The sequence below is a fragment of the Triticum aestivum genome, chromosome 7D (assembly GCF_018294505.1).
Source record: "Triticum aestivum cultivar Chinese Spring chromosome 7D, IWGSC CS RefSeq v2.1, whole genome shotgun sequence".
Taxonomy (NCBI): Eukaryota; Viridiplantae; Streptophyta; class Magnoliopsida; order Poales; family Poaceae; genus Triticum; species Triticum aestivum.
The window spans coordinates 12953958-13026046 of NC_057814.1; the positions used below are offsets into that span (position 1 = coordinate 12953958).

Sequence of the window (72089 nt, forward strand, 5' to 3'; positions counted from 1 at the left end):
GTCTTCACATAGTTGATGCCCAAATTGTACAATATTTGCTTGTACTAGATCACGGATTATGCAAGAAAACTTAATATGGCTAAGCCAATCTGAATCTGTTCCTACTTCATCCCAAGCTGGACCACCCCAAACACAGATATGAGAATACATGTCAAGCACAAATTTCTGAATACATGTCTAAGTGGATCATCCTGGGCAGAAATATTTAAGTGCATGTCATCTATCTTAATTCGGGTACACAAAAGGCATACATATATATATCACGTGGTAGTATAAAACATGACATGGTCATTTTGTAGTACATGAACAGCGAGCCCCGAGTATGGACTGAAGTGATGCCCGCTGAATAAACATTGCTACCAAAACTTGCATCAGGTTTGTTATCTTGATAGCACATGAAAGAAAAATATATTCCCTTTGTCTCCAGTTATAGTGCTCCTTGCTCTTCAATCTTCATGTTCAGGAAATGATGACACCAAACAAATCATTCAGTTTGCAAGGGTACCTAAAGTATTTGCTCATGAGCTAATCAAATGAATATGCATCAACAATACATTGTACTAGCAGGAACATATCTGCTCACTGCTAGCAGAAAAAAAATACTTATTCCCCAAATTATTTTTACCACCTTGATTGTCTAACTAGAGAGATGATATGTTAAGCTTAACATCCAGTCCTTCATTTTGTTATGCAGAAGCTAACAGATAATCGACCAATCCATCACAAGCACGGGGAGGCGCTGAAACAAAAAATGATTTATCCTTCATTGCACTGAAGTTCTTATTCTGATTGATTCCATTGGGCACCAAGCATTACTTTAAAAAAATGCATGGTTAAAACTTAAAAGGAACACTTTTCTAGAGGACTGATATGACATTGCAATGCCAGCACTTTCTTATTGCTGCCCACGAATTTTGGTACTAATAAAAGAAAACTGAAACTCTAACAGCAACAAACAAATAAATATATTAAGATGTCACAAAGGCACATCCGCACACAGATCCAAAGCAACAAAACATGAGTCAAATACATGGAAGAGAACCATTTTCTGCTCTTGTATGTAGAGACTAGAGATTCGTAAAAAAAATCTTGCTTCAATACCGGCGACGCGTCTGCTCGTACTGTCGATCGATAGAGAGAGATGAATGCCGGGTAGAAACGACGGACGGAGCAGTGTTTTCAAAATCGGCGGAATATAGGTGTATTTAGCAAAACCGGTGTAAAACAAATACGACCTGAAACAACTAACCAATCACGTAATTAAAGGCTGCCCATTTTATTTTCGGCAGAAAAACTACGTTCCAATCAGGCCTTGAAGCACACAAGAGAGAGTTGTATAGGTCCGCTGTTTGAAACAGAGATAGAAAATGTGAATGGGAGATGAATTCTAATCAAGCTTGATGTGATTTTGAGTCTTCTGAAAGGGGTTGTGGTTGCCTAGTCATGTGAAAGCGATGGATACGCTACTTCCTGAACATATCACAGTACAAATATGAGCTATGATGACACTTGTTGACAATGTGCAATCTTCAGACCAATGTGCTTTTGGATATCATACAACAACAAACAGCATGCTTTGTTTAAACTATAATGAAACCAGTCAAAGCCATCCAAGTTGTTCACTGGTAGGAGGGAGAGGGGGAGGGGAGTGGGAGAAACGGTGCTGACCTTGATGCTGAGCCTGCGGGGCGAAGGAGGCGAGCAGATCGAGCACCACCAGCTTTGCCTACGGTGAGATACTGCTGGATCTAGGAGTACCGGGGAGGAGGCAACTGTGGAGGCACCACCGCCCACTCGAGCACTATCAGCATGACTCCGTTAAGGTACTGATGGGCAGCTGAGCGGGTGGGGCGCCCATGGTCATTGGGGTGGGGGAGACCGTGGCGGCGGCGGCCCGGTCCCTGACGAGGATTTGCAGCGCGTCGTCGGGATGCTCGGTGGATGGAGCCAAGAGACCTGGAAGCCGGAGTGGGAGGGGGAGGAGGCACAGAGCAACTGCCGTGGGAATAGTCGTCGTCCACCAGGTAAGCACCAGATCTGTGCAGCCGCCACCGTCGACGAGCGATAGGGGAACAGGAGGGCTAGGGAGATCAGTCGTTTGAAGAAGAAGGACCTGAAGCAGATTAGTTGGGAGCGAAGGGACATTTTTGCACAAAATTATATACTTATGAGTACAGACCCCTCCGCTCCGATCTGTGCCATACGCCCCAAATCCAACGGTCCAGAATCATTTTTCTATTTTTGCACCTGATGTGCAGATTCTATACTAGTCGCTCGGGTTTTATTTGTACTGGCCCGTACGTACAAATTCAGCGCTGTAGATCTGCCATGATGTCATGTGGAGTATCTCCAGTAGAAGATGACTGAGAAATTGTTGACCTAGCAGCTAGCTTCCTTTTCTATTTCCCGGTGAGAGATGCAGCTTGCAAAGTGGCACATGCATCCGTTTTCAAAAAAGTGGCACATGCAATGCACGAGCAATACTGTAGAGTACAACACATCTGCTGGTTCCACCTACGTTTATGGCATTACTCGCGTGGGGCATCGCGTCACTGACATACAGAGTACCCTTGTACATTTGGGCTACTTTTTTTAAGATGCATATTCGGTGACAAGTATGGCAGTGATCACCACCATTGACAGAGGTCCAGGAGTCACATGTCACCGTTTTCGTATGTACATGTGTACACTAGAGAGCATCTGCTCCATCGTATATGCTCTCTCAGTCAATTGGGTATTAATCAACCTTCACAAACCAAGTTAGCACTATTGAGTTCACACATGTACTGTACTAACTAGCTATGCATCGGCCAGCCTCGGAAATTTGTCCGGATTAGGAAAGGATCAGCTGGCGAATAACATCCTCGAACCATGCATGTCAATTGATTAATTAACTACGGTGGAGCAGATACTTCGAGAGAGTTACAAAGAAGAAGAAAACTAAGGTAGGTGATACTATCGACTGGAGGTACAAGTCATCAGCAACTGATTGACCATTGATTAATCAGAAATAGTACTACTGCCTGTAACCACGGTGTCATGTATCTCTATTGTTAAAGGGAGTTGGTGTTTGTACGTCATCAAATGTGATCTCGTCACCCACACCACCCCTCTCCCCCTAGTTTTGAATAATGTAAACCAAATCGGTGATTTCATTTTCTTATCCTACCAGAAACCATGTTATGTATTACCGTCATGAAATCTTATAAAATCATTTGCTGCATTAACTCAATCAAATTAAATAAAATCTTACCAACTAAGTCAAAATTTGCTTGCCTTCCCCTACCCATATCTAAATCAAATCAAATCTTAACAAAATCTAGAATATGGTGGGTGTAACATATATGTCAGACACGATTAATGTTGAACCACTAGAATCTGGATGTACGCCCCTATTGCAATGTACGGTCAATTAGCTCGTTTTTTAGTGCTCGGGCTACCTTGCCCACCAACTTTTGGTGCTAATGAACTTCAGGCCTTTTTCATGGTGTTATGCATATATTCAAGTCAATGCAAGCAAAATCACTTTTTAACAATGTCCATTCCCTCTTGGTGAATCTGCCTGTAACTTTTTATGACAATAAATCATTTCCTGTTTCTCTTTTGGACTCGGCATCCATCGATGCACAGTAGGTACCAACGCGTGGAACCTAGTTAGTTGTAGTTTCCATGTGTCGGCAAGAAAGTGAAGGTCGGCCCGGTCATAGCCGGGTGATAAGCTAGCATGTGGGGGGGGGGAGGGGAGGAGCAGAGAAAATCATAATAAAGTGGTGCATGTGTGATACATATGTGTTGGTCACCAGTTGAAAGAGGCTCACAGCACTGTACGCCAAATCTGGGCAACGCGTCGATTCGAGCGTTCCTTTTTTTTTGAAGTCGGAGGAGAACTGTCAAATTCATTGATCAAAGAAAGAAGAAAGAAAGAAAATATCCTTCCGGCACCACCACAACCCCAAGCTCCACCAGCAACCGTGCACACCATCGAAATCTATCGCCAAGGTCTCCAAGATGATGCCTCAAAGGAGGAAGTGATATCGAGGACATCACCGTCACCTGATCTAACAAAGCCAGATTTTAGGTTTTTACCCGGAGACCCAAGCCATGTGGTAGGAAGAACAACAAGCTCTACAACGATACTTCCAAGGAAGAAGACGACATCCATAGATGCCATTACCGTCGGCATCGACAAAGTCAATGCAGGATTTTCATCTAGAGCCGAGTCTTCTACCAACCATCCAGGATCTGGGACCAACCAAGCGCCATCCGGCAAAACAAGATCAACCCAAACACGAAGATCATCACCGCGGCACGCAGAAACCAGCGAGCTCACGCCACCCTGACCGGTCCACACCACCGCACGCAGGACCTGGGCGAACCAAGTTGAATCTGGCCATCCTCTGCCTCCATGCACAAATCTGGGCGAGAGATTGCACCGCAGCGTAACAGGAAAAGAAAGGTGGAACCAAACAGACCGACCCGCGCCTCCGCGCGTTGGAACTGGGTGAAAACCAGGCCAAAAAACTAACAGGCCCGCACCGCCTGCTGGTTCCACTTACGTTTACGTCATTGCTCGTGTGGGCATCACACCAGTGACATATAGCATATCCTTATACATTTTGACCACCTTTTTTAAGAAGCATATTCGGTGACAGGTATGGCAGTGATCGCCACCATTTTGACAAAGTTCAAGATTCACATGTCACTGTTTTCGTATGTACATTACATCAGAACATGTCTACACTAGAGAGCATGTTCTCCATCGTATATGCTCTCTCAATGATTTGGTAGTTATTTGGATTCAATATGTTTTAAGACTCAAAAGGGTAGAAGAACTTAGCACTATTGAGTTCACACCCATCCTATATGTACTAGTACTAACTTGTTATGCATCGGCCGGCCTCTAAAATTTGTCCGGATTAGCAAGGGATCAGCTGGCGAATGACTCCTCGAATCATGTCGAAGTGGTTAATTAACTATTACTACCTTAGGCGACAGCACCGTGGAAATAAAAACAAAGTAGGTGACACAGGGTGCAGGTATAAGTCATCGGCAACTGAGCATTGATCAACCGAAAGTACTCTCTCCATCCGAAATTACTTGTGGGAGAAATAGGTGTATCTAAACGTATTTTGGTTCTTAGTACATCTATTTTTATTCATTTCTGCGGCAAATAATTTCAAACGGAGGGAATAGTATATGATCAAGTCAATATAGTACTACAAGAAAAGACACCTTTTGGTGCTCCATTCTCTCTTGAGGAAGTTGTCCATAACTTTCGTGATAATGAAATTCTATCTCATTTCTCTATATTGCGATGACAGATGATGAACAAATTGGAAGTTCTTTCCACAAAATAAAGAAAGAAATCCTTTCTCGTTTCTCTTTGGGCCTCCGCTTCTATCGATGCACAGTACATAGAACCGCGTGGATCCTAGCTAGCTACAAGTTCCAATGTGTCGGCAAGAACCTAAGGACAGTCATGGGCGACTGGGTAAAATAAAGTGGTGCATGCGTGATATACATATCTGTTGGAGGCCAACGCGTGCATGTGTCCGCGTCGATCTATTATCAACCTTGCTAGAGAGAGACCCGGCTGCTCGATCGTGTCTAGCCTGACCATGACACGTCCATGATGCATCACCTCACTCATGGCCCCCATGCACGTCAACCTAACTACACATATATAGCTAGCTTCTACCTCAATTAGGCCCCATTTTCATCTGTCTATATCATCTTTCTATCTAACGCGTGTCCGGTTGGTTTTCGGCAATGCCTTTATACGCATATTCTCCTTAAAAATATAGATGGATACCTATACCCCTATAGTTCTTCAACAGTATGTTTCCTCTTGCTCTTGAGCTAGTAGCACTAGTAGAAAAAGGGTCATCTGTCCCGGTTGGTAAGGGTCTTTTGTCCCGGTTTTTGAACCGGGACTAAAGGGTCGTTACTAATGCCCTAGCCCTTTAGTCCCAGTTCTTACACGAACCGGGACAGATGGGCCTCCACGTGGCCGGTGCGGCGAGCCCAGGCAGGAGGGCCTTTGGTCCCGGTTGGTGGCACTAACCGGGACCAATAGGCATCCACGCGTCAGCATTTCAGGGGCTGGGGTTTTTTTTTTTGAAGGGGGGGGGGGGTTGGGGGTTTTGGGGGGTTAATTTAGGTGTTTCATATATTGTGTTAGCTAGCTAATTAATAGAGAGAAGTGTCCTCTCTTATCTCCGTGCTTGGTCGAAGCTACGTACTATATACGTATAGAGAGGACTAGACACGCTAGCTAGTAAGCAAATGAAGGAAACAGAAGATCGTCATGAACATATGCATACAGAGAGAAGTGATATCGACCACCTCTCCTTCTCCGAGAGATTGGTCGAACAACAAGTTCTCGTATATCTATCCGACACTACCGGCTACATATATACAATAATTATCTCTTACAATATAATCTCCTAATTATATATGAACACAGGGTCCACATAGTATTCCCCGTTTTCAGCGATCACGTGGTCAAGGAAGAATGCCGCCAATTCCTCTTGAATTGCTCGCATACGATCTGGTGCTAGGAGTTCATCCCGCATCCGAAAGATCTAATTTGAAGAAGGGGGTCAATACATATATATATATATATATATATATATATATATATGAATAAATGAAACTCAACACAAATGATGGTAATAAAATAAAATTGTGAATATTATTGCTTACGCACTTCATATTGTTCGTCAGAGTAGCCCCGCTCACAGGTCGTGTGGCGGATGGACTCGCAAACGTAGTATCCACAGAAATCATTCCCTTGTTCCTGCCACAACCACTTTACAAGAAATAGAGGTCAATCAAACTGATAAGCAAGCATGCTAAATGGTATTGATGAAACTAGCGCTTGAATCACTAGGAGATGCGCGGAACATGCTACTATAGTACTTACTTTCGGGTGTCTAAATTGCAGCTTCTTCGGCAGTCCCGGAGCTTTTTTGGTGAATTTTCTCCAAACCCTGCCAGACAAAGAAAACAATTACTTGATATCAGGAAATGAACAAAGTTGCTGATATGGTGGATAATGATCGATTTAACTTACTTCTCGAGCATTTGAGTCATGTCCGCATAGTCCTGGGGATCTTTTCGTCTCGAGTCTAAGACGGTTACTAGTCCCTGCTCAAGCTTAATCTCTAGGAGAATATAGTGGAAGCTGCGCACGCATGCATAAGTCATCAATTACATTACTATAACCTGGACTAATAAGGGAAACCGAATATGCACAAGACAGTAACACTCACTTGAAGTTGTAAGGAAAGAGTATTATATCTTTGTTTTCATTTATTACCAACGATCGTAGCAAGTTGGCCTCGGTATTTTCGGCATGATATTTAACCTCAGTTGCATCTATGAGATTTGTGTTAATGAATCCAATATCACCGATTTGTCTTTTCTTCAATTCGGCGATCTTCAATCTGCATAATATAGTGAGGATAATTATAAATACATGCAATGAAAGAGCTGACCTATATAGAGAGACTTAATGACAGAAGTAGTACTACTTACAGACAGTAGCAAGTGACCGTTGATTTATCGAGGGCCTTTTGATTGAAAAACTGGAAGAACTCCTCAAATGGAACATTCAACAGTTCAATTCCAACGAGGTCATGCTCCTCTTTAACTCTCAGCGTCAAAGTATTCCTCCCCCAGACTCTCTGCAAGTTTTCATGTACCAATCATGTAATCTTCGCATCATCGTTGTTAGAGATCTTTCATCTTTGACGAGAGGCTTCCCGTAATGGTATTTGTGTTCGTCCACCTCCAAGAAATCATAATGTACATCGTCGGGCAGGTAATCTCCAAGATTGCTATAACCGGGCACCATCCTCGGATCATTAGCGACGATGTCGCTAGACACCTTGAGCGGGGGGCACGATTGGTTCGCTTGTTCGCCGAGCTGGGCAATTTTTTTCCCAGCTCGTCGTTCTTTTAACCTTTGATCACTGACAGTACTTCCCGACCGCTCCGCTTCGACAAATGTCTTTGCAATAATGCGCTCATAGTTGCCTTTCGGCGGAGACTTTGGTGGTTTTGTCAGGGCAGCCAGAGTGCGCTTCGCTTTCACCGGATCTACCTTCTCCTCCGGAGGTGGATGTTTCTTTGCTTTCACCCCTTCAAAGAAGTTCGTCACTTCGGCTCGCACGATCTTCGTGGTTTCCTCCTCGGTCCTCTCGTATGGTAACTTCTCTGGAGTCTTCAGAGAAGGACCGAATCTGTATTGCCTCCCGCCTCTGGCTGTACTGCTAGACGCCGGCAGAGCAGACGGAGCGGCTGCGGCTGTCTTCTTTCCTTGCTTACGAGGCGGAGGAGAAGGACTACGACGCGCCGGAGCAGCCGGAGCGGCGGCGGGTCTCTTCCGCCCTTGCTGACGAGGCGGAGAAGGAGGAGGCTGGCTACTCGGGCGCGCCGGCGTAGGCGGAGAAGGAGGCGGAGTGCCGCCACGCGCCGGAGAAGGAGGCTGAGTGCCCTGATCACTCGCCGGAGGAGGAGGCGGAGGAGGAGGCGGAGTGCCGCCACGCGCCGGAGAAGGAGGCTGAGTGCCCTGATCACTCGCCGGGAGGAGGAGGCGGAGTGCCCTTACTCGCCGGAGGCGTCCAGTTCGGAAGGTTGATGAGCTCCTTCCGCCATAGGCATGGAGTCTTCACAGCAGAACCTAGCCGAGTCTCCCCTTCATCGGTAGGGTGGTCAAGCCGGAGGTCCTCAAATCCCTCCGTTATTTCGTCCACCGTCACCCTAGCATATCCTTCTGGAATCGGACGACAGTGAAAAGTTGCGCCGGGTTCAGGAGGTCGAACAGAGCCGACAGCCGCCTTGACTTTGAAGTTCTGCCATTGCGTCATAAGGTGGCAATGTTGAGACTCCGTGATAGCATCCACGGGGTAGCTAGCAGGAGCCGTCAAGACATGCTCCGGCTGAAGCAGCTCGGTGGAAGCCACGCTGCTTCTCCGCTGAGATGGCGGGGTAGCTTCGGGGGTAGTTTCGGCAGGTCGATTGCTGCGAGCTACGTCTCGTTCCTCTAGCGCTTGAACCCTTTCGTGCAGCTTCTGAATTTGGGTCTGCTCCACTTTTTTCCTCCTCTCCTGGCATTTTGTAACCGCCTGCGTCCGGAAAACCAGCCTTCCACGGAACGGAGCCTGGCGTGCCTCGTGTCCGTCCAGGGTGCTCAGGATTCCCGAGGGCCATTGTGAGCTCGTCGTTCTCTCTGTCTGGAACGAACGTCCCTTGCTGCGCTGCATCGATATAGTGCTGAAGCCTCTTGACTGGTATTCTCAAAGCTCGTCCGTCCAAACGCACTTCCCTGATACAGGGTCCAAGGTTCCGCCAGCCCCGAAGAACCAAGTCCGGCAACGGTCTGGCCAGTTCATTGTCTCTGGTTCGATCCCTTTATCAAGCAGATCATTCTCAGCCTTGGCCCACTTAGGCCGGGCTTTGAGGTAGCCACCTGACCCCGTGCGATGGTGAAGCTTCTTCTTCGCAGCATTTTTCTTGTTTGTCGCTGACAACTTCTTACTCTTTTCCGATGTCTTGTGGGCCACAAATGCGGGCCAGTGATCTCTGATCTTCTCATATTTGCCGATGAATTCTGGTGTCTCTTCTTTGTCGACAAACGTTTTCAGCTCATTCTTCCACCTCCTGAATAGGTCTGCCATCTTCTTAAGAGCATGAGACTTGATTAATTGCTCTTTAACTGGCTTCTCCGGATCCTCCTCTGGCGGTAGGGTGAAATTTGCCTTCAGCTCAGTCCAAAGATCATCTTTCTGCATATCATTGACATAAGACACCTCAGGGTCTTCCTTCTTAGGCTTATACCATTGGTGGATGCTGATCGGGATCTTGTCCCTAACAAGAACCCCGCACTGAGCAGCAAATGCTTCCTTTGTCCGGATGGGTTCAATCGGTTGGCCGTCGCGCGCGATTGCTGTGATCTCAAACCTTTCATCCGAGCGCAACTTTCTCTTCGGGCCTCGTCTCTTTACCGAAGTTGTGCTCGATCCGGAGGGCTAGAAAAAAGAAGAAAGACGAGAGTTAATTAATATGTGTACATACCAAAACAATGAATGCATCAATTAGCTAGTCAGCACAGGCTTAACTAATATATTTACCTGGCCGGACTCTGTTCGGTCACCGGAGCCGTCACCACGGGCTCCTTCTTGCACCAGCATTGGGTCACCGGAGCCATCATAATCATGTCTTTCCTCCTCCACTCTTCGATCACCGTAGCCTGCTTCTTCACCCTGTTCTTCCAGACCATCATTGTCGTTAAGATACGACAAGACATCACCTCCGGCTAAGATTATGTCCCCCAACACCTCTTCTGCTTCCTCGTCTCGTCCGTGCTCCATTGTTTCTGCAAATATTACAACATGGCAATTATTACACAAACATGACAGCAGGTGGATATATTAGTGCAAACGTAGACCTAGCTTATTCCGGGTTTGGGGTGGCCTCGGCAACGCTTCAAGGGTAGGGGCGCGGCGGGAGGGGGTAGGAGACCGACATCGTTTATTTCTAGGGTTTGGGTGTCCTCGAGAGTTTTGGTCGAGCGAGAGGGCCGGGGGGTGCTCCCGTGGTATAAGTTATCACGGTCGAAGTTATCCGGGAGGGGGTTATATCGATAACGACGACATACATACATGGGAAAATAATGTTATCGGGGAGGGGGTAGGTCGAACCCCCCCTCGTGTTGAAGTTATCGGGACACGGGGTATATCGACAACGACATATCCGATAAAAAAATAAGAAGACGAAGAAGAAATAAAAAGAGGAGAAGAAGATATTAATACAGGAGAAGATTGAAGAAATAAAAAGAGGAGAAGAAGATATTCTTCTTTTTTCTTCTTCTTATTTTCCTTTTTCCTCTCCTTCTTTTTCTTTTTCTTCATTATCTTCTTAGCTAGATATATAATACTTTTCTAAAAATGTAACTTTTGCATATATAAAACTTTTTCTTCTTCTTCCTTCTTCCTTCTCTTCCTTCTTTTCCTAAATATATAAAACTTTTCTAAAAATGAAACTAACCTAAAATGTACCCAAATGTACTAAAAATCTAACTTTTATATGCACAGAGAACATACATACATATATACATTTTTATAAAAATGCAAAAAACAAATCATCATATATATGAACAAAAAATCTGAAAAAAAAATCATATATATGAAAAAAAAACAGAGAGGAAGGCCGACGGCTGGATCGAACGTGGCGGCGGCGTGTGGTCGGGCCAGACCGGGAGCGTGGAACGGCGTCAGGGCAGGGGCTCGGGCCGGGGCGGCGCGTCGGGGCAGGGGCGCGCGGGCCGGGGCGGCGCGTCGGGGCAGGGACACGGGCCGGGGCGGCGCGTCGGGGCAGGGCAACGGCGCGGGGCGACGGCGACGAGGAGTGGGCGGTGACGAGGAGCGGGCGGCAGGGCGGCGACGGTGAGCACGGGCAGCCTGGCAGCGTCGGCGAGCACGGGCTGCAAGGGCGCGGGGCGGCGACGGCGAGCACGGGCAGCCTGGCGGCATCGATGAGTTGAGCGTCGTCGGGGGGCAAATGTTTGATGAAACTGAAAAATTTACAAGTCCTGCTTATATATGGAGAGCATTGGTACCGGTTCATGGCAGCAACCGAGACCAATGCCCCTTTTAGTCCCGGTTGGTGCCACCAACCGGGACCAAAGGTCTCTTTTCAGCAGCCCAAAGGGCGGGAAGCGGCGGCCTTTGGTCCCGGTTGGTGGCACCAACCGGGACTAAAGGGGTGCATTGGTACCGGTTGGTGGCGTCCCGGTTGGTGCCACCAACTGGGACCAAAGGCCTTGTGCTGCTGCGCCCGCGTCAAAAGTTTAGTCCCACCTTGCTAGTTGAGAGGGGCGCGCAGTGGTTTATAAGCCCCACTGCCGCTCCCCTCCCGAGCTCCTCTCCATTGCAGGCTTACGGGCCTAATTGTCATTGCTATGCATGATGGGCCTACTGGGCCTTCTGCGGGCCTGCATCCTGGCCCATCGATGGGTTTCTAGTCGTATTCAGGCCGTGGTGGCCCAGTAGGTGGCATATTTTTTATTTTTTGCCTTTTTTTGTTTTATTTTTTTCTTTATTTATTTTGTTTTGTTTGTACTGACAACAAAAAACTTATTTATTTTATTTTTTTGTTTCTAATTACTTATTTATTTTACTTTATGATAATTCTTTTTGCTATTAAAGTTTCTAACAAAAAAAGTTCTTTATGAAAATTCTTTTTGCTTTCAATGATTTTGAATAGAAAATACTTCGATAATTTTAGTTGCATCAATTTTATATAATTTTAGTTTCAATAATACTAGAGGTTGCTTATAATTAATGTTTTGAACAGAAAATACTTTGATAATTTTAGTTTCATAAATTTTATTTATGTTATTAAAGTTTATTTTATTTTGTTTGTACTTATATATTTTATTAAAGTTTATATTATTTTGTTTCTAATTACTTATTTATTTTATTTGTTATTTTTCATGCACCATTTTTCATGCATTTACTGATTATTTTGAGCTATAAGACCCTAAAATTGAAAAGCATTTCAAATGAACTCTGAAAAGGTTGAAAGTTGGCATGGTATCATCATTTCATCCACATAGCATGTGCAAGAAAGTTGAGAGGGTTACGGCAAAAACTGGATGCACTTCGTGTACAAAACGGACAATCTCTTTCGAAGTATCAGGATTTCATACGGAAACTCGTCTGTTACAAAGGGATTTTATTTTTTAAAACTTATTTGAACTCCTGACTTTTTGTGTGTTCAAAATGCACCATTCAAAGCCACATCATCAATTTTCAACCCTTTCTGACTTCATTTCTTATTTTTCATGCATTTATTGATTATTTTGAGCTATAAGACCCTGAAATTGAAAAGCATTTCAAATGAACTCTGAAAAGGTTGAAAGTTGGCATGGTATCATCATTTCATCCACATAGCATGTGCAAGAAAGTTGAGAGGGTTACGGCAAAAACTGGATGCACTTCGTGTACAAAACGGACAATGGTATCATACTCGTCTGTTACAAAGTTGGCATGGTATCATCATAATAGTTGCGGGAGAAAGTCTTCACTTTTTCTTCGCTTGTGTCATTTGCTTATTGCGCCGTAACCATGGATAATCTTCATCGTTTATCAGGATGCTTGGGTCAGCCTTGACTTTGAAGGGAGGAATTTCATGAAACTTTTCATAATCTTCAGACATGTCTGTCTTGCCCTCCACTCCCACGATGTCCCTTTTTCCTGAAAGAACTATGTGGCGCTTTGGCTCATCGTATGATGTATTCGCTTCCTTATCTTTTCTTTTTCTCGGTTTGGTAGACATGTCCTTCACATAGATAACCTGTGCCACATCATTGGCTAGGACGAACGGTTCGTCAGTGTACCCAAGATTTTTCAGATCCACTGTTGTCATTCCGTACTGTGGGTCTACCTGTACCCCGCCTCCTGACAGATTGACCCATTTGCACTTAAACAAAGGGACCTTAAAATCATGTCCGTAGTCAAGTTCCCATATGTCCACTATGTAACCATAATATGTGTCCTTTCCCCTCTCGGTTGCTGCATCAAAGCGGACACCGCTGTTTTGGTTGGTGCTCTTTTGATCTTGGGCGATCGTGTAAAATGTATTCCCATTTATCTCGTATCCTTTGTAAGTCAATACAGTCAAAGATGGTCCCCTGGACAACGAGTACAGCTCATCACAAACAGTGTTGTCACCTCTGAGACGTGTTTCCAACCAACTGCTGAAAGTCCTGATGTGTTCACATGTAATCCAGTCGTCGCACTGCTCCGGGTGTTTGGAGCGCAGACTGTTCTTGTGTTCATCGACATACGGGGTCACCAAGGTAGAGTTCTGTAGAACTGTGTAGTGTGCTTGAGACCAAGAATGCCCGTCCCTGCATATTATTGAGTCCGCTCCTAGCGTGCCTTTTCCAGTCAGTCTCCCCTCATACCGCGATTTAGGGAGACCTATCTTCTTAAGGCCAGGAATGAAGTCAACACAAAACCCAATGACATCCTCTGTTTGATGGCCCATGGAGATGCTTCCTTCTGGCCTAGCGCGGTTACGGACATATTTCTTTAGGACTCCCATGAACCTCTCAAAGGGGAACATATTGTGTAGAAATACGGGCCCCAGAATGACAATCTCGTCGACTAGATGAACTAGGACGTGCGTCATGATATTGAAGAAGGATGGTGGGAACACCAGCTCGAAACTGACAAGACATTGCGCCACATCACTCCTTAGCCTTGGTATGATTTCTGGATCGATCACCTTCTGAGAGATTGCATTGAGGAATGCACATAGCTTCACAATGGCTAATCGGACGTTTTCCGGTAGAAGCCCCCTCAATGCAACCGGAAGCAGTTGCGTCATAATCACGTGGCAGTCATGAGACTTTAGGTTCTGGAACTTTTTCTCTGGCATATTTATTATTCCCTTTATATTCGACGAGAAGCCAGTCGGGACCTTCATACTGAGCAGGCATTCAAAGAAGATTTCTTTCTCTTCTTTCGTAAGAGCGTAGCTGGCAGGACCTTCATACTGCTTCGGAGGCATGCCGTCTTTTTCGTGCAAACGTTGCAGGTCCTCCCGTGCCTCAGGTGTATCTTTTGTCTTCCCATACACGCCCAAGAAGCCTAGCAGGTTCACGCAAAGGTTCTTCGTCACGTGCATCACGTCGATTGAAGAGCGGACCTCTAGGTCTTTCCAGTAGGGTAGGTCCCAAAATATAGATTTCTTCTTCCACATGGGTGCGTGTCCCTCAGCGTCATTCGGAACAGCTAGTCCACCGGGACCCTTTTCCAAAGATTACGTGTAAATCATTGACCATAGAAAGTACGTGATCACTGGTACGCATGGCGGGCTTCTTCCGGTGATCTGCCTCGCCTTTGAAATGCTTGCCTTTCTTTCGACATTGATGGTTGGTCGGAAGAAATCGACGATGGCCCAGGTACACATTCTTCCTGCATTTGTCCAGGTATATACTTTCAGTGTCATCTAAACAGTGCGTGCATGCGTGGTATCCCTTGTTTGTCTGTCCTGAAAGGTTGCTGAGAGCGGTCCAATCGTTGATGGTTACAAACAGCAACGCGTGCAGGTTAAATTCCTCCTGTTTGTGCTCATCCCACGTACGTACACCGTTTCCATTCCACAGCTGTAAAAGTTCTTCAACTAATGGCCTTAGGTACACATCAATGTCGTTGCCGGGTTGCTTAGGGCCTTGGATGAGAACTGGCATCATAATGAACTTCCGCTTCATGCACATCCAAGGAGGAAGGTTATACATACATAGAGTCACGGGCCAGGTGCTGTGATTGCTGCTCTGCTCCCCGAAAGGATTAATGCCATCCGCGCTTAAACCAAACCATACGTTCCTTGGGTCAGCTGCAAACTCAGCCCAGTACTTTCTCTCGATTTTTCTCCACTGCGACCCGTCAGCGGGTGCTCTCAACTTCCCGTCTTTCTTACGGTCCTCACTGTGCCATCGCATCAACTTGGCATGCTCTTCGTTTCTGAACAGACGTTTCAACCGTGGTATTATAGGAGCATACCACATCACCTTCGCAGGAACCCTCTTCCTGGGGGGCTCGCCGTCAACATCACCAGGGTCATCTCGTCTGATCTTATACCGCAATGCACCGCATACCGGGCATGCGTTCAGATCCTTGTACGCACCGCGGTAGAGGATGCAGTCATTAGGGCATGCATGTATCTTCTGCACCTCCAATCCTAGAGGGCATACGACCTTCTTTGCTGCGTATGTACTGTCGGGCAATTCGTTATCCTTTGGAAGCTTCTTCTTCAATATTTTCAATAGCTTCTCAAATCCTTTGTCAGGCACAGCATTCTCTGCCTTCCACTGCAGCAATTCCAGTACGGTACCGAGCTTTGTGTTGCCATCTTCGCAATTGGGGTACAACCCTTTTTTGTGATCCTCTAACATGCGATCGAACTTCAGCTTCTCCTTTTGACTTTCGCATTGCGTCCTTGCATCGACAATGACCCGGCGGAGATCATCATCATCGGGCACTGGTTCCTCTTGATCTTCAGCAGCTTCCCCCGTTGCAGCATCATTGGGCACATCGTCTGGTTCCTCTTGATCTTCAGCAGCTTCCCCCGTTGCAGCATCACCGTATTCAGGGGGCACATAGTTGTCATCGTCCTCTTCTTCTTCGCCGTCTTCCATCATAACCCCTATTTCTCCGTGCCTCGTCCAAACATTATAGTGTGGCATGAAACCCTTGTAAAGCAGGTGGGTGTGAAGGATTTTCCGGTCAGAGTAAGACTTCGTATTCCCACATTTAGGGCATGGACAACACATAAAACCATTCTGCTTGTTTGCCTCAGCCACTTCGAGAAAATCATGCACGCCCTTAATGTACTCGGAGGTGTGTCTGTCACCGTACATCCATTGTCGGTTCATCTGCGTGCATTATATATAATTAAGTGTGTCAAAAACCATTACAGAACATCATGAATAGATAATTAAGTGACCAAATTAATAGAAGTTCATCATCACATTAAAACCAAAGTACATACATAGTTCTCATCTAACAACATATAGCTCTCCAGAGCATCTAATTAATTAAGCCATACATTGAAACTATGTAAAACATTTCAATGCGAAAACAAATGCGATCATAATCGCAACCAAGGTAACAATTGATCCAACGGCATAATGATACCAAGGCTCGGTATGAATGGCATATTTTCTAATCTTTCTAATCTTCAAGCGCATTGCATCCATCTTGATCTTGTGATCATCGACGACATCCGCAACATGCAACTCCAATATCATCTTCTCCTCCTCAATTTTTTTTCCTTCAAGAAATTGTTTTCTTTTTCAACTAAATTTAACCTCTCGACAATAGGGTCGGTCGGAATTTCAGGTTCACATACCTCCTAGATAAATAAAATCTATGTCACGTTGATCGGTATAATTTTCATAAACAATAAATGAACCAATAGTTATAAAGATAATATATACCACATCCGAATCATAGACAGGACGAGGGCCGACGGGGCGGATACCAAAACCATCGCACTATATAATAACAAGCAATAAAATAGTAAGAAAATTAGACAAGTATCTATCTAAAGTAAGAATTTTTTTCTTTCAGAAAGAAGATAAGAACAAGAGGCTCACCACGGTGGTGCCGGCGACGAGATCGGCGCGGGCGATCGACGGCGGTGAAGACGGGAATGGGACGTGACGGGCCGCTAAACCTAGACAAATCTCGAGGAAAATGGAGCTTTGAGGTCGAGCTTCGAGAGGAGAAAGCTTAACTAGTGTGGCTCGGGCATTTCATCGAACACCTCATGTGCATAGGAGGTGAGCTAGAGCACCACAAAGCCCTCCCCTCGCCGGCCAGAGAAAAACAGAGCACTGGAGTGCTCTGCTCGCGGGCGAGGGGTATATATAGGCACCTCATTTGTCCCGGTTCGTGGCATGAACCGGGACTAAAGGGCAGCCTGTGGTCCCGGTTCAAGCCACCAACCGGGACCAATGGTGGTGGGCCAGGAGCGAGGCCCATTGGTCCCGGTTCGTCCCACCAACCGGGACCAAAGGGGCCAGACGAACCGGGACCGATGCCCCAACGAGGCCCGGCAGGCCCCTGGCCTCACGAACCGGGACCAGTGCCCCCATTGGTCCCGGTTCTGGACTGAACCGGGACTAATGGGCTGACCCGGCCTGAACCAAAACCCTCTTTTCTACTAGTGTAGCTGAATTCTCCCGTATCAAAATATAAGACGTTTTTGTACGGCGATGCCTTTATACGCATATTCTCCTTAAAAATATGGATGGATACCTATACCCCTATAGTTCTTCAGCAGTATGTTTCCTCTTGCTCTTAAGCTAGTAGCTGAATACAAAAACGTCTTATATTTTGATACAGAGATGGTAGTTGTCAAGCTTGGGGACCGATGTATGGACCTTTTCTACCCATCTCCAATGTTTGGACCTACAGGATATACGTATATATGATATATTTCCTTTTCGCTGCGTAGTGCATACATAGAGATCACAAGGCTATGACATGAACACATCACCTAGTTAGGCTGCGGATGCTATAGCCTTACTTTTGTTGCTTTATTGCATCCCTGTAGCTAGATAGAGTAGGGTTGCAATGGTGCATGCACGCATGGGCGATGGCGCAAGAGTACACACGCGTCCTGTTTGCGGTCCATGCATGCTTTGGATGGTACATATAGCAGCAACAAGAGCTCTGACCATGACCTCCAACTAAATTAACGGGCACTGCTATCCAGTATAGGCTGCGTAATAGGTCATGGTCAGCAATCTTCAAATCATTCAAAACAAAAGTCAGATATCGTGTAGTGCTAACAAGTGTAGTATCTTGCTGCTATTTTTAATAATATAATCACAACCAAACAGTAAAATAGTGTACTGTCTAGGTTTCACAGTAGTGTAGTGCATATAGATTTTTTTTCAAAGGTGTCAAACTTAGCAAACTTTGATCAATTTTATAGAGAAAATTTATCTATATCTACAATACCAAGCATATGCAATGTGGACATATATCTCATGATATGTCTAATGATATGTAATTGGTATTATAAATATTGACATTTTTCACTATACACATGATCAAACATTACAATGTTTGACTTTTGAAGAAAAAAGTGTAGGCAGTACATTATGGAACAAAGGGAGTAACAACTTTTAAATAGGTTAAAATACGTCATAGTGCCACAATCAGAAATTCGCAGGGGCACGTAAGTGCGGGGCACTCACCTGCAAGCCATGCCGCTCGCTCGATTTGCCTCACGATTCACGAAGTAGTTGAATCTCACATGATGGCACGGTAAAAGAGAAAATCCCTCAAAAAGCTTTAAATTTTAACAATGAAACTAACAATTTTTGCATTAAAATGCCCATTTTCAGCAAGTTTCAGAGATATAATTTTAAGCAATTTTTTTTGTCAGTCGTCGACACAAAATAATTGATTTTTATCGGTCGGTCGTACTAAGTTTCAACATTGAAACTTAACATATATATTTAAAAGTCATCAAAATATATTCAAAATGGACCTTATTTCAAAGCGATGGTCAAACGAAACACGAATATGAAAACATAACTTAATTTGGAATTTACGTTTAAAAGATATAGAAATTTAAAAATCAGAAGCCAAAATAAAGGGCCGGCACCACGGACCTGAGTGCCCCCACACTTGCGTGCCATAAATCCTCGTCCGTGCCACAATAGGGGTTAAGAGGTAAATTTTCTCTTCTTTTTCAGATGGGGTTTTTCATATAAAAATGTTGATGGTGCGAAAGCCGACACTTTGGGACAGAAAATCTGCGACATCTATAATAGAATTGCTATTTCGAAGTCTTTCTTGTGACAATGACATATTTGTTGTCGTAAGGAGAATATTGAGAGAAATATTAGAAATACATGGCTGAATGTCAGCCTATATATATAGACACACACACACATTGTGCACTCATAGTGCAATAAAAAAATAACAAAAATAGTATAAAGAAAACTGTGGCAGCAAACCAAATGTAATTTCCATGGATTTGTTTATCGATAAGCTAATGAGCCTAAACTTTCCAATCTCCCTATCTTAATTTCCTATTTTGGTCATGTTAGCCAAGTCAAAAGGAGCATCTGTCTTTACTAGGAGAGGAATTAATTCTTTATAAGTAGGAAACATCATATTTCTGCTATTGATAGCTCGACATATATAGGCCCATGAAACCTAATAGTGATACAATTAATCCATCCCTTGATTGCACTACTATAGGGACCCTTATCAGTGACAGGCCCAAAGGCCTATCAGTGACAAGTGAGCCGCCCATCACTAGCGGCCACTCATCATCGCAAATGGGGCTACTAGTGATGGGCAGACATAAGAGCACCTCACTGGTAGTTTGTTTAGGCCAGACCCAGCTACATTTCCAAAGACGCGCAACCATATCGTCAATCATCATTGGTGCCTTTTTGGGATTTTGAAAAATAGTCCAATTATCATTACACAACTTAACTAAGAACAGTATGAACAACATTTTAATTATACATCACCTAAACTCCAAATTAATCAACATTGTATGCCCTCCGTTCACTATTATAAGATGTGTTTGATATATCATTATGGAGTACATATGGTCTAAAATGAGTGAACAAACACACTAAAATGCATCTATATACATTTGATTCAAAAAAAAAAATAGAACATACACAGTGAACAGAGTGAATACTCAATAGAAACATTTCTCTTGTACATTGCACACACACATTTCATGCGAGAAACTGGACACCAAAATTTTCAAGTCTCTCTTGTTCGATTTGCAAAATTCGAAACATGAACCGTCTACGATGTGGTTATGCTAAACAGTGTCTTTCCAAGACCCTGATTTATTTGTGACATTCTGAACAGTAATCTTGGCTCGTCTTCATCCTCATGAGCTTCGCTCGGACATCGTAGACACCACTCTTGACCATTCATCCACTTTTTTGAGAGAGGAGATTTTTACCAGCTCTGTCATCAGCCCTAGAACATCCGACACCTTAGACCCTCGCCAACTACGCCATCCGGAATTTCCGAATCATACTCAATGTGATGTGTTCTTCGAATGAAGTTGTTTATACTTACTTGAGGGTTGGAGCTTTTGTATAGCTTCATCAAACGATAATATCGTCACGCTGTAAAATTCCAGTTACACTTTACAAAACACTCGTCGAAAAAAGTGTCTAGTGTAGTGCACCAAAACGTCACAATAGCGACGAGATGAAATTGCAATTTCTCTGATATCCTTGTTGAGATATAAAATTAACAACATATTACGTTTTGTTATAATTATGTAATATTCATGTACGATCATCATTAGTGTTACAACTATAATCACCTAAGTTCACCCCTAGGAGAACAAATCTAAGACAGACTCATGTACGGTTGATTTTGTGCAATATAACTTAAATAGGACCCATGTTAGCAAAATACAACCTAATTTATTTGTCTAAGAAAAAGTATGCAGAAAGTTGAGAAATACAAGTCTCGATGCTACCAATTTGTTTGTGTACGGTGTTGTGCTCTTGATGAAATAATAATCTAACAAATGTTATAAGTACATCACATATTACCCAAATAACCACAAAGCTTATATTTTAGACTGAGTTAGATTTAATGGAAATTAAATCAAATCCTAGGGCCTAAACTCTAAATCATGATGTATTTTAATGCAGATTTTTTTTTTGCATTCCACATTGCTCGACATGAGGTGAGAGGGAACAGGAAAGATAAGAATGAAACATACAAGGATGAATCCTAAAATGCTACCATATATAAGATGCCACAATCATAACACATCTATATAGTAATTCAAGCATTCGTCACACTATTTAGGACAAATGAACATATATACAGCCATTCTATACTATTTTATACAACAAATTCAGTTCATATATGAGTATATATACAAAGCAACATCTTGGGCAAATTAACATATATATTGTTTATATAGCAATTCAAACAAATCAACGTGCTCGATAAAGAGGAAAAGGAGCTCACCTATCTGGCCGCAATCGCAACTGAATCATTTCAGTACCATTGTCGGGCCTATGACCCTGCACGACGCGGGAGACCTGATAATATGGTAGGTGACACCCACGGGAGGCTACGGGACAGAGCTGCGTCGATGACGGTTATAACCACGCGGTAGAGGTTTTACAAAGAGGGTTAATTTGATTGGTCAATAGGTGGGGAGGCGGCCCACCCCCTTTTAAAATCAGGGGGGCAAGTTTGTGATTGGTTAGTAGATGAAAAGAATCCTAGTCAGTGTGTAATTACGTGTAACTCTTTGTATGATTAGCATTATTGGAGGTTGACTCTAGCAGTAGGGAACGCCCACCTGAGTTCATAACTCTGCCAGTCCGTGACGGTCAAGGCCCGCTTCTGGTTTTGGCCAAACATGCTTGGAGCTGATCCGTGACCGTCAAGGAATGTCGCGGATGTTGTAATACATACGAAATTTCATTTCCAATAGTGAATGCCATTAATTAATTAATAAATAAAGCTTGTACTGCAAAACACCATATCTATGATCCATATGTAATGAAGGAAATCTTTGCACATAATTAGCACCATGATCCGTCTTAACAGCGTGCGATATATTCTTACTTTGATTTACTCACCAGGCTTACACAAAAATAAGACATGATGATCACAGACAGTGCATCGTGGATGGATGTGTGTCGCAAGGGATCTCCTATTTTTCCGGCTCGGGACAGCAATGGAATTTCAATTGTTGACCCTGACCACCATTCACTCACTCCACTCTAAAAGGCACATGCTGCAACACCTCCTGGCTTGCTTAAACTTGTATGCATATTTTCCATGTGAACAAAAGCTACACCTGACAACACATTACACATGGTACACCAACAATCTTTTCACACCTCAACTTTTCACGCATGCACCCTGGTTGACGTGTGTCAAATCAAATCTGATCTGGTCTAGACACTCACTGCTGGTACCTCTAGCTGATATCTGTAAATAAAATTAAATTCATGCACCGGTGTGTGCAACTTTTAACATTATGATAAAAGAAAATTGGTGTATACATAACCTATGTAAAGTCTTGATGAAAACAAGCTAGCTAGCATAGAGGCAGCTAGCATGTTTGCCTTGCCGTCCTGTAATAACATCAGAGCGATCAATGTCTTCCTTCCATTATGCTGCTACTACAAAAGACAAATTCAGCGGCTCCATATTAACTAGCTTTCCAGTGCTCCAAGAACGAAAGAACAAAAAGCAGTAGGCGCCATGCAGCATGATCACACTGCACGCATCGTCGACCAAGAACGTACGCTCCGCTCCAAGGACGGTTATAGATGTCCAGTCCAATTGACGTTACTGCTGTCCTCTCTCCTACACACGCAAGTAGTATAAGTTAATTTAAAAGTAATCGATTGGAATTAAAAAGATATTTAGAAAAGAAGTTAACAAAGAAAACAAGAACAAAACGTTTCATGGAGAGAGGACCAAGCGGCCGTCTGAAACCCTACCCCCCCCCCCCCCCCCCCATCTACTCGCCCTCTCGCCGCCGTCAGGGGCTCAGGGCACGTCTCCGGACAAGGCCCGTGCGGCACCGACAGTGACGGGGAGGTCCTGATCTGCCGGCAGCTTGCTTGTGGAGGCGGCAAAGGGTTGCGGTGGGATGATGAAGGAGATGTGTGCTTAGGTGGTTGTCATCGTCAGACGGTGCTCGATGGCGGCATTGGTGATCTAGTGTGACAGTCTTCAACGGCGGCCTGGCCTGGTTAGGTCATCGAAGAAGAGGGAGTTGTGATCCAGGACGGCGGCGAGCTTGACATCAAACCCAAACCTGTCGTGAAGCGGCACGGATGATTCTCTTCAGGTTTTATTTAAGGAGTCTTCGAGTTTGGTTCGGAGCGGCGAGGCGGCAATGTTGTTCCAATGTAGAAATAATATTCTCCCCGCTCCTTCCCTGTTCCGTTGGTGTGTTATCACTGGCGGAGGGTGTACCAAGCGGGTCTTCCAAGTCCGGTCGGTTGAGGTTTCCGGTGGATCCGTTTGGATTCAACTGGCTATTGTGGTCTTTGGAGTTTCTACATCCCTTGTCGGCATTTTCTTCTCTGGGGCGGCGAGTTACTTCGCAAATCGCAGTTGTCGACTTTTCCTGGTCTGCATTGATGACTTTTCGGACACTACTTCTACAAGCTTCTCGGTTTAAAAAGTTTGCTCTGCCAAGGAAGAGGCCCAAAAGCGGCATTGAGTTATGCTCACGGTGCACCGCCGGTGGATCGATGCAAGAGTAAGAAGACTTCGGCACCCCAAGGATTTGAATGTAATTTTATTTTCTGTATTGATGGAAATGTTTGCAAGGACACGTGATGCTTTATAAATAGCCTTAGGCCTTTTGGGAAAAAATGAAACAAAGATTTAGCAGGGCGAAGAAAATCAGGGATATTTAGTGGCAGGAGGAAATACATTATATCTGTACATATCCATGCATAATAATAACGGTGAAAAAAAAGTAATTACTCTGGAATGGATAAGAGGGTACTGATTACCACTGCATGCTAAAAAAGATTAGCGCTGACAGCAAAGAGAAGCGCATGAAAAAGGGAAAGTGTTGGATTATTTTAACCACGTGCCCACTCGATCGGCGCTGGTATATATCGGCCGGCCGCCTATATATACCAAGCGTCAGTCCTCGCAGCGTCAGTACAAAGACCACACGAGGCGCTAGGCCGCTAGCAAAGCTCTCGGCCAAACAGGCATCACGCGTGCTGTAGCACCACCGGTTGGTTCGTTCGCCGGCGACGGCACCGCGGTGATCAGCGATGGGGGAGTTGGCGTGGGCGGCGCTGGCGGGGCTTCTGGTGCCGCTGGCCGCGGTGGCGCTGGACGCCGCGGTGCGGGCGGCGCACGCGTGGTACTGGACGGCGTCGCTGGGCGCCGGGCGGCGCGGCAGGCTGCCGCCGGGAGACATGGGGTGGCCGCTCGTCGGCGGCATGTGGGCCTTCCTCTGCGCCTTCAAGTCCGGCAGGCCGGACTCCTTCATCGACTCCTTCGCCCGACGGTGAGCCGGTCACTCCCTTTTCCTTTCCTTTCCCATCCGCACCAGCAATGTCCACGCTCCCTCACTCTCCCCCATGTCCAATGCATGCGCTTTGGTGCGGGCCGGGCCCGGTCTTTGGGCCTGGGCTTCGGCCGGCCCTCGGCCGAGGATTCCAAGCTGGACCCGGACCACCGTAGACCGCGCTGAGGACATCAAACACTAGTTTTTTTTTCATTTTGTTTCTGGTTTTAACTTTTTGACTGGTGTCTTCTTGCAATGCATCAGACAAGTCTTAGCATGCAAGATACCCTCTCCTAGATTCTCTTTAATAATAATAATAATAATAATAATAATAATAATAGTGACCAATTTTTTTTGTTATTTATGGGAATTCAAAAGGTTTGATTGGTCCTGGAAAGATAAGCCGAACCTTTCTTGCTTTGGAGATGTGTTTGTTTGTCTTCGGCAAAAATGCGCTTTGGAGGATTTGTTGTTGGTGAAAGGATGGATCACATGAACTACTTTGGGGGCATGCATGACCGCCGCACACATCACTAAGATGCTCCTCCTTTTGTGCGTGTTCATGCATACAAACTTGCACACTCCCTCTGTCTCATAATATAAGATGTTATTACGACCAATATGTGTGTGTTTTTTTTTCTTTATTTGAGTGAGTACACATCAGTTCAGGCCGTGTTGGAAGGCAGTGGCAAAGATCCGTCGTCATCATCAACATCTATCACCTAGTAGCTAGCATCCTATCTTCTTCAGTCAGTGGGATGCTCTTTTCTTTTGCACCCATACCATCTGCTTGTTCGCATCTTCCCTCTTGGAAAAAGATATAGGATTCTGAGTTGTCTTGTTCTGAATTCTGATGTATCTGTTTTTGTAATCTAGTTCACAACTTGGCATCCATCTAGATTAGATTTAACCTGACCCATCCATCAGACGATGCTCTTCAGAGATGACAATCACCTTGGGTGGCTTCAGGCATGCATCCAAAACCCCCTTTCAGTTTGCTTAGATGTTGCAATGTACTATGGTCCAGAAATGCAAATGAAGGATTTTGGCTGCAATTGCTGTCGATTTTCGAACCTCATTTTCATAGGGTTGATGTACACATTGCATTGGTCATCAGTCTGATATGAAATGCATGCTGGCTTGGCACCCACCCACACAAACTGTCCAGCAAAATATCCACCACTGTCTACTCTTTGCAGCAGCACAAATCTCTGTTTCTACTTTCTTAACTGTGCCAGGTGCTTGCTGATTTCCTTTTTTCTTTGTCATCTAGCAGTGATCGAACAAATCCGGTCGGCATTCGTGGCCAGGGCTTCTAAATTTAGTCCGGTCTATATGAAAAAATGTGGATGCATATTCTCTGATAGAAACAGTAATTCGGTTCTTGAGTGCAGGCCTGAAAAGGGAAATCGGTGACTGCTTCTTTCTGCCTGCATATCTATCTTGCTGCTATTTAGAAATATTAATATTCTTCGGCATTGATGCTCTCTGCTTATACTTTCTTTTTTTGTGATAAAGAGTATGTATAAAAGGATGATTTGACACTGGAAAAGTAGTTTTTGCACCCATGGCTCCCAGCAAAATATCGGCAGCAGATTCCTTCCATGGCACAGATGTCTGTGGCTACTTTTATTAAACTGTACCTGATGTAGATATGGCCTGCTTGCTGATATGTTGTTTTGTCATCTACTGTTAGTCGAACAAATTTGGTCGGCATCAGACATTGTAGTGAACAAACAATTGTAGTAAGTATATTCTACTGCAGGCAGTAATGCTATTCCATAGAGCAGGCCAGGATAAAATAAGTGATCTAGTGATTAGGTAGGTACTTTGATGATTTATTCTTTCAGCCTCTACATTTTCTTCTTCAGACAGGCACTTTGATGATTGCATTCTTCAGAGATTGATTCTCTCTGTTTATTTTATCTTTTGCAACAAAGCGAATCAAAATATGATTTATTACCAAAGCAGAAAAAAAGTTGTGTTCATGAAATTAATGGAGATGGTGACAAGAATCCATGGCAGGACTGGACTGGTTTTTTTTCTGTACTTGTCTGACGAACAATAGCACTGAACAAAGCAGAAAAAAAGTTGTGTTCAGATATTGATTATTTCTGTTTATTTTATCGTTTGTATCAAAGAGAATCAAAATGTGTTGATTAAAGTGATGAAGATGGACAACTGAACAGAGTGATGATGCTGAATCTGCATTTCCATGTCAGGTTCGGGCGGGCGGGGCTGTACAGGGCGTTCATGTTCAGCAGCCCGACGATCATGGTGACGACGCCGGACGCGTGCAAGCAGGTGCTCATGGACGACGACACGTTCGTCACCGGCTGGCCCAAGGCCACGGTGGCGCTCATCGGGCCCAAGTCCTTCATCAACATGGGCTACGACGAGCACCGCCGGCTGCGCAAGCTCACGGCGGCGCCCATCAACGGCTTCGACGCGCTCACCTCCTACCTGGGCTTCATCGACCACACCGTGGTGACCACGCTCCGGGGCTGGTCGGACCGGGGCTCCGACTTCGAGTTCCTCACGGAGCTGCGCCGGATGACGTTCCGGATCATCGTGCAGATCTTCATGGGCGGCGCCGACGAGCGCACGGCGGCCGAGCTGGAGAGCACCTACACGGAGCTCAACTACGGCATGCGCGCCATGGCCATCGACCTACCAGGGTTCGCCTACCACAAGGCCATCCGCGCGCGCCGCAGGCTCGTGGCGGCGCTGCAGCGCGTGCTCGACGAGCGCCGGGCCAGGGGAGCCAAGACGGCCGGGGTGGACATGATGGACCGGCTGATCGCCGCGGAGGACGAGGGCGGGCGGCGGCTGCAGGACGACGAGATCATCGACGTGCTTGTCATGTACCTGAACGCCGGCCACGAGTCCTCCGGCCACATCACCATGTGGGCCACCGTCTTCCTGCAGGAGAACCCCGACATCCTCGCCAAGGCCAAGGTGTGCCTACTGCAACTCTGCAAGAGCGCCATGGATGGACACTTCACAAGATCACCATGAATAATTGTTGAATCTTCTTCTTCTTGCTGTTGTCCAGGCGGAGCAGGAGGCGATCATGAGGAGCATCCCGCCGGGGCAGAAGGGGCTCACCCTCCGGGACTTCAGGAAGATGGAGTACCTCTCACAGGCAACATTCCTCTGCATACACTCTGCCACTCTGAATTTTCGTTCACTCACTCACTTATGTCTGAACAATGCTCTGCAACCTGAAATCAAAAGCAAAAAATGTGATCATCTTCTGAAAGAAACATGATGCTTTTGCAGGTGGTCGACGAGACGCTGCGGTTCGTCAACATCTCCTTCGTGTCGTTCCGCCAGGCGACCCGCGACGTCTTCGTCAACGGTATGCGCTCTACTCTATAGATCAATCCACCATCATACACACATCCTGTGTTCATCCTCAATGCATCACATTTGAGTTTCATGGTTGACTGAACCTCTCTGTAACCTGACATGAACAAAATCTTCAGGTTATCTGATACCCAAGGGGTGGAAGGTGCAGCTGTGGTACAGGAGCGTGCACATGGACCCTCAGGTGTACCCTGACCCCAAGAAGTTCGACCCTTCAAGATGGGAGGTTGGTCACATTCTTCAGCACTCAACTTCTGAACGAAATCTGCATTTCCTCACAGTTTGAAGTGATTGTTTTCTTTCCTCCTTATTCTCAGGGCCCGCCGCCGAGGGCCGGAACGTTCCTTCCTTTCGGGCTCGGCACGAGGCTGTGCCCGGGCAACGATCTCGCCAAGCTTGAGATCTCTGTCTTCCTCCACCATTTCCTCCTTGGATACAAGTAAGCTTCCAGACCACCACAGTTAACTGCTCCTGCAACATTGCAATGCAACAACTGCAACCAACGGTGACTGTGCGTTAACATTGACTTTGTATCTGAATGCAGGCTGACAAGGAAAAATCCAAATTGCCGGGTGAGGTACCTGCCGCACCCCCGGCCGGTGGACAATTGCCTGGCCAAGATCACCAGAGTCTCCTCCTCCCATTGACGATGATGAAAACAGAGAATCCAAAACCCTAGACGGCGTCGCCCAGAAGCGCCAAATTTAGGAAAACTCATGTGTCCAGACAAATAAAATAAATAAATAGCGAGGCGTTATTGCTGCAGATGAGTCAAAGTTGCGTCATTCCTTGTTTTTAGCTCTGTCCTAGGACTCAAAAATGTTATGCTGAAAAAGACATTTGTGTCGAAACAGAAATGTCAATAGTGTTGCCGCCGAAGTAACTTGCATCGAAACCTTGGGTGATTCTGCATGCCGAGTGGTCACGCAACTATTATTCGATTAACTATATCAATAGTGTTGGCGCCAAATTAATTTGCACTTAAACCCTGGGTGATTCTGCATGCCAGGTGGTCGTTGCCGAACGCAACAATTATTCGATTAACTAAAACATAATACTATACAAATACTTGAGAGGCGAGAATCCTTGGATGGAAGGATGGAAGAAATGGATATCCTTGCGAGCACTGATGTCACACCATCACCTGGATGGCGCTCCTGATAAGTTGACTTTTCAATCACGATTTGCAAGAGAACAAAATCTAAAAAAGACAGAGAGCTTGCAAGAGAAAAAAGTATTAAAAGTGGTTTGTCATGAGCATTGATGCCTCAACAATCAGCAGCAACATTATTAAGGCAAAGTCATATGTACTGCATCTATTCTGTGAAAACGAAAACAAAATAGTTATCTGCAAATGGGGAAAAGACATTGAGATGTGCAAAGTAGACGCGAGTGACATGGCTTTAGTCTTTAGGACATGTACATTCATTGACAACCTAAACGTGTCGCCAATTTTAGGAGAATTCATCTTGCGTGAGAACCGAATAAAAATGATAATAAGTTGTGAGTTGTCATTGTCATATATTAATCACCGTCATTTCTTGTCTTTTGTTCCGTCCTAGGGCTTAGAACATGCTGAATTTTGGGTTATGTGAAAAGGATGTCTGCTTCGAGACAAAAACATCGATAGCAACTTGATTTGTCGACTCGCCAAACTAACTTTATGCCAAAACTTTGGTCTGTTCACCACATGGATTGGCGGTTAAAGGATGCAATTATACAGCTAATTTAAAACATAATATCATGTAATATAATACCTAAAGGCGAGAATCCAAGCATCACTGTTGCCTCACGATGAGCAAGATGGTGCTCCTAATAATCTATTTTTTATTACAACTTACATTAGAAATAATTTTTTCTCTAATAAAAGGAAAGCTTGCTACAGAAAAGAAATAGAAAATTGTTTACATGAGCATCTATGTCTCGCTTTAAGCTGCAATATTACTATGGCAAAGTCATATGGGCTGCGTGCATTTTTTGGAATGAAAAAAGTAAGAAAAATGATGAAATTGAAAACCCTAAATGCTATATCTCATCGTCGAATCCACGAGAGAATTCTCCTTGTTTGCTAACAAAATAAATAAAATTGTGAGGCGTCGTTGCCGTTTATAACACAAAGCTGCCCTCGTCTCTTGTTTATTGTTCTGTCCTATGACCCTGAATTGCCTGAATTCTAGGTTATGCAGAAAGAGACATATGCATTGAACCAAAAATATCGATAGTTATTTGATACGTCGACACATGGTTGGTTCGGCACATAGGTCGGCGGTTCTCTAGTTAGGTTATTCTATTGTTAATTAAATTATATTACTATACAAATATACCAAAAAAAATGCGACAATCCAAACAACTGAAAGAAACAGATATCCCTGCCCACGCTGATTGGTGCCTTGCTGTCAGCTTGTTTTCTAAATACAACTTGCAAGAGAAATGAAAAACTGAAAGAAATAGGAGAATTTGCAACAGAAAAGGTTCTTTTTTTTCTGCGATGAGCATCGATGCCTCACTCACTATCAGGTATACCATTATTAAAGCAAAGTCATATGCATGTATTGCGAGTACTTTCTAGAACAAAACAAAAAATGCATTTTTCAAAACAGAAAAATGTGTAAGAAACAGGCAAGTGAGATGTGCAATCTTTCACATGTGAGTGACGTGGCTTAGGACATGTACAGTCACCGATCACCTGATCAGGCAGGGCAACTGACACGTCAGCATCGTGACAATGGTGGTGTGCAAAAGTTGGACGCTTATCTGAGCTGCCACATGTACTCTTTGTGAAATGCCCTTGTTTATGTATTGTGGTTTCGTTTGCACAAGCCTAATGTTGAACATGGGGGTTGTATTGTACTTTCTCACTAAAGATAAACATATTAGGAATATAATTAATCCTTAATATACATAAGCCTAAAGTTGGACACTTAGGAGTTTGGATTGTACTTTCTCCCGAAAGATAAACCCGTCTAATTTGTCATATATAGCAAGTGACTCACGCAATTGACACTATTTTCGCATGAAAATGAAATATATTAACAATCCTTGGAATAGTTATGTTGATTAGCGGACAACCAAGTCAAAACCCCAACGACGAATACAGATAACCTCTAACCACCGGGGTTCAAGTCCTAGGTTTGACATTGGTGCTCGCATTTTCCAGAATTTATTTCAGGCTTTCCGAAGATACCGGCTCAGTCTCCCAAATAATAGTTATGTCATTATTTCCATTTAAAATAATAGAAATTTAATAACAATACAGACGTGGGAACCAACAACGCGCCACAACTAAACATAATAGTGCTGGCGTTCCATGCTATTCCACGCCAGCACTATATTATGCCTGGTACAAATTGTTGATCCCATATACTTCTGACGCTCACTTATTTTCCAACGCCATCACTATGCCCCTACTAATGCCGTACCAAATAAGCCAACGCCGCCACTATAGGAATGAAAAAAGAAAGAAAAATGATGAAATTGAAAACCCTAAACTCTATATCTCATCGTCAAATCCACGAGAGAATTTTCCTTGTTTGCTAACAAAATAAATAAAATCACGAGGTGTCGTTGCCGTTTATGACCCAAAGTTGTCCTTGTCTCTTGTTTAATGTTCTGTCCTATGACTCCGAATTGCCAGAATTCTAGGTTATGTAGAAAGAGACATCTGCACTGAACCAAAAATATCGATAGTGATTTGATACGTCGACACATGGTTGGTTCATGAACAACCTAAACGGGCGTCGCCAATTTTAGGGGAATTCGTCTTGTGCGAGAACTGAATAAAAATGATAATAAATTGCGAGATGTCATTGTCGACTACACGACACTACATAAATCATGTACAAAAATCGAGGTCACAAAATGTTGCCTTAACGTAAAAAAAAACATGGCTATATGTATTTTTGTTCCTCACCAAAGCAAAACAAGGGAAGATCATACACAGCCTCAACTTGTCGACACACCTAAATTAATTTTGCGCTTACAATTTGGTTACCTTTTTTTACAGAAGCTTATCAGAGGGCCGGGTGTTCCTGTGATTTCATTAAGAAAAAGGGAGTTGATCCAGTTTATATGGAAAACTAGGCCTAAAACCACACAAACTGCATGATTGATTAGAGGACAACCAAGTGAAAACCCCAACGACGAATACAAATAACCTCTAACCAAAACTAGGCACCACCACCATCGCAAATCAATGACCGAGAGTCAAAAAAAGACCCGGGGTATATATATCAACTTGGCGACACTACATAAATCATGCACACACATCGAGCTCATAAAAAGTCGTGAAAATGGCCCTTCTTTTCACATCCCGTCTTGCTATATGTATTTTTGTTCCTTAACACAAAACAAGGGGAAGATCCTACACAGCCACAACTTGTCGACACGCCTAAATTAATTTTGCGCATACAATTTGGTTATTTAGTCGGCGAATATATAATACTACTAGAGAAAGCGAGAATCAACTACAACTTGCAAGAGAAAGTTGTCCCAAAAGGGATAACTCACTGTCACCTGAAAATCATCATGCAATCATGTTTTGTGTTAAGGAACGTGTCGACTGACGTGGCCAGGATACGTACACGCAGGCTTCGATTCAAGCATCTGATCGAGCAGGGCATGTGACACGTCACGTCAGCATCGTGACAACGCCAGGCGCTGCAAAAAGTTATACGCCCATCTGGCCTGCCACGTGCCCTGTTTGTCCTGTAGCTTTATCGTCCTGTGTACAAAACTTACATGTCACTCAAAGCATTTGTAGACAAAACGGTTCGATTTGTTGTATCAGGCGAGTGACTCACCAATTTACTTTTGTTGCCAAATTAGAGAGCTCACCATGCATGCCATGTGGCGAGTGACTCACTCAGTTGATTTTATTTATCTTAGGAGAAAAATGGTAGTAGTATTCGGAACGTCTAAAGAAAGACAATACCTTGAAGAAATAGATTTCGCTAATTATGTTTTGTTACATAAGTTTTTCTCTCGGAAACAAAGCCTAAAAATGTCAAAAGTTATCCTCTTTTCCAACTTGGTTGTCAACTTGGCCCCTTTGACCAAGGCGATTGTCGTGGTCACCTAATCAATTTCATCGGCATAACTGCTAGTACCTTCCAACGATCCTCCAGCCTCTTCTGGGCCAAATAGCCGGAGACCTCCTTATAGTGTCATATGTCTTATTCTCCTACCTCTTCGCATGTCTATCCATCTTTGATTGTGTGTTCCGTGAAAGGGGCCCTAGGATCTATGCAACAATGACGAAGACGAAGGAGAAACGACAACGAGGGGTCACGCGAACACGTTGAGATGGTCACGAGAGAGGTAGCGCGACAATGCCAACCATGCGACCATCTAAGAGTCCACGGTCGTGTAACGCCATGCCGATAGTTTTGGTGTTCTATCCAGGGTGTCAACGCGCAAGAACATTGGGCCACACGGAGGCACTTAGGCGGTCAAGACAGAGGTAGAGCGCGAAGATGACACCTAGACGTGCATCTAAAGAGCCACGTCAGGACATGAAACAGCAAAACAATAGACCCGATGAGTCATTCGGTCCGCCAACATCTGGATTGGCTTTGTGAGAACATGAGAATTGTCATGTTTATGAAATTACTACAATACCGGTCGCACAACGTTACAGAATACCAGGGACAATGATCGAGCTAATAAAAGGCCGTCTCAATATTCATTTTGATGAAAAAAAGAAAGTGAAAAGCATGCACGCAAGCATGACAATTTCTTTTTTGCCGGGTCACGAGGATAGCAACTTGCCAAACGAAAAGCCTTGGAGCATGGGCTCAACCCTCTCGATCTTGACCGTTAATTATGATCAACGGATGAGATGAAGCCACGTCCGTTCTTCTTCCCCATATCTCCGTCCCTGTCTCATAGAGGGCAGGGCAGGGCAGGGCAGAGCAGAGCAACAAACAGCTCATCAGAGCTCCCGCCGCCGCCGGCTTCGCATCTCCCGCGCCACCACCTCCGCGGCCGTCCTCCTCCGCGGTAGGATCCTCCGAGTACCTGCGCGACAGCCGTCCCCGCTGCGCCTGCCTGGTCCTCGCCGAATCTTCAGCAAGGTACCGCCACATGCCGAGCACGGAGATTTCTTGGCTGTCCTCCCCCTCTGTAGCTCGCCGGCTTGGATTTGAGATCCGCCCCGGTTCTAGATTGATTTTATCTAGCTGCGCTGGTGGCGAACCCTAACCTGCTGGCCTGGATTGGGTTATCCCGGGAGATCAGTCTCGCTCTGCTGATTTCTTTGCTCGCTCTCGGCGATCTAGTCCGGATTAGATCTCGATGGGATGGGTAGTCCAGTCCAGTCCGTCCCAATCAAATCCATCCAATTCGTCGCGGTTTGGTCTGTGGAAGCACCAATTGCCAGCTGATTACAGTCTCCAGAGGATACTTTACTTGGGTTCAGTTCAACTGAATGCGTTCTGTCCTAGGTCTAGGACAAAAGTGATTCTTCTTGATCTGATGAAGGCGGCACCGCGGGGCAAAGGGGGCGATGATTCCCGACATAGAACAGGGGAATGAACATTTATTCTTGAAACAATTAGGCTCTGTCTTGGAAGGGAACATATTGTAGTTAGTGTAGTATGATAGTATCGAGCTTCGGGGTTGCACGCGGTCTTCCGTCTTGCCGTCTAGCGGTAGCGTGCATGGTAACATTAGAATGGTATTTTGTAAGTAGCGGCGCCGTTCGATAGCGTGCCGACCTGACGGCGTTGTTTGGTTTTAGCTCGTCCGTGCAATCGTGGATTCTTGCGTGACGTGATCTGTGTTTGTCGACAGGTGCCGCATGGAGGAGGTTGTCCCCGCTTCGGCTAATAGCCAAGCTTCGACTGGTGATGCCGCGGCAGATCAGCCTATCAACGTGTACGTGTGGGACTTGGATGAAACGCTTATTCTGCTCAAGTCCCTGCTAGATGGGTCGTTTGCCGGGCATTTTGAAGGCCTCAAGGACCATGAAAAAGGTACCGAAATAGGGAAGCGCTGGGAGAACATCATTCTTGAACTCTGCGATGAGCACTTCTTCTATGAGGAGGTCAGTCGACACCTCAAATCTTGTCTGCTGACAGCTTACTAGAGCAATGTGTTTCTGTATGCACGTGCCTAAAATACTAAAACTGTACTGCGTTTCTTCTTTTGATGCTATGGATAGGCCATCTGGCTGCACATTTTACATTGTGTGTCCATGTTATATGTCATTGCTATCTACTGATAGTCTTGTTCTCTCATGTATGCAGATTGAGAACTACAATCAACCCTATCTCAGTTCATTACATGAGTATGATGATGGGAAAGACTTGACAAAATATGACTTTGAGGCCGACTGCTTTAGTTCTCCTTTTGATGATGTGAATAAAAGGAAGCTTGCCTACAGGCATCGTGCTATTGGAGACAAGTATGCCAAGGTGTCACAATAATTACATTATCCTACTCTATTTCCTTTAACTTTTGATAAATGATTAAGTAGTGTTGTTGCATTTAGAAGTGACCTTCTACATATGCTGACATCCAGTGTCCGTATTACTCTTGTAAAAACTATAATATTTCATTCCGTTTCATGAAAATGACTGAACAACTCATATAATATGATGAGTGAATTCGTTCATATAGTAGCAGTCTCCTTTTGCTGTAGCAACGACTTCTTTTGTGGTACTTGGTTGATGGTGCTCAGGCCTAATCCTTGTGATGTTTGTGCTTGGCCTTAATTTTCGACGGTGTCTAGAAAGTGGTAGTGCTATGCTAGCCACTTCAGTGTGCAAGCTTTTTGTTCGTACAACTCCTTCGACATGCATATCCTGATCTTGTAACACAAGACATCCAGTTTTGTTTAGAGATGTCAAGATCTTTTCCCTATGAGCTTCCAGACTGCGTAGTAGTCTAATAAACATCTGGTTATTTCTGCAAGAGCTTTACATTAAGCACTGACCGTATTTAAATAGTTACCATATGGTTTTTTCTTTCCTTTTTTGGCTTTTTGTGAGGGTGGGGGTGGTCTTGTATCAAGGTGATGGGGAAATTTCAAGAAAGTGTCTGTGTTCTGTAAATTAGGATCAGGCAGCTGAACTTCAGTAGGTTTGTATGAGTTTAAGTGGTCACCAGAACAATGGTAAGACGCCCCTTCTGCAGTGATTCACCAGCAGTTTGTGTTTCATTGCAAGCACTTTTGTACAGAGGTTTAGATCTTAGCAGTTAGCAAAAAACTTGGTTTAGAAATGGCAAGTAAATATGAGGTCTTGTAAGTTCTGTACTGGGCATTTTCAGAGCATTGTAACTGAATAAATACTTCCCTGCCATCGTTTGGTATTGGAAAGCTCTTCAGCTTCTGTTTAGTTGCTAGTGTTGGACTTATGATTGCTGCAGTCATTAATTTCTGCAATCTAATATTTCTGTTAGTGTCATGTTTGGACCACTAAGCTCAGCTGCTTTGGTGTTTCTTCAGGGTTTGCAAAAAATTCTGGACCACCGCATGTTCAAAGTCTGGAGTGATTTGTATAGTTCGACAGACAAATATACTGATGGTTGGCTTTCTTCAGGTATTCTGATTCATACTAGTTTGGGGGAACTTCTTTTAATAATGAGAACAATCAAGAGATATTTCTGATATTTTGTTTGTGATTGGTCAAAAAAGGTTGTGGCCATCCATTGGGGCTATAAGTATTTATTTCGAAAAGTCGGCTAGTGCCTAATAACGCTGCTTAATGCAAATTATGCAATCGACGATAATAATACTAATATCAAGTCAAGAGGCTGCTGAATATTCTACTTCCATTAAGTGGAAAAGAAGAGGGTGCTTTCAGTTTCTTGGTGTACTAGATTGTTCTATTATCATGCTGTACATGTCTACCACCAAGAGTATACATTATGTACCTTGCTTTAAGATGTGGGAGAAATATGTTTTGACTGATGTTAGCCTTAATTACCCTTTTCTGCACTGAAATTGTTGGTCTACTCTAAAAAAACTGAATTACATGTACAATCTAAGCTTAGTGTTGATCCGGTTTTGTATGCTTGAATACTCAATGCCATTCCCCTGCTGTGCAGCTCATAAGTTGCTGGAAGAAGCGCTGGGTAAATCAACAGCTGAGCCCGCTGTCAAATCTTCAAGTATCAATTGCATAGTTACTTCAGGGTCCCTGGTTCCGAGCATTGCCAAATGTTTGCTGTATCGCCTGGATGATGTGGTCTCATCAGATAATGGTTCGTCTCTAATGTTGTCACAACTGTTGTTCGACAGCTTCATCTGTGTTACATATTGCAAGCTGTGAATCTGTTACCTGAAATATTGTCTCCTTGCTTGAGCAGTTTACAGCTCGTGGGAAACGGGGAAGCTGCAGTGCTTCAAGTGGATCAAGGAACGCCATGGTGGCCCAAACGTCCACTTCTGTGCGGTTGGAGATGGCCCCGAGGAGCGCAGCGCAGCTTCCATAATGAAATGGCCATTCGTCAAGATCGAGATCCGCCCTGATGCTCCTCACAGGTTTCCCGGCCTGAGCCTGTCGACGATCCACAGCATCATGGACGCCGTGTACCAGTCATCGAGCAAAGATGGTTGACCTCCGGTGCGCGAGGCGGCGTATATGTCTTGAGGCATCGATCGCTGTGGACGCGGAGGCCAGTCAGGTCATAGTTCAAGGGAACCGCATAGTGGAGATACCATCTATATAGGAAGCATATTGCCCTCCCTGCCTGGAGGATCCGGAGACGCCTGTGAGATAAATAAAGAGCGCCTCACCATATAGTTTGATCCGTTCCGGCATGTTTGAATTGAATTCTGCCAGTGTTGGCCCATCTTACTGTCATCTGGGGAATCATCTGCTGTTGTAAGTCGTAACCGGTTGGTTGGTTGTTGTCGCAAGTCTGTATCTTTGTGCTTTGGCATCTCAGATTTGATGGTGTACATGGGAAATCTGGTCCAGCGGAATGTCCATTCTAGTCCTCTGAATTGCCAAATCCTTTACCACCTCTTTGGTTTGCAGGCATTTTTTTTACAGTTTGTTGCTGCGTGTTTCCTGTGAAATCTGCGCAGTACATTTCTGGAGTCAGACACTTTATTTTTGTGGGGATTCTGGAGTTGGGCTTTTCTATTTTCTGGAGCCAGACTTGGGCAGATCCATGTTACAATGCTCATCGGTTACTGTTTTCCCATGAAACGAGAACTAGAGCTAATCAACAAATATTGAAGAGATAACAACAATGTGTCTAAATCAATCTTATACTCGGTACTAGATACATTCATTGGAGCGACACAAATTTCGGACGGAGGAAGTACAAATGAAAGGGCAAACAAACACAGAAGAAGCAACAACAATGTTTCTCAGTCGACCTTAAAACAAAACGGCAACCTCTTGCAGTTGAGATTTGTAAGAAAATTGTTTTCATCAAGGGTGAAAAGGTGATGGTTTTCCCCTGAAGCATTGATTAGTATCTTAGGTATCCATGATGAAGAGGTGTTGCTTCAATAAATCTATGGAAGTTCGACATGTATTAATACATGAAGATATGAAAATGAGCATCTGTCATATTTGTGAATAGAAAAGGCATTAATACGAGGATATCTAAAATGAGGACCAACATATTTGTGCATACCTAAACACTATTCATTCTGATATCTATGTTCAAACTGTATACTGCATTTATGAACAACCAACACATCCGTGCAAGCAAAAGCATAAGACGAACATTGATCATTTCGAAATCCTTATCAAGTTGTGTTGCATTAGCACACAACTATGTATTAATATCACAAGATACAATGTGAGCATCAAAATATCTACATATCTCTGCATTAAGTGTACACTAATCATTTGGATATCCACTGCCAAACTGGTTTGTATAAATACCTATGCATATCACCTCAATCCATCCAACCATTCATCCATTTCTACCTTGGCCCAGCCAGAAATTGTGACTGTGCTGGACCGAATGCGAGCCACGTCAGGTCGCGCTGGTGTTCAGTGTTCAAGGGCCTTGGCCACGAAGTGGTCAAGAAGCAGTGAAGCACAGGTGGAACCTACATATATAAAGGAATACAACCCACAAGAGGATAGTGGCACAGACAGGTCGGGTGCTAATGGGACGTTTTTTTTAACACAGTACAGATGCACGTACACTTTCTATGAACTCACACACGCACACCTACACCCTTCCTCTAAACTATCATTGAAAGATCTCAAACAAATCCAGAAAAATGCGACCACCAATGCAAAGTCTAGGACTTGAACCCGGGTGGATTGGATCCACCACAAGGAACCTAACCATATGAGCTACGCTCAGTTCGCACTAATGGGACCATTAATAAGTGAAAGATGGTGCAGTGAAGTCAACATAGCTGGATAGCGGTGAACAAAAGAAAAATGATCTTGTATTGGATTTTTTGTGGCATGTGTGGTAAAAATATGAAATATGAACCCATAATAGTTGATCACTCTGGGGGGACCTTTGTTTTTCCTTTCTTTTTTGTTTTCTTTTTCAGATTGTGTGCATCCTGAATGTCTTTGCGACATTTTATTGGTGTAAAGGCTAGGTGTAATTGGTATCTCCGCGATATTAATATATTTCCCTTGTTGAAAAATAATCTCTATAAACAATACACATATCAAGGTTTGGAAATTGAATTCGGAAATGATAGCTACAGGGGCAGATGTGATTCACATGACACGATTTTCAAGAATAATCAAAATACGTGGTCTTTGCTGGAAAACATCAATTACTAAACCCAAGATAATCATAGAATATAGTTGGTTTCGTGACAAATGCTTGCAAAACAAGTTAGCATTGCATTCAAGAAAGTTGAAAAGGAAACTGCGGCATTCTTGTGGATATAAGTAGTCGAGGAGCTTCTTCTTTCATTCAAGATCTCGAAAACCATCACTAGGCACAAGTACAGTCCATGGAGCATCTCCCGCAACCGGAGACATGTTCCTCTGAAGCTTCATAATATCATGGACGGTTGTCTTTTTAAGCTTGGTGATGTTGTACTGACAAATGGGATGCACAAATTGCTAAATGAAAACTGAATTTTATAGGAAACAAAGATAAATTTGATGTGTTGAAAAAAATACCTTGGTTAGGGAGAATTTAAGCCTTTGACAGTAATAGTAGTAGAAAAAGTGAAGAACGCAAAGCCTAGAGTAGACTCCTCCTTGATAGAGAGACAATATAAGCTATAAAGTTGGGTGCATGTTGAATCGTTATAGGGAACAAATGGGTAATTTAGCTGCAGAACTTCGTGTCAACCACCATAGGAAACTTCATGCCCCAATCGTCTTTCTGAGTAGTCCAGCCAACAAAGAACTCATTGACACATCCAAACATGGCGTCATGGAGAGATGAATCAATTAGCTCAGGCCGCTCCCTGTTGAGTACAACGATCCCATGTGGACTAGAGCAAGGATCTAGGACATGCATTAGCCTACTGAGCATACCCCACATGTAGAGTGTGCAACTATCTTCGAGAATGGCATGAATGTAGAGCTAGAATCGGCATAAAACACGTTATTAGTAAATAGAGCAGAATTGTGCAAGTTAAAAATAAAAGGACTAGTTTATGCTATGTTCCAAATTGGCAAAACTCTAGGTGGATATTGGATTAAATCTCCAATGAATTGATTCTGGGTGTGTGCCAGATTGAGAACATCAATGTTTGCAAGGGCAAGCATCTGCAGTGCATAAATAAGCAGATGATTGCATAGGACAGCTTATAAGTGTTTTATTTCCAGTGATTAGAAAGGTATAAAAAAGGATAGCAGAAGTGCAACCACTAACCGGAAAATCTGGCTCAAATATGTGATGATAGCTAATGTATGGTGAACCTATGTAGATTTCTCCGTCCAGCTGTGTTTGACGCGTGAATAGAGTGGTAACTGTTAGCGTACACATTTGTACTGTTGTACTATTGTAATATTGTGCTGTTGTAACTTAGCCCTATTCTCTAGGATCTCATCCGCACTCCTCTGTGCATGGCCTGCGTGCTTATTCTCTCGGGAGCTCTGTCCTATATGTAATCCATGTAACACTTGGTGAGATGAATACAGCAGTTTCACAGCGCCTACCTCTTTTCTAACTGTAGCTAGCTCATGATCGAGCATTCTAGCACATGGGTTGCTATCTAATTGATATGCCTTTGATCCTCAGAACACGTGGGATATGTATAACCAACCCAATACCTAGTGAGTTTACAATTAGAGCTATAATATAGGTAGCAAAGATTAGCATACAACACATATGTTTACCTATGAAGTTCTTCTGTGTGAAGGCGTAAAATGTGTTACGAGATTTTATCATCAAATTCAGAGTGAGAAGGAACGACACGTCGTCCTGCAATAGAACGAAAGGACTACCTATTATACTGTAGACTTTGCATGTGCTGACATTGTTCTCCCTTAGCTCTTTAACTAGATCCTTGGTATACGCTTCAATGTGTCTATGCGATTGTCAATGCAGTTTCTTTCAATTCTGAGACAGAAGGTGATTATGCTCTGTCATGTGCTCAGATATATGCCAACCATCGTCGCCGGTCCTCAGCAGCCTGACCATAGTGCGCAACCACACCTACTTGATACACTGTTGTCAGCAAGAGGTAGGCATGGTTAATGATATAGTAAGACAAGCCCAGAAATTGAAATCAAATTGGTTCACTTGAAAATTGAAATGAGAAAAATGAGAAGGTGATGTACCAGACATCAATACACAATGTCCAGCATACATTTGGTCCACTGGACATTCAGTCTGCATAGGCTACCCTTCGCGTATCTGAGGTCAAAGCCACACTCCCATGAATATAGATTGTAGAAATCATATGCCTCCTGCAGCGAATCAAAGGTCGTGCCTATTGCAGGGTTGATGACAAGATCATTCTTGCTATCTGCATAATCTCCAATTGACAACTCTAATGCAGATTTTCTGGCAGGATTCTTCTCCTTCTCCCGGGGAGCCTTTCCAAGAGGCACCCTAATAAACAAATTCTAGTTAGGTCATAGAAAATCAAGCATAATGCATGACATAGACCGCAGCAGCAATATCAAATCATGTGCACAACTGTGCCAAGACACTCATGTTCAGATGCAAAAAGCAACTGAATGCTTAGAAAATATATAACATAGTTATGTCTACAATTAATACAGAAACAAAGAAGCATCGACATCATGTTAATTAGATTGCACTATTCTGCGATGGTGTGCCTATTGTACGGTAAACAAAACTGAATTACTGATAAGCACAGTGCATGCTTAAGGTGCGTTAAATAAGCCTGCATAAGCAGTAACAATGTGATGTAGACATCGAGACAGTTGTGCTGAGGTTTAACTGTTCTGCAATCCTAAGCTTAGTGAAATTAAAACAAAGCTTGATTATTTACCCCCTCCCCTCTTATAGTTTTTCTCATCAAATAAAAATTAGAGCTAATTAAGAAACACCGAAGAAGTAACAACAATGTGTACACATCAATCGTACAAATAAAAGGGCACCTCTCACAGTTGAGATCTTGAAGAAAAATGTTTTTTATCATGGATTGAAAGGTGATGGATTTCCTTGACGTATTAATCAATATCTTAGATATCCATGATGTTGCTTCAATGAATCTATGATAGTTAGAATCATGTGCATTAATACAAGGAGATCTAAAACGAGGATCGTCATATTTGTGACTTGAAAATACATTCATACGAGGAGATCCTAAATGAGGAACAACATATTTGTTCATAGTTTAGCACTGACCATTTTGATATTCATGCTCAAGTTGTATGTTGCATTTATGAAATGCCTATACATCTGTGCAAGCATACTATGAACATGTATCATTTCGATATCCTTGATCAAGCTGTGTTGCATTAGCACACACTTATGCATTAATATCATGAGATCCAAAGTGAGCATGATAATATCTACATATCTCTGCACTAAGTGTACACTCATCATTTGGATATCCGCTGCCAAACTAGATACCTGTATAAATACCTATGCATATCACCTCAATCCATCCAACCATCCATCCATTTCTGCTATAGGCGCCGGTCTCTATCCATTTATCCCCACCACTCGGCCAATTCAAGGCTTGCAGACCTTGCAATAATGGCAACATCACATATGACCACCATCATCTTCTCTACTATCGTCATCATGCTTATTTCCTCTGCCATCGCTGCTAAGAGCAGTGGTGACATTGGTGGCAAGCCCAAACCAACCCCCTTTGTTCTTGAAGCGTGCAAGAGTGCCTCGGACAACTCCCGCCGATACAACTATGTGTCCCAAGAATTCTGCATCTTTACCCTCCAATCCGACAACCGGAGCGCCGACGCCAAGAACCACCGTGACCTGGCGCTCATACCCGTCGATATCCTCAAGGGCCGTGTCGTCACCGCTGGCGGCAACATCAAGGAAGTACTGCACAACACCAAGAACATCACGTCATCGATGGCGCGCCATCTCAGAATCTGTGAGCTGGGCTACGACGCCACCAGAAGCATGTTGAACTTATGCGGCGCCTTCATGAGGAATTACCAGGGTGACAACATGAGCGAATACAATGACGGCCCACATTCTTCCGAGCTGCCTGTTTGTGTGGACCAGGTGAACAAGGTCTCTGACTACTGCGCGTTCGCGCTTTTCGATATGCCGGGGGTGGAGGTACTGATCGAGGAAAACGATGAACTGCAGAAGCTGATCGATCTCAGCATGGCCTTGCTATCACCATACAGAGATTCATGATATGTTTTTGTCTGGTAGAAATAAACATATTAATGTCGCAATATCAATTCTACTTTCATTTGGAATAATAATAATAATGCTGTGACATTGATTTGGCCTATGAGTGCATCGTTGGGAACATGCATGGCTGATCGATCGGTGTCCATCCAGTACGCCCTCACTGACAATTGAGCCCACGGCGATCGTATGCAAAGCACGGCGCGGGCTGATCGCTGCCCCCATCCCCAACTCCCTCCCTCTCCATCGCTGCTTCATCATCGCACCCGGGGTATAGTATTTCCGTCCAAAAATGAATTTCACAGCCTTTTTCTTATGAATCGAGATTTAACAAATCCATGGCGTCTGAATCCAAAGAGATTTTTTTACGGTACATCATACTACTGAATTTAAGGGGTAGTATTAAGCAGATCCAACGGTTAATATGGTTCAACGCTGGATTTAGATTGAGGGTAGCTTGGTAATTTCATATTAGGCTGCCCCACGACCTCGCCTCTTCCTATTTCATGGTCGTCGCTAGCCCCCATTGCGTCTTATTGTTTGGCAATGCAACTCTCAATTGATTGGGTGCATACATTGCACGTATATATTTACAATGAGCAACCCACGGCCTCGACTATACATGGAAACTAGGAGGCGGGGCTAGGTAGGAAATGACGCATAGACTGGACCGAAACTCCTCGAATGTAGTCGTCGGTAACCCCTTGGTCATAACATAGGCAAACTGCTGAGCAGTAGGAACGTGCAAGACCCGGATGTGGCCGAGAGCCACTTGCTCACGCACGAAGTGAATGTCGAGCTCGATGTGCTTCGTGCGATGATGATGAACGGGGTTGGCGGAGAGGTAGATGGCGGAGACGTTGTCGCAGTAGACAACGGTGGCCTTGGCCATGCCAAGGTGCAACTCCTGGAGAAGCTGTCGTAACCAGGAGCACTCGGCAACAACATTGGCCACAGCGCGGTACTCAGCCTCGGCACTCGATCGGGACACCGTGCGTTGTCGCTTAGACGACCACGAGATGAGAGAGGGCCCGAGGTAGACGCAGTAGCCGGAGGTGGATTGACGAGTGTCAGGACAGCCAGCCCAGTCGGCATCTGAATAAGCCACCAGGTCAGTGGAAGAGGACGCTGCCAACGTGAGACCCAAATCCATAGTGCCGCGGATGTAACGAAGGATCCGCTTCACCAGGGACTAGTGAGAGTCACGTGGGGCGTGCATGTGTAAGCACACCTACTGAACTGCGTACTGCAAGTCGGGGCGAGTGAGCGTCAAGTACTGAAGAGCGCCGACGATGGACCTGTAGAAGGCGGCGTCCTGCGTCGGAGTGCCCTCAAGAGCGGAGACCTTAGCCTTCGTGTCGATAGGCGTAGGTGCAGGCTTGCAGTTAAGCATGCCGGCGCGCTCGAGTAACTCCTGGGCATACTGCTGCTGATGAAGAAAGAACCCGTCCGCGCGCCGCAGTACCTCGATCCCGAGGAAGTAGTGCAAAGGACCGAGGTCCTTCATGGCGAACTCGGTGCCGAGGTGGGCCGTGAGCTGACGAAGAAGCTCGGTCGAGGAAGCAGTCAGGATGATGTCGTCGACGTAGAGCAGCAGATAAGTCGTCCCACCAGCGTGCTGGTATACGAACAAAGAGGCATCCGAGCGAGTGGCTACAAAGCTAGGCTGCTGAAGAAATGCAGCAATACGTTGGTACCAAGCATGAGGGGCCTGCTTGAGCCCGTAGAGCGAGCGCGAGAGCAGGCACACGTGATCCGGCTGGGTGGCGTCGAAGAAGCCGATGGGCTGCTGACAGTAGACCTGCTCGGCGAGATGGCCATGAAGGAACGCGTTGGAGACATCCATCTGGTGGACGGGCCACGCGTGAGAGACCGCCAGCTGCAGGACAGTGCGGATGGTGCCCGGTTTGGCAACCGGGGCGAAGGTGTCGGTGAAGTCCACACCGGCACGCTGGCGGAAACCGCGAACAACCCAACGAGCCTTGTAGCGCTCAAGGGTCCCGTCAGGTCGAGTCTTATGACGAAAGACCCACTTGCCGCTGATCACGTTAGTGTGCGGCGGCCGAGGCACCAACTGCCAGGTGCGGTTGTGCTGAAGAGCGTCAAACTCCTCCTACATTGCGGCGAGCCAATGAGGGTCACGAAGAGCCGCTCAAGCCGACGATGGGAGGGGAGACGGTGCCGAGGTGGAGGCCGCAAGAAGATACTCGTCGGCGGAGTACCACTGACTCCGGCGGAGCGCACCGGTCCGGGCACGAGTCACCATGTGGGGTGGCGGCGGGTCCGGGGCGGCAGCGGGCGCAGGTGATGAAGAAGAGCCCGCTGCGGCTGAGCCCACCGAGGGCGCGGGAGAGTCCGGCGCGGACCCGGGCGACCCGGGCGCTGGAGAGGCCGGCACGATCATCACGGCCGAGACCGCCGGAGAGCCCGACGCGGTCGTCGGGGGCTAGGCCTCCGGAGAGCCCGACGCAGGAGACCCGGCGGAGGGCACTGGAGGCGCGGGTGGTGAGGAAGGTGCCGACGCGATCGTTGTCGCGGAAGAAGGGGGCGTCAGGGACGCCACTGCGTCGGCCGAAGCAGCGGGGCCAGGCGACAAGCCCGCAACCCTCGAGTGGGGTAGGGGGCCAAAGCCAGGAGGCGGCCCAAGGTGGGCCCGAGGGCACGCATGTTCACCAAGGGAGCCCGAAGCCGAGTCGCCGGCAGCCGGTGGTGAAGTCGTCGGCGAGTCGGACAGTGGTACCTGCTGAAACGGAAAAACCCTTTCATCAAAGTAAACGTGTCTAGAAGTGAAAACACGGTGTGAGATAGGGTCGTAGCAGCGGTAGCCCTTGGTGTTGGGAGGGTAGCCCAAGAAGATGCATGTGAGAGAGCGAGGAGCAAGTTTATGAGGGGTAGTGGAGGCGATGCTAGGGTAGCAAAGGCACCCGAAGATGCGAAGGTCGTCATAGGATGGCGGGCTCCCGAAAAGCAGGTGGTGTGGTGCAAAGTTTCCGCGAACGGGGCATGGCCGAATGTTGATAAGAAGTGATGCGGTGGCGAGGGCGTCGGGCCAGAAGCGGGGTGGCACATTAGCATGGAACAATAGGGTGCAGACGCAATCATTAAGAGTGCGTAGGACCCGTTCGGCCCGCCCATTTTGTTGCGAGGTATAGGGGCAAGTAAGATGAAAAATCGTCCCATGTGTGGCGAGGAGATTGCGAACCGCAAGGTTGTCGAATTCCTTCCCATTGTCGGTTTGGATGGCATGAATGGAGCGACCAAACTGCGTGGTGACATATGAGTAAAAGGCGGTGAGAATGGATATGACATCGGATTTCCGCCGCAACGGGAAGGTCCACACATAGTGCGAAAAGTCATCCAAAATGACGAGATAGTAAATATAGCCGGTATTACTCGCAACCGGAGAAGTCCACACATCACTATGAAGTAGTTCAAACGGATACGATGCAACCGAAGAGGAAGTGCTAAAGGGGAGACGAGTATGTTTGCCTAGACGACACGCGTGACAAGTGTGACCGTCGGTCTTATTACAAGTAAAAGAAAAACTCCGAAGAATATGCCGAAGAGTTGTGTCGTTGGGATGTCCCAAGCGAGCGTGCCAAAGGTCCACACCGACGGAGAGGGCGACCGGAGATGTGTTGGTGGAGGCGGGTGGGTGGACCGGGTAGAGCTCATCAGGGCTATCACATCGGCGGAGCACCATCCTGGTACATCCTGGTACGGGCGTCCTTGACAGAAAAACCACACATGTCAAATTCAACGGTAACGGGATTTTCACGAGTAAGAGAACGAACGGAAACAAGATTTTTAATGAGGTCGGGAGACACAAGTATGTTAGATAACGAGATCGGTGTGGATGTAGATGGAAAGTAAGCATGGCCTATGTGTGTAATGGGAAGAGATGATCCATCACCGACGGTAATGCGATTTGAAGTATGGACGGGATAAGAAGTGTAGAGAGTACCGAGGTTGGCAGCCATATGAGCTGTGGCACCGGTGTCCATGTACCAATCGCCGCCACCCGTGTAGTTGGCCGGCGAGGGGGCGGAGTGGAGCGCCGCAAGGAGGGCCGGGTCCCACGAAGCCGGCGGGAGTGGGGGCGCCGACGGCTGAGCAGCGTAAGGGGCCGGCGGCAGCACGGCGTACGGCGCCGGCGGCAGCGCGGCGTATGGCGCCGCGGCATAGGGCGCTGGCGAGGGCGCGGCGTACGGCGCGTACGACGCCTGCTGGGGCGCTGCGACCAGCGCCTGGTGCGCGGCAGGACGCGAGCCCATGAGGCCGGGAGCTAGCGGGCGGGGCACTGGCATGCTGTACGCATGAACCAGGCCCGTCCACAGGTTCTGGGCCGCGGCCCATGGCGCGGTGGCCTGCTGCTGGCGAGGCTGGCCGCCTTGGCCGTTGCCCTTCCGACCGCGACGCCCACCACGGCGGCGATCAGAGGAGGCCGGCTGGGGCGGCGGCCCCTGGAAGAAGCCCGCCGGCGGCGGGTGCTGCCCGTAGGAAGCCGCCGGTGGAGGGAACCGTGGCGCGGCAGGCGGCTGTGGAGACGGCGGCGAGAGCGATGTGGGTAGCCCTGGTTTTTGCCATCTTCATGTGATGCTCCTCCAGACGCAAATAAGCCACGACCTTGGGAAAGGCTGGCTCCGGGATCAAGGTGAGGTTCGAGGCAGCGTTGCCGAACTCCTCATTGATCCCGGTGGTGAGGGTGCTGAGGAGGAGATCGTCGGAGATGATTTCGCCAAGGTCACAGAGCTCATCTGCAAGTTTCTTGAGACGCATGCAATAATCATCGATAGATGAATCAAGTTGATGAGACCCAAAAAATTCTTGCTGAAGGAAAACCCGGCGTTGGAGTTGGTGTCGGTGAAGAGCCCGTTGAGTTTGGCCCAAACGGCGAGGGCGTCATCCCCGTCGGTGACCACCGTGTGGAAGAGATCACGGGAGATGGTGAGGTAGAACCAACGAATGAGTGTACACTACAGGAATCAGCTACTTTGCCTTCTGCCACGGCAGACGGCAAAGGCAAGGATGGCGGACGGCAAAGGCCTTTGCCGTCTGCCGCGGACGGCAATAGGCTCCGGCAAAGTAGGCTACGGTAAAGAGCTTCTTTGACGTCTGCTTTTTGAAGCGGACGACAAAGGGGCCTTTGCCATCAGCGGCGGACGACAAAGAAAGCCGACGGCAATAAATTCGCTGTTAGTCCATTAGGTGGCTAACGGCAGTCTTTGCCGTCCGTGGCTGACGGCAAAGGGCCTCAAGCCTTTGCCGTCTACCACTGTAGGCAAACTGACCAAATGGGTCAGCTGCCAGGAAGCACAGGTGGTTGCCACATGGCTACTTTGCCGTCCGCCGCGGACGGCAAAGAGCCCGTTGCCGTCCGCCGCGGACGGCAAAGAGCCCGTTGCCGTCGGTGGCAGACGGCAAAGAGCCTGCATTGCCTCTTTTTTCTTTTCTGTTTTTTCTTATACCCAACCATTTTCACAGCAAATAGATGATACATATATATTTTTCACATGGCAAGTTCACAGCAAACATATGAGATATCCAACACATATAATTTCATCATACATGCATAGTTCCATCAACCATACATAGCAAGTTCCACATACATGCATCCAACCATACATATTACAATAGTGTCATCCTACCATACATGCATAGTTCATCGATACAAAAGAAACATAGTTCATCCAAACAAGCACTCCATCTATGCTAGCTTCCGTGAAGCGAATGAATTCAGCAAAATGGGAAATAAGAAAGTTAGAAGAAGAAGATTAGAAGAAGAAGAAGAAGAAGAAGAAGAAGAAGAAGAAAATGAAGAAAAAGAAGAATATATGACATTTATGAGCTAATTTAGGTGAAATTGATCGTTTGTGAGCTAACTTAGGTGAAATGGATCGTTTATGAGCTAACCTAGGTGAAATGGATCGCTTATGAGCTAACTTAGGTAAAATGCATCATTTTAGAGCTAACCTAGGTAAGATGGATCATTTATGAGCTAAGTAAGGTAAAATGGGTCATTTTAGAGCTAACTTGGGTAAAATGGATCATTTATGAGCTAAGTAAGGTAAAATGGGTCATTTTAGAGCTAACTTGGGTAAAATGGATCGTTTATGAGCTAGCTAAGGTAAAATGGATCATTTTAGAACTAACTTAGGTAAAATGGATCGTTTATGAGCTAACTAAGCTAATTATGCCATTTTTGACATAACTAAGCTAAGTACATGTCATTATTGAGCAAACCTAGTTAACTAAGCATATTGGAGCTAACTTTGGTCATTTTGGAGGAAACAAAGCTAAGTATAGATCGTTTTAGAGCTAACTTAGGTAAAATGGATGGTTTTGGAGGTCAGTAAGCTTATTAAGTCATTTTGGAGGAAATAAAGCTAAGTCTAGGTCATTGTGGTAAGCATTTTGGAGGAAATAAGGCTAAGTCTAGGTCTTTATGCATTTGTTAAGCAAAACACTAGAGAAACTTACCATGATCATGGAGGTGTAGGAGCAGGCAGGCTCGTGCCGGTAGCTGGAGAAGGATCGTGCGATGCTTGTCTGGAGTTACGCTGCACCAAAGATCATTTCCAATGTCTCGTTAGCATGATGACACTCAAATGTTAAGACTAGCAAGTAATGTCCATTCAAATTAAACTCACCGTGGTCCCAGGAGCAATCACTGGCATCGGCGGAGCGGTCTGACCGGTCTTCTCACACACAGACTGCACATTTGGTTTTGACGACTCAGTCATACTAGTTAGTAATGAGACAAACACTACATAATGTCTTGGCTAATCTGCAGAAGAAACTTACCACAAGGAGCTCGTACATGGCCCTTGCCTGCATGTCATTCCGTGCCCTCTCCTCCTCCAACATCGTTGTCGTCCTCTCCTCCAACTCCTGCTGCCTCTCCGCCACCTCCGCCAGAAGTTTCTCCGTTCTATCTCTCTCACTCTGTATAGCAGCCTGCAACACCACTCCTCGTTACCATTTGTAATCATTGATGGAAGCACAGACAATGTAATAGAGAAAGATAACTGAGTACGTATAACTAACCTTGATGTCGAGTTGGACTGGCCGTTCACGAGGCCTTATCTCAGGAGCGGAGCTCGACTGGCGCGCCTTGATCTCCGGGAGAGTGCTAGGACAACGGATAAGTCCATCTCCAATGGCTATGGAGCCATGGGACCTCCCGCCACCAGATATCATCACCATCTCTGGATCAATGGGACCCTGGCTCGGGTTAAAGTCCTCCCCTTTACTCGCCTTCCCCTCATCTCTATATTTCACGAGCTTGTCGTGGGAGGAGATGTTGGTGAAGTTGTTTGCATCATCGAGGTCAGACGGAGAGAATGCCTTGACTTTCTTGAAAGAGGCAGTGTGGGCCATGGCATACATGTCGTACACCTCTGGCACCTTATCCGCCTTATTGTAGCGTGCCTGAAAGAGAGAAACAAAGTAAATTAGTAATTAAAGGGCTCAAGCTAGCATGATGAATGAATTGCATGAATCATGAAGCAAACCACATACCCAGTTCCGCCCGAACTGATATAAGTTGGAGCTGCCTTGATGGTGTGGCACACCTTCCATTTGGGCACGTTTCTCCTTTGCCGCGTTGTGGACGGCTAGCCATTCTTTTGAGCACCACTCATTGACCAACACCTCCCAACAATCCATCCGATCCGCACACCATCTCGGAGGCGCCTAAGTTAGCAAATAGAAACTTGAGCGCTACAGCTATGAATTACTAAATGTAGGAAGTAAGTACAAGGCCTTAAGAATTACCTTCATGTACTGCTCCTTACTCAGGAGCTTATCGCGGCATGCCGGCTTGGGCTTCTTGATACCACGCAAGGCGTAGTAGTCTCGAACAGCCTGCACCCGAGCCTCGTGCCGTAAGTTCTGTAGTAGGCGCTTGCAGACGTTCTCGATAATATTTGCCACCTCCTCCTCGTATCCCTTCTCACACCTGTAGAATGTCTGCAATCAAATGAGACAATATTGATTAGTACAATTAATAACTAGCTAGTTGAAGATTTTTAAATGTGTAAAGGAGAAATTACCCAGAACTTTCTGATCACCACATCTGCCCTCGTGTCGCACAAGACACCATCGATAATCTCACCGGGCGGGGCCGGGGCAGCCAAGTAGTGCTCCCAGCTCAATCCAAGCTCTGGAAGCCGACCCTCACCAGGCAACGTGACAAACCCCGGGAAGTTTTGCCGGCAAAGCACTCCAAGGACGGAGTTGGGCCGGCGGACACTATGATGGTGGTCCCAACCCCTACACCATGACAAGGCCAACGCATTAGATATTTGAAGAAACGTGAATGCAGAAGGTACAAAAGAATTAAATGCACTTACCTCTCCCCATCAGGGAAAATCAACCACCTCTGCTCGCGGGTCGCCGGCACGGACGGGAGCCGTGTACAACCACGCTGGTAGACGGTGCCCCCCTCCTCCTCAATATCAGTCGGCTCCCCACCATCATCAGCATGGCCACTCGGCCCCTCAGGCTCATCCGGCCAGGTACCCCATCCAGACGTGTGCTCCTCCGGGGTCTCGTGGGCCGAAGGCGCGTCGACCCAAGGCTCGTGGGCCGAAGGCCCGTCGACCCGAGGCTCGTGGACCGGAGTCCGTGTAGCCTCCTCCTCGGACGATTCCACCCTAACAGTCATGTGCTCGGGTGAAACAGCTGGGGGTGGCGGCGAGGAAGGCGCCCTAGCAGTCACCCTACCTCCTCTCCCGCGACCACGTGCTCCAACTCCTCTCTTCTTCCCTCCCTTACCTCGTCCCCCGCTGGGCACCGCTGTCGACGAAGAAGGGCCCGACGGTGTCGCCATACTGTCCAGCAACGCTCGGCGGAGAGGTGCGTGTGGAATGGAAGACCTCCCACCATGCGCCGACGAAGAAGGGGCCTCGGAGCGCTCCCGACCAGCGCCCACCATCTTTCAACACCTGCCATGACAAAGAGTAAACGAAATTAGTACAACATAAAAAAAATACCGACATGAATAATAATATGTATATCACTTATGTATCATCATCAAGTACAACATAAAAAAATTGAATACCGCGGCGGCCGTCCCCGCCCCGCGGCGGCCCGGTGGAGGGGGAGGCTGCGGCGGGACGGGGCGGGGACGGCCACGCAGGGGAGGGGAGGGGACGGCTGGCCGGCGTGGAAGGGGCACCGCAGGGGAGGGGTGCGGGGCGACGGGGCGAGGGGGCGGCGGCGGGCGGTGACGGGGCAAGGGGGGCGGCGGGTGGTCGGGGCGACAGGGCGAGAGGCGGTGGGTGGGCGGGTGGTGGCGACGGGTGGTGGGGGTGGCGGCGGGTGGCTGGTGGCGGGGGCGGCGGCGGGTGGCGGTCCAAAGAGCACCTTCTACATATTCTTCTTTTCTTCTTTTCTTCTTCTTCTTCTTCTTCTTCTTCTTCTTCTTCTTCTTCTCCCCTCCTCTTCTTCTCCTACACCTACACTTTCTTCTTCTTCTTCTTCTTCTTCTTCTTCTCCCCTCCTCTTCTTCTCCTACACTTTCTTCTTCTTCTTCTCCCCTCCTCTTCTTCTCCTACACTTTCTTCTTCTTCTCCCCTCCTCTTCTTCTCCTACACTTTCTTCTTCTTCTCCCCTCCTCTTCTTCTCCTACACTTTCTTCTTCTTCTTCTTCTCCCCTCTTCTTCTTCTTCTTCTTCTTCTTCTTCTCCCCCTTCTACATATTCTTCTTTTCTTCTTCTTCTTTTTTCATCTTTTTTCTACTTCTTTTAATTATATGACTAATTATCTAAAACCCATGCAGTAAATCTAACACTAACACATATATATCTAGCACTAAACCTAACACTAACAATTAAACAGCAAAAAAAAGAAAAAAAATAACTCACCGGACCGCGGTGGCGGGTGGCGGGGGCGGCGGCGACGCCGGGGTGGTGGGGCGCCAGGGCGGCGGGGTGGTGGGGCGACGGCACGGGGTGGGGGCGGCGGCGGGTGGCGGGGGCAGCGAGTGGTGGGGGTGGCGGCGGGTGGCGGGGCGGCGGCACGGGGTGGGGGCGGCGGCGGGTGGCGGGGCGGCGGCAGGGGGTGGGGGCGGCGGCGGGCGGCGGGGCGGCGGCGTGGTGGCTCGGGGAGGAGAGAGAGGAGAGACACAGAGAGATGGATCCAGGGCGGGGTGGGTCTCGCCGTTAGGTAGGTTAGTTCTTTGCCGTCCGCCAAACCTTTGCCGTCAGCTTTTTTTCCCCTTTGCCGTCCGCTAGCTGACGGCAGAGAGTAGGCAGATGGCAAATACCGTTCTTTGCCATCTGCCTACTCTTTGACGTCCGTTTTCTGCAAGCGGACGACAAAGACCTTCTTTGCCGTCAGCTAGCGGACGGCAAAGACTTGGCAGACGGCAAATTAGCTAATTCCAGTAGTGGTAGCATCGATGGTCATCCACTCGGCATCACCAAGCATGAGGTTGGAATCAACGGAACCGTCGACGTGATCATGGAGATGATACTTGCGGAACACTAGAGAGAAATATGTCTTCCAGGCGTAGTAGGTGGAGGTGGAGTGATCAAGGCACACAGGGACACGGCGGTGGATGTCAAGGTCATGGATGAGGACGGGATCGGGACCGGCGAACGGGTTGTTGTTGGTGGAACCGGAGGCGGATGATCCGGGTGAGGCCATGGCGATGGAGGGAAGCGGCTAGGGTTGTGGGAGGGAGTAGAGGGTGCGGCGGCTGTAGGAAGGCAGCGGCGGCAGGGAGGAGGTGCGGCGGCGGCGCGGCTAGGGGCGGCGGCGGCCTAGGTGCGCGGTGGCGGCAGGGGCGGAAGCTTAGGAAAGAGATCATGTGAGGGAAACTAATACCATATTGTTTGGCAATGCAACTCTCAATTGATTGGGTGCATACACGCACGTATATACTTACAATGAGCAGCTCACGGCCTCGACTATACATGAAAACTAGGAGGCGGGGCTAGGTAGGAAATGATCCTACATATACATGCGATATACTGCCTATACAAAATATATTCAACACGTCTCCTCGGCTCTCCTCCCGCCCTGCCGCCAAGCTCGTGTTCATCGAGTTCGATGTTCAGGTCTACACACATGCAGCCGTTGCAGCCACTCACGATTCAGCAGGAGGAGATTAGTATTCCCGGACGGGCCTCTGTAGCCAGGTGGGTAAGAATGGCGAGCTGGTGGACTGCTTACACGTCGGCGCTGGCGCTTGACTAGTGGGAGTCACGGCTCGACGTCGTCTTCGCCCACCCGCCTTGCTCGTGCGACGGGGCGCGACCCGACGGCAATGCAAAAATGTCACGGAAAACATCGACCCGCCTTGCTCGTGCGACGGGGTGCCACCCGACGGCATGGCAGAAATGTACCTTCGACCCTGCCCTCGCGGAGCTCTGCTCGCCGCCACCGGCCAGCTTGTAATCACACTGTGAGTTGATGCGATAAAGAAAATCACAGGGACGATATGTTGTTGTGACCATCAACAAACGTCTCGCTTGCGTATGTGTGTTCTTGTTGCATATGTGCGTGAGGTGATTGCAGGGCCGTACCCCAGAAATCAGGGCCCCCGACCGAGATCACAATTTAGGCCCCATGCATAAGAAAATCAATCAGATGATTAAAATATTTTATTAATTATTGCATTATTAGTACAAATATCTCAAAGAATTACATCGTACCAAAAGAAAATCTCAGAATTTTGAGCTACAATACTATCTACATTATTATTCTCAATATGAATGTTGTCAAAATTACCATCAACATTAGAATCTATATTCTGATTTTCCAAAGATGCTTGTGATCACTGGTTGAGTTAGGAAGGAAGGTCAGGGAGCAAATGATAAAACATGCAGACCTGAGCGGGCAAAATACTAAAAGTATCTAAGGCCACTAAAAAAATTCCTTCACACTTTTTGCTAAGGCTGTGGGGGGGGGGGGGGGGGGGGGGATAGCCCCAGGAGCACACATAGCTAGCTAGCTCCGCCACTGCTTGTGATTCTTTAACAAATAAATAAATAAATTAATAGCCCCCTTCTAATATTTAGAAAACATCCTAGAAATTTATGGTCCAAGGATGCACAACAAATCAACTAATTCAACAAGTTAGGCTATGGGCCTTGGTTGGCTGTTCGTGAAGGACAAGCAATCGCAGAGGATCTTTATGTCACTAGTAGAAAAATGGCCGTTTTTCCCGGTTCATAAGGCCCATTTGTCCCGGTTCAGGCACCGGGACTAAAGGGTCGGTACTAATGCCCTACACTTTTAGTCCCGGTTCTTATACCAACCGGGACAGATGGGGCTCCACATGGCCGCTGCGGCTTGCCCAGGCAGGGGGGCCTTTTGTCCCGGTTGGTAGCACCAACCGGGACCAATAAGCGTCCACGCGTCAGAAGTTCAGAGGCTGGTTTTTTTTATCTTTTTAAAGGGGTTGGGGGTTTTGTAGGGTTAATTTAGGGGTTTCATATATTGTGTTAGATAGCTAATTATAGAAAGAAGTGTCCTCTCTTATCTCCGTGCTTGGTCGACGCTACATACTATACGTATAGAGGGGACTCGACAAACTAGCAAGTAAGTAAATGAAGGAAACCATTAAGTACAGAAGATCGTCATGAAGATATGCATACAGAGAGAAGTGATATCGACCTCTCCTTCTCCGAGAGATTGGTCGAACAACAAGTTTTCGTATATCTATCCGACGCTACTGGCTACATATATACAATATAAGATCTCTTACAATCCCCTAATATCTGAACACAACTTCCACATGGTATTCTCCAGCTTTATTGATAACGTGGTCAAGAAAAAATCCCGCCAATTCCTCTTGAATTGCTTTTATGCGATCTTGTGGTAGGAGTTCATCCCGCATCTGCCACGTCTAATTTGAAGAAGGAGGTCAATACATATATATGAATGAAACTCAACAGAAATGATGGTAATAAAATGCAATTGTGAATATTATTGCTTACGCACTTCATATTGTCTTTTAGAGTAGCTCCGCTTATTTTTGGCCGTCGCGTTGTAGATGAACTCGCAAACGTAGTATCCACAGTAATTATTCCTGGGTTCCTGCCACAAGCACTTTACGAGAAATAGAGGTCAACCAAACTGATAATGAAGCATTACAAATGGCATTGATGAAAGTAGCTAGAATCAACGGGAGATGCGCGGAACTAGCTAGCTAGTAGTACTTACTTTCGGGTATGTAAATCGCAGCTCCCTCGGCAGTTCCGGAGCTTGTGCGGTGAATACTTTCCAAACCCTGCGAGACAAAGAAACAATTACTTGATACCAGGAAATAAACAAAGTTGCCGATATGGTGCGATAATGATCGATTGAACTTACTTTTTGAGCATTTTAGTCATGTCCGCATAGTCCTCAGGATCTTTTCGTCTCGAGTCTAAGACGGTTACTAGTCCCTGCTCAAGCTTAATCTCTAGGAGAATATAGTGGAACCTGCGTGTGCATGCATAACTCATCATTTACATTACTATAACCTCGAGTAATAAGTGAAACCGAATATGCACAAGACAGTAACACTCACTTGAAGTTGTAAGGAAAGAGTATTATATCTTTGTTTTGATTTATTACCAACGATCGTAGCAAGTTGGCCTCCGTTTCTTTGGCATGAAATTTAACCGTAAATTCATCTATGAGATTTGTGTTAATGAACCCAATATCATAGATTTGTGCTTTTCTGCATTCGACGATCTTCAATCTTCATAATATAGTGAGGACAATTATATATACATGCAATGAAAGAGCTGAGCTATATATAGAGTCTTAATGACAGAAGTAGTACTTACAGACAGTAGCAAGTGATCGTTAATTTATCGAGGGCCATTTGATTGAAAAACTGGAAGAACTCCTCAGATGGAACAGACAACAACTCAATTCCAACGAGGCCGTGCTCCTCTTTAACTCTCAGCATCAAAGTATCCTTCCCAGACTCTCTGCAGGTTTTCATGTACCAATCATGGAATCTTTGCATCATCGTTCTTAGAGGAGGACTTCCATCTTTGATGAGATGCTTCCCATACTAGTATCTGAATTCGTCCACCTCCATTATATCAAAATGTGCATCGTCGTCATGCATGTAATCTGCAGGATTGGTACCGGGCAAGATCCCCGGATGATTAGCGACGGTATCGCTAGACACCTTGAGCGGGGGGCACGATTGGTTTGCTTGTTCGCCGAGCTGGGGAATTTTTCCCACTTCTTGTAGGAGATATGCCCTAGAGGCAATAATAAATGTTATTGATTATCTCCCTGTTCATAATTATGTTTATGTTCCATGCTATAACTGTTGTGGTTCCCGAGCCCGTATATCCATAAAGGCTCTGGGGAGAACCCATATGCACGTGTGGAATAATAAACGGTAAAATGTATTCCTAGTCGTGCCTCTAAGACTAGCTCAAGTGTTGCATGATGATTATGTTTTCCAATCATGGGCATGTCTATGCCAAGCAACTTTGAGGGCACAATGTCAGGAAGGACATTTGTGTTGAATCGACCCGAATTGATGTTATGCTATGAGATACATTCGTCACAAGTTAATGGTTTATAACACAGAGATAGTTAATGTTTGCATAATTCCTTAGACCATGAGAGTATCGAGTTTCTTCATGCTTGCTTCATAAACTTTGGGGTTTGTTAAACGTCATCCGTAACTGGATGGCTATTACGGCGGCTTATGGGTTCATGGGAAAGTATGTTAAGTAACTTGATAGCTCGAGATTGGGATTTGCTCCTCCGACGATGGAGAGATATACTCGGGCCCTCTCGGTGTTATGGTGTCCATCATCGTCTGGCCAGACACTTTGTGATTTGATCACGGGGATGCCGCAACACGAAACGAGAAAAGAGAACAAAACCGGTAACGAGGTAACTTGCATAGTGGACAAAGTGTTGGCCCACGGGGATGCAATAAATCTCACCTCAGGTGTTTGTGATATATCGTGAAGCAACAGGAATAGCTCACTGCAACTGGAGGTTCACTCGAATATTCATTCGTGTGGGTATAGGGGTCAATATGGGTGTCCACGGCTCCGATGTTGATCATTGATCGGAAGGGGTTCCGGGTCATGTCTATACTTCACCGAACCTATAGGGTCACACGCTTAAGGGTCATCTATCTGCTGAATACTAGACAGGGAGTCTGAGAGAAAATCACCGAAAAAGTTTCGGACACCGAAAAGTTTCGGACAGCGGAATCGTACCGCAGAGAGAGGTCATCGGATAAGTTTCGATGATACCGAAAAGTTGTTTCGGGATACACCATTAAGTCAAATTGGTTTCGGCACATGCTTGATAATTCTTGGAGGATGCCAGAATCATTCTGGAAGCTTTTTGGAATTTTCTGAGATAAAAACCGGAAATGTTCCGGAGCTGCCAGAGCCACTTCAAATGCGTTTCGCAGATGAAAATCACTAAAACCGGAATTGTTTCGGAACGCGTTGAAAATCATTTTAGTGGGTACTGGAAATGTTCTTAGCCCACATAAATATTTTCAGTTCGATCAGACGCTGAAAAATGTCGTCGTGAATAGTGAAAATCAGCTTTATGGTTACTTTATGGAAAGCCACCTTTTGGGGCTTTGCTCCAAAAGATTTTGGGGATGACATGGATGGATAGGAGCCATGTTTTGGGCCCCTCATGGGGGTGTTGCCGGCCACATGGGGTATCCCCCCTTGGGGACCCTCTTGTTTCTTGGTTTCACTCCTAGGTCCTTGTGGAAGGACTTCATTCATGTGCATTTTGGGTTTTTTGTGAAACTACCCTACCCCCTTGGGATTTCCTATAAATAGAGGTGGAGGGGCAGCCCTCCACACTCATCCCTTGCTCTCATACACATGCCATGCATTATCTGGCTTCTTCTCTCCCTCCCACGAAAAGAGTTTCGTAGAGCCGTAAGGCTGTCTGGGTTCCGGCAGGAACTAGTTCTGGACGGCGAAGCCCTGCCGGATAGATGACACCGTATGTGTGCAACTCTGTAGAGAGATCGTAGTTTCGGTCTTAGTTCGTGAGTGCCTCCCGAAGGGCTGTCCGTGTGACCGTCCGAGTTTCGAAGGTCCTCCCGAAGGGCTGTCCGAGTGACCGTTCGAGTTTCGAAGGTCCTCCCGAAGGGCTGTCCGCGACACCGTCCGGGGGGCTGTTCGACCGCCTCCCGAAGGGCTGTCTGAGGAGCATATGAGGGTATACATCCTCACGGTTGGGAGGTTGTAAATCCTAACTGCGGGGATCTGCACCGCCGATCGTCATCGACTCTACTTCCCGCTGCGCTACGAGTCGGTAACGAAAAAGATCAAACCATGTATGCAGTCTCCATAGTGGTCCTGGGCTGGTGCGTAGGTCGGAAATTTTTTGTTTTCTGCTGCGTAACCCTTCAGTGGCATCAAGAGCCGTGCTATGCGTAGATGCAGGTTTCGATCTAGAATACATGGAGATGTATGGGTATTGCATAATATAATTAGGTAGTAGATGAGATCTATTGCTGAAAATTATTTATGCGGGTGACAGATGAAATCTGTTACCCGAGGTTCTTGTTGCTTCCCTAGAATTTGCGTTTGCTCAATCTCGAGACAGCATGGTGGAATTTGACAAAGTTCTGGCAATCCGTGATCCTGATTGATCATGGAAGTGCTATCAGTTCTTTGGGTTCTGCCGTAGTCAAAAGAAAGATGAAATTCGCAAATAAAAGGGCATTGCAGATATGATCTGCACGGGGGTCATACGTATGACGAAGTTTAGTATGGGGCTCGAGATTTAATTATCTCGTGTTTCATACACCCCGAGATGTTAATCTAGCAACTTGAATAATCATACTTGATGATAAAATGTTGGTAGCTGCGGTTTAAGTCAAAACCTTAGAAGCCACATAAAATAAATTTTGCATAAACCGATTAGAGGCGTCTAACTTGGTTTTGCAGGATGTGCATGTGATGTGGTATAGCAGTGCTCATACTAATTCGATTATGCATGAGATGACTATATGATGTAATTTGATTAACATGACCTGCGTGTCATGATTCGGCATGATGGCTGGAGCCATATGATTGCACTTTAATGACCTGCGTGTCAACCTTAAGTAATGCATTAATTTTATACGCTATGGAGATAGCAATATTATCTGGTGCATCGACAAGGTGGTGGCAATCTTCGCGAAGGTGAACACCGACGCGAATGCCGAAGACGAAGAAATGAAATACTTCTCCGTCAGAAAGGGCTATACCATATCATGCTATTATGAATTGCCTGAGATGTTTATCCCTTATGATGCACCCTTCTTGATTGCGCGGTAGTCGCTTTTTATTAGGGTGATCTCTCACAAAAAATACCAAGTAGTTAGTGTTCTCCCAAGTGTGGCACCGTCACGGCACCTATCTTTTCGGGGTGCGCCGTGTCACACGGGTACGAACGATTAGAGAAGTGTGAGGCGGGTGAGTTGAGACCTTGCAGCGAGATCACTTGGTTGTCTTGACGTTCAGGCATGACCGTCATGAGCTCGGAACACACGCATCAAAAGATGAACAAGAGTCACATAGAGATGTGATTGGCAAGTTGGCCTACCGGTTGAGATTTTTCGTCATCAGTGGTGTTACACCAATGGCGAACAATTGAAATGTGGGTCTTGTATCACTCACAATCAATTTTGAGAGATATTGATTTGAGTGGGAGCGCATTGTTGAATTAACATGTTTAATTCTCAATGCAATTAATTTTGAACACTGTCTAAGTGTGGTTTGCATAATAGTTATAGAATAATGGCTCACATTTCCACCTTCCCTATTAAAATTGAATAGCTGTTAAATATCTGGTTAAAACTTTACGATTGGTAACGTAATATGAGGATTGTCCTCAAAAGTGCCGAGAAGGACTTTGTCCTATCGCATGCTTTCCGTATCCTCCCGCTAATGCTATGGATCATGTGACTCTCGTCCTTTGATCCAAAAGCTAGAATTCTGTTACGGTCAAGTGGAATATGTTTGCTTCCATGAAACCCAAACTTCGAAAGTTGGGATAGTTATATGATATTCATGGAACTGAAAATTATTTTCAGATACAAACAAAGCAATGTTTGTTTGCAAGTATTAGTAAAAGTGTTTACTATGCATTTGACTGTTGGGAAAGGGATCCAGAAGAACGCCTGTCATATAATGAAAGGTGAATAAAACAACAACTTAAAGAGAAAGGAAGTGTCCAAAGGGTGTTAGTATGACTTACACGCCTAGGAAGTCCGGGGCTAATGCCACTCTTAAGTTGGGTGCTTCTTTTGCGAGTAGGAGAAATACTAAATGTTAAACTGTTAGAAGTATAAAGGCAGAAAGAAAAATGACTGGAATATCCAGCTCATGTATGAATGTCATACAAGTTTTTAATGTATAGTAGGCTGGTCAAAGATATAGTTCTTGGGAATTATGGTTAAACATGTTAATCACTAATTCTTGGGTATTGTGAGTTAATCACAAAGATACCTGCTCGATTGCATTCTGTTACGAATCAATGTAAGAGCTACTATGGCCTAAAAAGACTAGCCTGAAATGAGGTTAAGGTATACACAGGGAACATAGTAAATGTTACTATACCTTCCATCGGTGTATTGCCGTCTGTATTTATTTTCATAATTCATTTAGAGTTTTACAAACTCTATCCCATTGCATAAGGTATCTTGCAAGAAGGTTGTTCATAAGAGAACTTTTTATGTTCGATGTTATGAATAACACAAGGGCCATACTTTCATTATGAATGAGATGTATGTTATGAATATTGATAATAATACAATGCCTCTGGGTTTACTTTCGTAATTCATTTTAGAGTTTCATACACTCTAGCCCATTGCACAATGTTTGTTGCAAAAGAGTTGTTCATAAAAACAACAATTGTTGTTAAGTATTATGAATAACATAAGGGCCATACTTCCATCATCGATGAGATGTATGTTATGAATATTGAGGGAAATATGATACATCCATAACACTGACGCTAAATGTCGCAAGACTAAAAGAATACCACACAAGTGTGGCACTACATTTGGTCACATTGGAGAAACCCGCATGGAAAATTCCATTATGATGGATTTTGAAGTCTTTTTGATTTTGAATCATCTGACACTTGCAACTTTCCTCCGAAAAGTGAAGTGACTAAAAAATACCGTTCACAGGCCATAAGGAACGAACAACAAACTTATTAGTGATCATACATTTGATGTGTGTAGCCGATAAGTGTTGTTAGTGGTGGATTTATTTATCTTCAGAAATGACTCAAGTAGATATATGGATATTTACTTGATGAGACGTAAGTCTGGATCTTTTGAAATCATTCGAAAGGTTCTCAAAAATGAAGTAGAAGTTATTGTAACAAGAAAATTATGTTTCTGCAATTTGATTGCACAAAGTAATATTTGAGTTACATGTTTAGCGAATGTCTGATGAGTTGTGAAAGGGGTTTCATAACTTGCACCTCCCCGAACACCACTACAAGTGGAAAGTCTGTGGAGATGTAATCAAACCATTTATGACATGGTAAGGTCAAAGATGACATAAATAAATTTGCCATTATCCCTTTTAAAGTGATGCTTTAGAGACTGTGGCTTTTACACTGAAAAGAGCTACATCCGGTCTGTTGAAATGAAGCCATGGTATGGTACGCCCAACCATGTTATATCTTTTCTTAACATTTGGAATATGGGGCTTGTGTAAAAGGTTACAAACCTATTCCAAATCAGACAAGTGCTACTTTGTAGGTTATACCAAAATGTTGGGTATTCCTCCCTCATTATACCAAGGCAAATAGTTTTGCCGCGAAACGGTGTGCTTTTAAAGAGAATGGTTCTTTCAAAAAGGTGAGTGGGAGAATAGTGCAACTCGACGAGATAAACAGTATCTTCATCAGATCAAAGGAAAGAGACCTTGGAAGAAATTCCAGAGTTTCCTACTGCGACTGATACAGAAGTCTCTACAATAAAATGTATGAACTTCGGTCGAACTTGCAGCTGAACCACGTAGGCAAGGCTCGTGCAAACCTCTCAGGTGCGCAAATGAGATATTGTTGTTAGACAACATTATACCTATGATACACAAGGAAGCGTTGATGGGCCCTGACTTCGGAATTGGCTAAATGCCAATACAACCCGAGTTAGTTTCCATATAAGTGATTCAAGATTAAAACCTTGATACACCTTTCGGAAGACTTAGAGTCTAACGAATATTTATGGAACTTAAAACTGATACGGATAAAATGTTTTATCCATAAAGCTCGACTTGTTGAAATAATACGATGAGGTTGTTTTCATCGTAGCGATGCTTAAAGTCGGTTCGGGTTGAACTAGCAATTAATACATATTTCAATCATGAGATATGAAACATGGATGATAAAAGGATTTCCATCTGATGGAAATGAAAGCTAGGACTTGTATATGATACAGTCCAAAGTAATTTGTCGATCCAGAGGATGCTAGTAGGTATGCAAACTTCAGAGTTCCAGCAATGGATAGAAGAGAGCAAAATGGAGTTGGAATCTTCGTGTTTTGATGAAATGGTCAAAGGGGTTTTGACTTCATCAATGGGTAACGAAGATGCTTGTAATTCAAGAAAGTAAGTGGGAGCGTAATAATATTTCTAAAAACCTTATGTGCTTGGCACATTGGTAATTGGAAATAAATTTCTTGACACAAATTAGGACTTCATTTGAAAATAGTTTTTCGATGAAGTGCTTAGGCTAAATAGCCTCAATATTAGGTATGATGATCTATGGAGATAGATTTACCTAATGGGGCTAAGCAATGAATACATATTGACAAGATGCTAAAACCTTTTAGCATTTAAAACGCCAAGGAGTGATTCTTGCCGAAGTCACATGGAAAGAGTTTTTGCAAGACTCGGTGTCCCAAAACACCGATGAGTAAAATACATGATGCAGATTCCACACACTTTTGTGTTTGGATTAATCATGTATTCCATGGTATGTAAAACAACCAGATATGTCCGATACTCCCAAGGTGTTGCGAGTATGGATACCAAAGTGATCAAATTACTGATCATGGGACAACAGTGAAAGATGTCACAGAGTACTAGAGTAAGTACTGATGACATGGTTTTCTCGCAAGCAGAGATCATGAAGAGTTCATTGTAAAATGTTACATAGATACAATCTTCATCTTTTCTCCATGCGATTTTCGATTTAAATTAAGGGTTTTGTGTAACACACAATGTGGTGGCACAGTTAGTTGGAATTTGTTCAAACTAGTTACTGTGGCGAATTCTATAACAAGGGCTAAGTATGTTGACGCTTTAGAAGCGACAAATAAGATGTTGAATCATATAGTTCATTCATGAACTTAGTATAGTTCCAAGATGGCTTTTGACAATGGGACACTACTGCAGGTAGTTGCTCCATAACTCAGTCTGAGGAATCCAGGTTCGACCAGTGATTCACATACATACAAAGCCAAGTCCACACAAAATATGAATTTTGTGAAAACGTGAAAACGCGAGGACATGCAAAGATACACACGGAGCTGAAGTCGTCAGATCCGTTGGACATCAGGCTATACCACAAGCGAAGCATATTTACACTGGTGTGCCACAGGTGTGAAGTGCATTAGCATAAGCTAGATTATTGTCTCTAGTGCAAGTGGGAGTCTGTAGGAGATATGCCCTAGAGGCAATAATAAATGTTATTGATTATCTCCCTGTTCATAATTATGTTTATGTTCCATGCTATAACTGCTGTGGTTCCCGAGCCCGTATATCCATAAAGGCTCTGGGGAGAACCCATATGCACGTGTGGAATAATAAACGGTAAAATGTATTCCTAGTCGTGCCTCTAAGACTAGCTCAAGTGTTGCATGATGATTATGTTTTCCAATCATGGGCATGTCTATGCCAAGCAACTTTGAGGGCACAATGTCAGGAAGGACATTTGTGTTGAATCGACACGAATTGATGTTATGCTATGAGATACATTCGTCACAAGTTAATGGTTTATAACACAGAGATAGTTAATGTTTGCATAATTCCTTAGACCATGAGAGTATCGAGTTTCTTCATGCTTGCTTCATAAACTTTGGGGTTTGTTAAACGTCATCCGTAACTGGATGGCTATTACGGCGGCTTACGGGTTCATGGGAAAGTATGTTAAGTAACTTGATAGCTCGAGATTGGGATTTGCTCCTCCGACGATGGAGAGATATACTCGGTCCCTCTCGGTGTTACGGGGTCCATCATCGTCTGGCCAGACACTTTGTGATTTGATCACGGGGATGCCGCAACACGAAACGAGAAAAGAGAACAAAACCGGTAACGAGGTAACTTGCATAGTGGACAAAGTGTTGGCCCACGGGGATGCAATAAATCTCACCTCAGGTGTTTGTGATATATCGTGAAGCAACAGGAATAGCTCACTGCAACTGGAGGTTCACTCGAATATTCATTCGTGTGGGTATAGGGGTCAATATGGGTGTCCACGGCTCCGATGTTGATCATTGATCGGAAGGGGTTCCGGGTCATGTCTATACTTCACCGAACCTATAGGGTCACACGCTTAAGGGTCATCTATCTGCTGAATACTAGACAGGGAGTCTGAGAGAAAATCACCGAAAAAGTTTCGGACACCAAAAAGTTTCGGACAGCGGAATCGTACCGCAGAGAGAGGTCATCGGATAAGTTTCGATGATACCGAAAAGTTGTTTCGGGATACACCATTAAGTCAAATTGGTTTCGGCACATGCCTGATAATTCTTGGAGGATGCCAGAATCATTCTGGAAGCTTTTTGGAATTTTCTGAGATAAAAACCGGAAATGTTCCGGAGCTGCCAGAGCCACTTCAGATGCGTTTCGCAGATGAAAATCACTAAAACCGAAATTGTTTCGGAACGCGTTGAAAATCATTTTAGTGGGTACTGGAAATGTTCTTAGCCCACATAAATATTTTCAGTTCGATCAGACGCTGAAAAATGTCGTCGTGAATAGTGAAAATCAGCTTTATGGTTACTTTATGGAAAGCCACCTTTTGGGGCTTTGCTCCAAAAGATCTTGGGGATGACATGGATGGATAGGAGCCATTTTTTGGGCCCCTCATGGGGGTGTGGCCGGCCACATGGGGTATCCCCCCTTGGGGACCCTCTTGTTCCTTGGTTTCACTCCTAGGTCCTTGTGGAAGGACTTCATTCATGTGCATTTTGGGTTTTTTGTGAAACTACCCTACCCCCTTGGGATTTCCTATAAATAGAGGTGGAGGGGCAGCTCTCCACACTCATCCCTTGCTCTCATACACATGCCATGCATTATCTGGCTTCTTCTCTCCCTCCCACGAAAAGAGTTTCGTAGAGCCGTAAGGCTGTCTGGGTTCCGGCAGGAACTAGTTCTGGACGGCGAAGCCCTGCCGGATAGATGACACCGTATGTGTGCAACTCTGTAGAGAGATCGTAGTTTCGGTCTTAGTTCGTGAGTGCCTCCCGAAGGGCTGTCCGTGTGACTGTCCGAGTTTCGAAGGTCCTTCCGAAGGGCTGTCCGAGTGACCGTTCGAGTTTCGAAGGTCCTCCCGAAGGGCTGTCCGCGACACCGTCCGGGGGGCTGTTCGACCGCCTCGCGGAGGGCTGTCTGAGGAGCAGATGAGGGTATACATCCTCGCGGTTGGGAGGTTGTAAATCCTAGCTGCGGGGATCTGCACCGCTGATCGTCATCGACTCTACTTCCCGTTGCGCTACGAGTCGCTAACGAAAAAGATCAAACCATGTATGCAGTCTCCATAGTGGTCCTGGGCTGGTGCGTAGGTCGGAAATTTTTTGTTTTCTGCTGCGTAACCCTTCACTTCTTCGTTCTGCTAACCTTCGATCATTGCAAGTACTTCCCGACCGCTCCGCTTCAATATATGACCTTTCAATAATGCGCTCATAGTTGGTTTTCAGCGGAGACGGTGGTGGTTTCTTCAGGGCATCGGCAGTGCGCTTTGCTTTCACTAGATCCATCTTCACCTCCGGAGGTGGATGCTTCTTAGCTCTTTGCGTTTCAAAGAAGTCCTTCACATAGGCTTCACAGATCTCCGCGTTTTCCTCCACGGTCCTCTCGTATGGTAACTTCTCTTGAGGCTTGCGAGATGGACCGAATCTGTATTGCCTCCCGCCTTTGGCTGTACTGCTAGACGCCGGAGCAGACGGAGCGGCTGCGGCTGCCTTCTTTCATTGCTTACGAGGCAGAGAAGAAGGAGGCGGAGTGCTACGACGCGCTAGAGCAGCCGGAGAGGCGGCGGTGCTACCTCTTGAGCACTGCGTTGGTTTTCCCTTGAAGAGGAAAGGGTGATGCAGCAAATAGTGTAAGTATTTCCCTCAGTTTTTGAGAACCAAGGTATCAATCCAGTAGGAGACTACACGCAAGTCGCCTCGTACCTACACAAACAAATAAGAACCTTGCAACCAACGTGATAAAGGGGTTGTCAATCCCTTCACGGCCACTTGCAAAAGTGAGATCTGATAGAGATAATAAGATAAATATTTTTGGTAATTTTATGATATAGATTGGAAAGTAAAGATTGCAAAGTAAAAATAGATTGGAAACTTATATGATGGAAAATAGACCCGGGGGCCATAGGTTTCACTAGTGGGTTCTCTCAAGATAGCATAAGTATTACGGTGGGTGAACAAATTACCATCGAGCAATTGATAGAAAAGTGCATAGTTATGAGAATATCTAGGCATGATCATGTGTATAGGCATCACGTCTATGACAAGTAGACCGAAATGATTCTGCATCTACTACTATTACTCCACACATCGACCGCTATCCAACATGCATCTAGAGTATTAAGTTCATAAGAACAGAGTAACACATTAGGCAAGATGACATGATGTAGAGGGATAAACTCAAGCAATATGATATAAACCCCATCTTTTTATCCTCGATGGCAACAATACAATGCGTGCCTTGCTGCCCCTGCTGTCACTGGGAAAGGACACCGCAAGATTGAACCCAAAGCTAAGCACTTCTCCCATTGCAAGAAAGATCAATCTAGTAGGCCAAACCAAACTGATAATTTGAAGAGATGTGCAAAGATAACAAATCATACATAAAAGAATTTAGAGGAGATTCAAATATTGTTCATAGATAATCTTGATCATAAACCCACAATTTGTCGGATCTCGACAAACACACCGCAAAAAGAATTACATCGAATAGATCTCCAAGAAGATCGAGGAGAACTTTGTATTGAGATCCAAAGAGAGAGAAGAAGCCATCTCGCTAATAACTATGGACCTGAAGGTCTGTGGTAAACTACTCACACATCATCGGAGAGGCTATGGTGTTGATGTAGAAGCCCTCCGTGATCGATTCCCCCTCCGGCGGAGCGCCGGAAAAGGCCCCAAGATGGGATCTCACGGGTACAGAAGGTTGCGGCGGTGGAAATAGGGTTTCTGGTGCTCCTGGATGTTTTCAGGGTATATTAGTATATATAGGAGGAAGAAGTAGATCGGTGGAGCTGCGAGGGGCCCATGAGGGTGGGGGGCGCGCCTCCCTGCCTCGTGGCCTCTCCGCTTCTTTCTTGACGTCCACTCCAAGTCCTCTGGATCACGTTTGTTCCAAAATTAACTCTCCCGAAGGTTTCATTCCATTTGGATTCCGTTTGATATTCCTTTTCTGCGAAACACTAAAAAAGGCAAAAAAACCAGCAATTTGCACTGGGCCTTCGGTTAATAGGTTAGTCCCAAAAATAATATAAACGTGCTTAGTAAAGCCCATTAAACATCCAAAACAGATAATATAATAGCATGGAACAATAAAAAATTATAGATACGTTGGAGACGTATCAAGCATCCCCAAGCTTAATTCCTGCTCGTCCTCGAGTAGGTAAATGATAAAAACAAATTTTTTGATGTGGAATGCTACCTAGCATATTTCTCAATGTATTTTTTTCTTTACTGTGGCATAAATGTTCAGATCCGAAAGATTCAAGATAAAAGTTTAATATTGACATAAAAATAATAATAGTTCAAGCATACTAACAAAGCAATCATGTCTTCTCAAAATAACATGGCCACAGAAAGTTATCCCTACAAAATCATATAGTCTGGCTATGGTCTATCTTCATCACACAAAGTATTTAATCATGCACAACCCCGATGACAAGACAAGCAATTGTTTACTTTTGATGTTCTCAAACTTTTTCAATCTTCACGCAATACATGAGCGTGAGCCATGGACATAACACTATATGTGGAATAGAAGGGTGGTTGTGGAGAAGACAAAAAGGAGAAGATAGTCTCACATCAACTAGGCGTATCAACGGGCTATGGAGATGCCCATCAATAGATATCAATGTGAGTGAGTAGGGATTTCCATGCAACGGATGCACTAGAGATATAAGTGTATGAAAGCTCTAAGTGGGTGTGCATCCAACTCGCTTGCTCACGAAGACCTAGGGCATTTTGAGGAAGCCCATCATTGGAATATACAAGCCAAGTTCTATAATGTAAATTTCCCACTAGTATATGAAAGTGACAGCATAGAAGACTCTCTATTATGAAGATCATGGTGCTACTTTAAAGCACAAGTGTGGCAAAAGGATAGTAACATTGTCCCTTCTCTCTTTTCTCTCATTTTTTATTTGGGCCTTTTTCTCTCCCTTATTTTTATGGCCCATTTTTTTTCTTATTTTTTTTCTCGTCCGGAGTCTCATCCCGACTTGTAGGGGAATCATAGTCTCCATCATCCTTTCCTCACATGGGACAATGCTCTAATAATGATGATCATCACACAACTCAATACTTGGAACAAAATATGACTCTATGTGATTGCCTCCGACGGTGTACCGGGATATGCAATGAATCAAGAGTGACATGTATGAAAGAATTATAAAGGTGGCTTTGCCAAAAATACGATGTCAACTACATGATCATGCAAAGCAATATGACAATGATGAAATGTGTCATAACAAACGGAACGGTGGTAAGTTGCATGGCAATATATCTCGGAATGGCTATGGAAAAGCCATAATAGGTAGGTATGGTGGCTGTTTTGAGGAAGGTATATGGTGGGTGTATGATACCGGCGAAAGGTGCGCGGTATTAGAGAGGCTAGCAATGGTGGAAGGGTGAGAGTGTGTATAATCCATGGACTCAACATTAGTCATAAAGAACTCACATACTTATTGCAAAAATCTATTAGTTATCGAAACGAAGTACTAAGAGCATGCTCCTAGGGGGATAGATTGGTAGGAAAAGACCATCGCTCGTCCCCGACCGCCACTCATGAGGAAGACAATCAATAAATAAATCATGCTCCAACTTCATCACATAACGGTTCACCATACGTGCACGCTACGGGAATCACAAACTTTAGAACAAGTATTTCTCAAATTCACAACTACTCAACTAGCATGACTCTAATATCACCATCTTCATATCTCAAAACAACCATCAAGTATCAAACTTCTCATAGTATTCAATGCACTTTATATGATAGTTTTTATTATACCCATCTTGGATGTTCATCATATTAGGACTAATTTTATAGCCAAACCAAACTACCATGCTGTTCTAAAAGACTCTCAAAATAATATAAGTGAAGCATGAGAGATCAATAATTTCTATAAAATAAAACCACCACCGTGCTCTAAAAAGATATAAGTGAAGCACTAGAGCAAAATTATCTAGCTCAAAAGATATAAGTGAAGCACATAGAGTATTCTAATAAATTCCGATTCATGTGTGTATCTCCCAAAAGGTGTGTACAACAATGATGATTGTGGTAAACTAAAAAGCAAAGACTCAAATCATACAGGACGCTCCAAGCAAAACACGTGGTGAATAAAAATATAGCCTCAAGTAAAGTTACCGATAGACGAAGACGAAAGAGGGGATGCCTTCCGGGGCATCCCCAAGCTTAGGCTTTTGGTTTTCCTTGAATTTTACCTTGGGGTGCCTTGGGCATCTCCAAGTGTAGGTTCTTGCGACTCCTTATTCCATAGTCCATCAAATCTTTACCCAAAACTCGAAAACTTCACAACACAAAACTCAACAGAAAATCTCATGAGCTCCGTTAGTATAAGAAAACAAATCACCACCATAAGGTACTGTAATGAACTCATTCTTTATTTATATTGGTGTTAAACGTACTTTATTCCAACTTCTCTATGGTTCATATCCTCCGATACTAGCTATAGATTCATCAAAATAAACAAACAACACACGAAAAACAGAATCTGTCAAAAGCAGAACAGTCTGTAGTAATCTGGATCAAACGTATACTTATGTAACTCCAAAAATTCTGAAATAAATTGGTGGACCTGAGGAATTTATCTATTAATCATCTTCAAAAAGAATCAACCTAAAAGCACTCTCCAGTAAAAAAATGGCAGCTAATCTCGTGAGCGCTAAAGTTTCTGTTTTTTACAGCAAGACCATAAAGACTTCACCCAAGTCTTCCCAAAGGTTCTACTTG

The 72089-nt window shown here is 45.2% G+C and overlaps 2 protein-coding genes across 3 annotated transcripts; both read left to right on the top strand.

Moving 5' to 3' along the window:
* Positions 1-24238: 24238 nt before the first annotated feature.
* On the top strand, positions 24239-28864 carry LOC100859955 (ent-kaurenoic acid oxidase 1). 2 transcript variants are annotated; one of them, XM_044585616.1, is made up of 7 exons: positions 24239-24600; positions 26823-27558; positions 27656-27745; positions 27883-27961; positions 28089-28195; positions 28287-28408; positions 28514-28864. In XM_044585616.1, exons 1-7 carry the CDS (start codon positions 24362-24364, stop codon positions 28614-28616), a joined length of 1476 nt encoding a protein of 491 aa, XP_044441551.1. In that variant the 5' UTR covers positions 24239-24361; the 3' UTR covers positions 28617-28864. The 2 variants fall into 2 exon arrangements, with proteins under 2 accessions (XP_044441551.1, XP_044441550.1); XM_044585615.1 differs by lacking the exon at positions 24239-24600 and adding an exon at positions 25030-26012.
* Positions 28865-33818: 4954 nt separating this feature from the next.
* LOC123167450 (eyes absent homolog) lies at positions 33819-37918 on the top strand. The gene is made up of 6 exons (XM_044585292.1): positions 33819-34040; positions 34759-35011; positions 35214-35381; positions 36416-36509; positions 37018-37173; positions 37279-37918. The coding sequence occupies exons 2-6, from the start codon at positions 34766-34768 to the stop codon at positions 37527-37529; spliced, it is 915 nt and encodes a 304-aa protein (XP_044441227.1). The 5' UTR covers positions 33819-34040; positions 34759-34765; the 3' UTR covers positions 37530-37918.
* Positions 37919-72089: the final 34171 nt, after the last annotated feature.

Excerpts from the sequence above, each read along its gene's own strand:
- LOC123167450 (XM_044585292.1), top strand. The coding sequence starts at position 34,766 with ATGGAGGAGGTTGTCCCCGCTTCGGCTAATAGCCAAGCTTCGACTGGT. Across the intron at positions 35,382-36,415 it reads TTGGAGACAAGTATGCCAAG|GGTTTGCAAAAAATTCTGGA; the intron begins GTGTCACAATAA and ends GTGTTTCTTCAG. Across the intron at positions 37,174-37,278 it reads TGTGGTCTCATCAGATAATG|TTTACAGCTCGTGGGAAACG; the intron begins GTTCGTCTCTAA and ends TTGCTTGAGCAG.
- LOC100859955 (XM_044585615.1), top strand. The coding sequence starts at position 25,729 with ATGCATGCTGGCTTGGCACCCACCCACACAAACTGTCCAGCAAAATAT. Across the intron at positions 26,013-26,822 it reads AGGCCTGAAAAGGGAAATCG|GTTCGGGCGGGCGGGGCTGT; the intron begins GTGACTGCTTCT and ends TTTCCATGTCAG. Across the intron at positions 27,962-28,088 it reads CCGCGACGTCTTCGTCAACG|GTTATCTGATACCCAAGGGG; the intron begins GTATGCGCTCTA and ends CAAAATCTTCAG.